Genomic DNA, 72,089 nt, shown 5'->3' on the forward strand with positions numbered 1-72,089 from the left:
CGCGCACAATTTATTAACATAGGAAAAGTGAAATCTGGTTAAAAAACGAGTAAATTCACTCAAAAATTTGATACCGGTAGACGCCCGTAATGATAATGGATGATTGAAACGGCTTGTTGCCGTTACTTTCTCAAATAATAATTCATTTTAAGCTATGATTTGTGTTTATTTTAAGTTGATTTTTGAAACTGCGATCAAAGTACTCAACAAGATATGAACGTTTACCAATAAACATTTGTACTAAGAACTCATTTGTACTATTTAGACCAAACCTAATATAATATGCGTGTGAAAGTATCAACATTAAACATTTGTTTAGTTACAAGATCAAATATACATTATTTGACGAAAATTTTCATATGTATGACTTTTGAAAATAATCTGTTTCAATAGTTTATGGTTCAAGTAAATAACGACGATCTTTCTCGGGCAAAAAAGTCGACTTTTTCAAAATTGTATCTTTCTCCTAATGAAATTTGTAAAATGTTGGTTTTGATCGCACCAATTTGAATAAGTTCATCACAGTTACCCTTCCCGATTTAAGTCAAAACAATCTTTGTACATGTAAGTTTACATTCTTTGAGAAGTCATTGTCATTCAATCATTCCTTTCGACTATAGCTGTTTTATGCTATTCTAGATGTTACTTAAAATTGCATGGCAATTTCTAGTATCTCTGATTAAGAACGCAAAACTGAGACTTGAAAGATTATAACTAAGCCTTCATCGTGCTGAAATGGTAATAATACCCATAACCCCCCCCCCCCCCCCAGACAACAATTTTCCTGACGTTTCAGACAAAAAATGGGGTATGATACGAACTTGCCAGATTTCGTTCTAATAGCTTCAAAAGACATCGACCAGACGCGTTCATGTCTCGATTACTATAGTGCGAACTTGCTGTGCGAACTTGCGCAAACATGAATCCAAAATACGACGATTCAAATCCGTACGAATATGGTCCGAAAAAACCAAAGGATCAGGCAGAAATCAGTAATACATCATGAAAACTTTAAGAAAATGTTATATACAGATTTTATAAACTAAGATCATATCAATTAAAAACAAATTTAAACAATTTACGCCATCTTTAATATTTAAGTCGGCATTTTCAATCCATAAACTGTGGAAGCAACTTATAGACTGGAATCCTCAACCGATCCCTCAGGAGCTGTTTCTTAAAACATTATTACATTTCAAAGAATTTGAATTGTATTGGGGCGCTATCTTTTGTTAAGATCAGTTCACACATTTACATGAATTTTGAGATCAAATTAGAATACTGATTTTGGTCCCGCCGAAACCGGAAGTGGAGCGAAAAAGCGAGTGGTTTTGCGGCGTGAAATTTTTTCACTCTAATTTTAAAGTGGAGTGAGAAAACAGTGTTTTTGAACCAATTTTCTCTTTCTCGCTAGCGCTTTTTTGTTCATTGATGCGGCATTTTGACATTGATTTTCCGTTTTTTAAAAATTTTTTTGACTTAATTTTTTTTGGAAATGGTTTTCCCAATTCACTCACAGTCCACTGTAAGTCTGGTTTTTGTTTATTCAATGAAAGTTTTTTAAATTGTGCGTCAGGACGTGCCCTGCTATGTTTCAGTGGAGCTTAATTCATATTAAAGGAGCTGAATAACTTATTTAAGATGATGTTCTTTGGCAAATATTGTCATGATGGCGGATTTTGGCAACCAATAAATAAAAGAATGGTGATCCCTATTTTCAACCAATTATATTTTGCAGTTGTTATATCGAAGGCTTCGACTTTCTATGGAAAACTTTGTTCGGAATTGGTTGTTCGCATTAGTAAAAATCGTTGGTAAGTTGGGCTTTAGTTACACCAAACTGACGAAAGTCCTCACGTTTTCTCCTTTCTTATCGTCTTTATCTTCAGTTTTATGCGTAATGAATCATTGGTATGTTCAGTAAACGTAATAAAGTTTCGGCATGTTCAGTTTTTTAGATTCAGTGAGTTTGTTTTCTTAGATCTTTAGCATTCTTGGTTTAAGACGAAAGAAACTGTTGATGTGGTATTTTGAAACCTATATCATCGGTTTCTCATGATCATATCAAAACTCACTGAATGTGCTTTAATGAACTGACTATCCGCCAAACTTCAAGAAGTCTGTTCAACGTTGAAAATCAAACAAACGGAGTCTACGAAACCAAACATACCGAATCTATGAGACCAAACATACCGACGATTTCTCACGTTTGCAACAAAACATACCAAACAAACCAAACATACCGACAATTTCTTATGTGGAAAAATTTTTTGTTTCGGTTTTGATTGATCTTCTTGGCTTGGAAGCAAATCTCACCGTTAATTGCAAAATTTCTCTTAAGAGCAGTTTCTCAAGTAATTGCTTTGCTTTGAAATCTTTGAGTAAATCAAATTGCATTTTTTTTCAATAAATTAAAAAAAAACGTTAAGATTGAGTTTCGAGTTTCCATATTTTTTGTTGACTATGGGTACCTTGTTTTACCCAAAAACAAAAAATGGCCATATTGTAGACAGTTTGCATTTCTGAGAGAGTACGCCACTACTGTTTTGAAGTTTGTTCCTGCCTACCGCAAGAACTACAGAAAAATTGGGGTTTTCCCGAAATCTTAGAATTAAAAATGAACTGACATTTATATTAACATTTTTATTGTTTCAATGAAGATTAGGATAGATTTACGGATGCTTATTGACATCTAAGAGTCTGGGGCCAACAATTGAGCTCAAAATTTTCACATTATTAAAGCTATAGAGTTTCGCCTAGGTCTGCTTGGTGTTTTCGTAGCGTATTGGTTTTACTGTTTCCTCTCTCTCTCATTAGTATCATTTATTAAGTTATACTCCAGGTTCTCTTAAACAAGTTCAATTGTTTAGCTTTTTAAGGAAATCTTTATCTCGGCAATTGACAGCATCTACTTTTTTCACTTGAGATTATTCGATTTCTTGTAATTATAGTGCAAAATGCCTCGGACCTGATTTTTTAAGCTGCTGATAATTTCGATTTTGTCCCGTTTAACGTATACTGATTCAGATATCCAGCATGCTTTTTGTATATTTTCTAAAATCCTTCAAAAGTTATGTAATCTCAAACACATTTAAAAGTTTTTTCTGAGACTTCGCTCTGTGACTTTGTTCAATTACTAACAATTTTGTTTAACTTATGTTTGTAATTTTTGCTGGGGCGACTACTCTACAATTGAAATATAAAAATTTTAAAAGCTCATTTGTAAAAATTTTAAGCAGTTGAGACATTATCTGTTTGTAAAGAAAACCATTTCATGTAAATAGTTTTAATAGACGGTCTTTTTCCTTGCTGATTTATTGTTAAAGAGAACCAATGCAAAGTAACATTTGTATAATAATTTCTTTTTCTGTAAGTGTTCAAGTGCATGCATTGAAAGCATAATGAAAGCATAGCAGAAGATTTTCCTGTTGCGACATTATCTCCCCGTTTTTTTTTTCATTTTGCTCAGAAAGCAAACGAAAGCAAAGTTTTAACAAAAATGTAAAGAATTCGTTAATAAAAAGCATGTTGTTCACAACTTTTAAACTTCATTCAACTGAGGAATAGACAAGATCATATTTGGTTCCTTAAATACTTATTGGTCCAAAGTTGGTAAATTTAGTTAAAAACGTCAACCGTTCTTCTTATGAAAAGCACAGATTATAAACTAAATGAAAACTAATCAACACGTTGATGAAGTCCGAACTGTGGTAAATTCACTTGAAGAAATTGGAGCTATAGCAAGCGATCTCAACTAGTTAGGACCCTACTGCTATCTAACTAAAAATGTTAGTCAGTTGCTAAGTTTTCACATTCCGAAGAGTTTAAATTGCAGTGGCTTTTTTAAAATTAAATATTTTTTTTCTGTATCAAATTTTTTTTGACAACTTTGAGCTTCCAAAATGGAATAAACAAGAACATCCCAGTAAAAACAGTAGAAATTGAACGTGAATAAAATCTCTTAACTGGCTTTAGTAATTTTTAAATTCTTAACTGTGTAAAAATGATTCTGGGAAGGCATAAATTCACAGTGAGTAGTTAAGTTTTTGATATTTTTGAGCAATTTTGTTCAATTTTTCAAGCCTACTCTGCGTTTTTTCAGGTGTTTGTGCAATTGTAATTTCAGCAGAGTTGACTCGAATCTAAAGAGGTTTTGTGCAAAACAACAGTTTTATTGTATCTGTTTTTTGAGGTTTTTGTTTTGACTACTGCCAATATGAACTCTGCATTACATTTTGCATTTTTAAAAGCTTTCATTTCTTTTCGAAATTTCTCTAGTTTTTTTACATTTTGATGCCAAAAATTTTTCTTTAGGCTTTTTCATTTTCCTTTGAGTAATTTTTAGGTACACCAAATGAGTTTTGAGTGCAATGATTTCGAGACATTAGTATAAAAAATACAGAATACTAAATCGGCTTTTTCCTGCAGTTATGTTTAGACCTTTTAAAATTTTGTGTCCTTTTCTCCTCTTATTAATATAAAAACTTTGTTCTTTTAAGCATTAGCAAAGACTATAGCGAAAAGATTTTTGCTTTGAAGGACATTACCATCTTGAACTTTGAAAGAATTTTCATTTTTCCGTCAACTTTTTCAAATTTTGTTTGTTTCGCCGCTTCCTCTCCTTTGTGGCAAGCAAATATAGTTTGCCAGTTATCTGTTCGCTTCTGGTGTTTCCAATAAAAAAGTTTGATTTTGGTTAAGTTAAGACAAAAGTAACCAAAATTCAGTTATCTTTTTCCTCTTTCTTCGTGAACTTTTTCGGCCTGTTTTGCTCGTAATGGTCAAATCTGTCTTGGAATTTATCTTCTTCGTTAAAGTACTTAGTCCATTTTTTTCAGTTGACAATTCAGGATTTGTCTTGCTATTTTTCTTTGTTTGGCTCACGATATGATAATTTCGTTATTTTGTTAAATTCAATATGATTTTCTAAATTTGTCTTTTCAATTGTTTGTCATATTTTCTATCACAACACTGCATCAAAACAGTTTTCGAAAATCTGAAACAAATCAATACAGAAACAACTATTTCAAATCTACCCAGAAAAAAATTACTGGAGTTTTATGATTTCATTGCTAAATTGTAAAGGTTTCCCGTCTTATAACTTTATCAAAGCGATATTTGAGATTAGAGCTAAACTCAGCTATTAACTTGAGTTAAAACTGATCCTTGTATATGATACGCGATTATTTAATGCCTATTAATAAAGTTGCACCCAAAGTCAATGAAAAAATGATCTATTAAATTCTATTTTCTTTATTAGTGAATTAGAACTCTAATTTCTGTATCAGTGTCGGTTGGAACACAAAAAACGTATTTTTCGATTTGGAACTCAAAGTTTTTTTGCTTTGATTTTTAAAGTAACTCATTTTTAGTTGCTGAGATTTTGAAAACAGAATTTTTTTCCGGTTGCTAAAAATTAGCTTGTAAGGCTTTGGGAGTTTGTTGCGATGTTTGTATAACTAATATGTTTAGTTAATTAATTTTTTAAACTTATAAAATAGCACTAAAAGCAGAACAGTTTGCCCAATACCTCAATTGTCGAAAAAACTACGCTATCAAAAAACCAACAATGGAATTGATGACAACATTACTGGCATCTACCGGTAATAAAAAAACAAAATTAATTCACACAAATGTGGCTAGCGCTTCCACTGTCTTTTAATAAACAAAGTGGAGAGCGCTTAAATTACGTTTGAATAGTTTTCACTCGGTAATTGAGTAGCTTAAAATGATAAACATTTCCCAAGAAAGGTGATTCCAATCGGCGGTTAGGCCATTCTACAAAATTTTCAATCTTTCTTGAAGTGAAGCAAATTTGGACAATGAAGATTAGCCCAGAGAAATTTTATTTGAAGTATTTTTTAGCAAAGAGAGCATGAAATACTATTTTTAGCATTTTATCACACATATTAAATTGCCAGCAATGGAAATGTTTTCAACACTTCCAAACTTTACAAAATGAATTTCTCAGGAACAAGTGAAAGCAGCCTCAAAAATTTTTAACGTCCCCAAGTGAGGTGTAGGACATCAAACGGAAATAAGACCATTAACAGGTTAATTCTTTTAAAAAATTTACTACACTCCATTTTTTAATTTATGTGACACTAATGACGTCACTTGAAATCTGGTCTCAATCGATAACCGGGTAGCGGTTCTAGATGCACGCCAGACTTTGGGATTGATTTTAGCAGGAGTCACGTGAACTTGCTTTAAACAAAATCTGGTGCCGGTAGACGCTTGTAATGAAGACTTTTGAAAGCTCGTAGAAAAAACATTAGACAACTATTTTTCGAAAACTCCACTGTGCTCAACTCTATCTTGTTATTTCAATGGTATCAACTTGATACACTTATAAGAATTGAATTAACATACAAGTTTAGCGCAATGTGGTGTCCGTTAAGAATAAGAGTCTCGGTACCCAATAAACCCAACACATTAAGTGTTAACTATGACGTCTTTTAGTCTATGACCAGCAGTTAAATGTCTGGGTAAACCATATCAGATCATCATGAAAGTGGCGATGACCATGTCACGGCTAAGGTTTCGGTTATAACATTGTCAACAAGCCCAGGTACCATTATGTTGACTTATGTAGCACTTTTGTGATTGACTGACAACCTATTCTATCTTTTGAAAGAATTTATAATGCCTTTCTGTGGCCCGCGGGCCAAGGTGATGCCTCGGCGACCCATCGGACTTGATATGAATATGTCACAACCGAACGTGGGTTTAGCAAGCGCACAAAATACAATAAAAAGTTCCGGCCTGTCGTGCTTTCAAATCGGACTTGAGGTACCAATCAAACCATATCTTAAAACATGCAAGCTATTGTCAACTAATTATTCGACGCTTAGCCAATCAGAAACAAAAACTATACATTCCTTATCAATGATTGGATAATCTGAGTAGTCTATCTTTGGCACGCGTGTCATTATAACTAGCTCCATGAAATACACATGCGCAAGTTTTGTCAGTTAGATTCTAGAGTGCCAGATTTTTCATTGTTCACAAACAGATTTTAATATCCGCAAATCGCTTGTTTTAGTTGTAGTCTATGTGTCTCTAATGAAGTCACGTGAAATCTGGTATTAATCAAGAACCAGGTCGCGGTTCCATATGCACGCCAGACTTAGGGAGTGACTATAGCAGGAGTCACGTGACCCTGCTTTAAACATACACTCTGCAAGTTTTAAAAATCTAGACTATATAGGCAAGAGTGCTTAGTTTAATTTGGCGCTGCAAAGATTTGGCCACTTAAAACAAAACTTGCACGTGCAGGGTTTCGTGTTTCTACTAAAACTCGCTTTGAAATATTGACAAAATATGCTTTCCACAAACTCTATTTTAAAAAGGCTTATCTGTATCACTAAAACTCAAAGGTCTGCAAAACACCGCCTAAATTTTTTAAATTAAAAACATGTACCTTAAATATTTTTGAATTCAAAATGAGAGTAATTTTCGTAGCAGAAAAAGTGAGGGCAGTTTTGAGTTTTTTAATGCAACAACTACTTGCCCTGAGAGAATTTCTTTAGCAAAAATGTGTTAATTTTAAACCACCTTAATACAAGGGCCTACAGACCACTTAAACCCAAGGTTAAACAAGGTTAAAAAAGCATCCACCCAAGCACGTCAAGAGCTCTTCCCGGCCAACCGGCCAATGAGCAAACTCAAAGTTTTTAAGGATTTTCTGAGAGCAGGGGTCAGGTTCGTCTTGCCTTGAGACCCACTGAAAAAGAATATTGGCCAAACTTGCACGAAGAGATTTATCTGGGGAGAAATGGGACATACTTAAGCTAAGTAGACGATACAATTTTATCCGAATGCTCAAAAAATTCGAAGTTGGCGATTATGTTTGAACATTCTCAAAACAAACATTGTTTAGACTTTTAGCAGCAATTGACCTCACGAAGATTGCAATAAATTGTAAAGCCAAATGTTATTGCTTCTTGAAGAAAATGACATCAAGATATCATTTTCACAACGTCAAATTAATAAGACAGTTAAAGTTTGATTGTCTGAGTTATTCAGATTCAGATTGAAAATATTCTATTGTGCATTGTGAATTATTTTTTTTTCGTTATTACTAATGGCTTTTCATCCTTCTCCTTTTTTCACACTTTTTGTTACCCATTTGCCACAGTTTTTTTTCACGCTCTGTTCATTCCCTGAGCAGGCGGCAGATATGACTTAGACGCTTCTATCAAAATTGATTTTCAAAGAGAGGGATCAAACTGCAATCATTCTGCCGCACAAATTTTATTTCTTTTTGTTCGTTCCGGTTTGTCCTTTTTTGAGGGCTCATGTGTTGTGGAATATCTTCTCTTTTTATTGCTCCTCTAGTACTTATTTTTGGAACCACTTTGTGAAATCTGGCTAATTTTATTAGCCAATTCAATTAAAAGCGAATACAGTCTCGTGCCAAAGTGGTTTTGCTAACAGTCCTTGAAAACGCAGTATGCGCTCCCAAATTAAATGAAATCTAACTTCGGCAATTTATGCGATCTGGGCTTCCACAAAGTATTTTGCGGCGGAAAGCAGATTCCAGTTTTCAACTTTGAGTTTAAAAGTGAAAAACGCTGAATAGAATTACCATATAGGGCACCGCTTTTTTATCCTCGAAGTTTTCAATCCTGTAAATACGTTTCACACGTACAGTGTTTTAAGATAAGAAAATTGAAATGTGGTACAAAAATGAGTTAAATTATTCGCAAAATTTGGTACCTGTAGACGCTTGTAATGAAAATATTTGAAAGCTCGTAGAAAAAACATTAGACAACTACTTTTGAAAACCGATTGCACTGGGCTCAACTCCATCTTGTTATTTCAATGGTATCAACTTGATACGTCTATAAATATATAAACATGGATGAATTGTGATCAATATTGGATTAACATACAAGTTCAGCGCAATGTGGTGTCCGTTAAGAATGAGAGCCTCGATAAAGAGATGGTCAAAAACGAGTGTCAATTAGCCAGAGCAAAATGTACAGAATGAACCCAACACTTTATGTGTAAACAATGACGTCCTTTAGTCTATGACCAGAAGTTAATTGTCTGAGTCTACCATATCAGATCATCATTAAAGTAGCGGTCACCATGTCACCGCTAAGGTGTCGGTTATATCAATGTCAACAAGTCCAGGTACCATTATGTAGACTTTTGTAGCACTTTTGTGATTGACTGAGAAACTATTCTAGCTTTTTGAAAGAATTTATGTTGCCTTTTTGTGCCCCGCGGGCAGTGGTCACGCCTCGGCGACCCATCGGACTTGATAATAATCTGTAACAACCGAATGTAGGATTAGCATGCACACAAAATACAGTAATACGTTTCGGCCTGGCGTGCTTTCAAAACGGATTTGAGGTAGCAATCACACTATATCTTAAAACATGCAAGCTATTGTAAGCGAATTATTCGACGCTTAGCCAATCAGAAGCAACAACTATCTATCTTCATTGATTGGTTAATCTGAAAAGTCTTTCTTTGGCACGACTTGCCATTATCAATAGCTCCATGAAACACACATGCGCAAGTTTTGCCAGTTAGATTCTAGAGTACCAGAATTTCCCATATTCATAAACAGATTTTAAAAATAGCAAATCGCTTGTTTCAATTGTTGTTTATGTGACACTAATGACGTGACTTCAAATCTGGTATTAATCGAGAACCGGGTCGCGGTTCCATATGCACGCCAGACTTTGGGATTGACTTTAGCAGGAGTCACATGATCTTGCTTGAATCATTCACTCTCCAGGTTTAAAATCTGGCACTGCATGGGAAAAACTGCATTGTATAATCTGGCACTGCAATGATCTGTCTACCCTACTGATCGACGAATTGAAAAGCTTTTTTGAATCCGGGCTTAATCCGGGCTTTTTTTAATCCGGGCTTTTTTGAATCCTAATTCAAAATTGAAGATTTTGAATCCGGGCTTAAAATTATTGGTTTTGTAACTTGTTTAATCAACAGCAATTTGCTTCAAAGGTGTATTCTACAACAATAGTAACGTGATTTATTTTTTGCCTTGATTGATATCTTGCAAGAATCTTGCAAGTTTTGAATCATCTTGCAAGATTCTTTCAAGATTTGAATCTCTCATCACTGGGGTATTTAAAACTTGCACGTGCGTGCCTCAAGCAGGGTTTTGTGCCTCTGCTAAAAATCACCTCGAAATATTGACTCACATCTCGAACCGCTACAAGGCTCTCGACGAAGGCCTTATGTATTCACTGAATAAGTTCAAAAAGTTCCAAGCCAATGTTCCGGATGCTCATTGCAAATTCTACTTGCTATAATCTTCAGATACAGCTAATATTCTCTATGCAATGATAACTTCTCTGAACTCAAATGACCTCAGTTAACGAACTGTTGTGATCAAGTTAGTGTACATTATTCTACGCTACTGAATTGATTGAGTAGAACTATATTCACAACAGGTGCTGTATCAACTCGTATTGATTTTATTACCACGCCAAACTATACGATTATTTTCTGCAGTTTAAAAGAGTCATTCAAACTTAAAAATCTGAAATAATTTTTTTGACTGTTTGTTTTTTAGAATAAACTAATTAGAACTCTTCTTTTATATTTTGTCCCGGCTGTATTGAAGTTTCGGAAATTTTCGATTGTGCCCCCGCCCCCCAGTACGTACCCCCCAATTAATTACAGAGCACGTACCATTACATATAGTAAATCTATCTGATAATATGCACCCACTAAGCTTGGGGGATGGGACAGAAACCAAAATTTCAGTTCCGAGACTTCAAATCAACACGTTTCCTACAAAATTTAGGCACTGCCAGTCCTTATCTTACATGTGTTCAACGCTTTTCTCGCACGAAATCAGGAATTTAAGCCTTTATCGTGTATGGTTTCAAAATTTACATAACTTTAGCACATTCAGCAAATTTCTTACGAAAATTTGCGCTTACATCTGCTGACAGATAAGAAAACTTTTGCCTACATCCGGATGCAGATGCTTTGAGCTTCTTGATGCTGTCGTCGGAAAAGAGAAGATACTATTAAATGTTTTCTGATTTATTGCGGGTTTACTTTCGCCAAGGATACATTGTTGATAGCTAACAGGTAACAAATTTGTTTAATTTGTTAAATTGGAGAGAAAACTACTTGGTAAACAGCTGTGAATAAAAAAATCATATAATTATAGTTTTACACCAATCTGCTTTTTCCGACATGCATCTGTTATTTGCTGGTTTCAACCTGTTTTGTTGTAATAGAATGGTCTTTGAAACCGAATCAGTTCTGGCCAGTGCTGGTTTTGAATTCATCATTGAAGCTTCGGTATAATTGTTCCGACCCCTCGAGGGGGAAGGAACTATATACTCAAACGGGATTTTTCTTGTTCAGTCAATTTTGGCCGATCGATATATTCATCGCGAGACTGGTATCATTAGAAAGCTTGTCCAGCGTAGAATATGGAATTAAAGAGATTTTTTTAATTTTCGTTTTTTACAGGGAGTTATCGAGGTTTAAATTTTGAGAAAATAGTGTGAATTCCGGCGAGATTTTATTCACTTTTTCCGGAATTTTTGAATAAAACTTTGCCAATTTTGCTAAAGTTTGTTAATTTTTTTTGAAAGTGTTGTTGATTTTTATTTGTAAAAACAAAAAAATATCACAAGAATATTGTAGGCTATTTTTGTCAAAAATTCTGGCTAAATTTTTCAAAATTAAGACTTTTTCTACAAAAACAGCACGAAATAAGTTTCTTTAGTTCATTTTGATTACATTTAAAGGAAGTACAGACCCAAACACCACTAACACAATTTTTGTAGACTTAAAAGGGGGCTTTTTTACTTCAAATTCCGTTCAGAGTGCTCTGTAATTAAAACTTCTCCGTTTTTTGCTAAATTAATTCGTTGGTTATCAAACACGCAGCATCTATTTTTGATTTTTTAACTAACAAAAGATCAATATCTATAACTTTCGAATAATTAAGTGTTCTTAAAGAACAAACAGCATTAGCAGGGCTAGTTTTGGACCAATCTTGGACTGGTATAATCCAAAATATTTCGGATTGTAAACAGTCAGTCTTTTTTATAAAAAAAAATTCGATCTCTTCTACAATAATTAAATAACCGAACATTTCAAAAACGCTCACTAATGATAGTTCCATTTGGAATCCTAATTAGCTCCGCATTTTTGTATCTAGTTGATCACTTGAATGCTTACGGTCTTTTTGACTTTTAAAAGTTTTTGATTTTCAAATAAGTAATGACTTATTGAACTTTTGCCTCTACTTTTCTCTTTCTTTGGTCAATTTTTAGCTTATTTTCCGCAATGAAAGAATGCTTATTTTGTCTAATGATATAAAAATTAATCTTTTTGCGGTTTTAGGCCTTAAATTGGGGCTACTGGCATTGTTACAACTAGATTTCAAAGTTTCATAATTTTTAGGTATTTGCCCATTCTTCACGTTTTCTAGTATTGTCACATTATCACGTTATTGACAAATCATATATCGCATTTTTGATTTTCAAAACAAAACACAATTGATAATAATAAAATGCTTGAAGACATAGATTATGATTTTAACGGCTTGACACTATTTTCTCGAAAAATTTAATTGATTTTTTTTAAAAATGTCTTTAACTGCCGTTTTTACTTTGTCTTTTTAGTCATACGAAATTTTACTGTACAATGACCCGGTTTCCTTGCCTTTTCATGGAGGAATAGATGAGACGATATTCTGATTTTAGTAGATAGCTGATAGCTTTCACGACTCTGAAAACAATTGTTTTCGAAATAAAAAAAAAACTTTTTAACTTCGCAATTTTGTTCCTTTTATTGTCTGCTTGTTATCTAGTCTCGTTAATTACAGGCCAATTATGACATTATTGTTGTCAAACGAAGGTTTGAAAAGGGGATTAGTGTCACACAATCTAATGCTTTTAAAGAATTCGTTGACTTTACTGTCTTCGACACCGAAAAAAAAAGTAAATTAAGTTTTAATTTTTGTCATGTTTGACGTTCGTTTTGTAGACATAGGACATATTCTGTATAATTTCAATTCTCATGGGGTCCATTTGGAAGAATATACGAACCTAATTTATTTTTTTTCTGTAATTAATGGCGTTCATGTCTTTGGAAATATTTTTTTCGAAAAAAAATTAACGTGTTACTTATTTTTGCATTTTGTTTTCCATTTTTGTTGCATATTTAGCTGCATTAATGAGAAGTCACATGATACATTATCGGTGGTTGCAGAAAGTGCAATTGAACACATTTTGATGGCCATAGTATGGCTTTAGAGTTTCGAAAGCGTTTTCTGCCAAGTTTTATTTGATTTTTTGTTTGTCTATGTTTTTTTGTAACCGCGTAAAAAATTGAATACCGGCAGCTCTTAATTCCTTCTATGAATCTGAATCTGGTGCTCTTGCTAGCAAAATCCCGGGTAGAAAAGTATCTTTTGGAACTGAGTCTTTACCTATTACCTGTATTTTTTCAGGATATACATTGTTAGTGGGTTGAACTTTTTGGAATGAAAACGAAAACCAAACTGATTTCGATCGTTAATACTCACATATGCGTGAAATTTTATTTTAACATACCGTTGTCTGAAAGTTTTTGACCTCAGAACGTTGGAAAACATCAGAAAATGTAAGGCTTTGTGACCTTTCAATATACAGCTGAGTTTCCGGGTCATGACTGATTGGTTAATTTGTAAGAAATTGTAAGTTTCTTGCCAAAAACGGTTAACTTGTAAGCACTTGCCCTTCGAACGGCTAACTTGTAAATTTTGTGCGGTTTCGTTACAGCCGAGCTCAGCTCTCATTGGTTGGTTCATTATATTAATCTGTCATTTACCGTATAAATTGCGTGGGAGATGGTTGATGAGTTTGGAGAACAAAATATAATGCGACATAAGTTGACAAAACGTTACTTCTCAATTTCATTAACTAAGGAGGTCTTTTTGCAATTCGATTGATAAATAGTAGATCTCATTAAGCTTCTACTGCCTGTTTTTTTCTAAAACGTTTCTATAATTCTTTGCTCTCTGTGAATTTGATTGAATTTTCATTTTCATACAGCAGAACTTTTTCTCCAATAATTTATTTGCCCTTAATTTTTTCTACATTTTTTCGCAAGCTTCCAGAATCTATATTTTTGTCTTGAACATCTGTTTACATTCATAAGTTTGTTCTTTTTGTTGCGACAATATCGGCAGCAAGTTTAAATTTGAGAACCTATATTCAACTAACTTATGTGGGAACATACGTCTTAAGCCAAATGTTAAATTTGTAAGAATTCTAAGTCTAACGAATGGTCAACTTGTAATAAATTGTGAGTCGAACGGTTAACTTGCAGTGCCTTGTAAGAACTTGCAAGAGACTTGCCAGTTCCTTCAAGTGAACCATTCGATTTTGAACCGGTTTATTTTTAAGCAGTTTGATTAAAACAGAATAACAATAATCAAGTGGTCTTCGAACGAAGCGCAGTGTGATTTAAAAATCAATTTGTTTTCAATTGGTTTTTACAGGCGCTGTGACAATTTGGAACTTTCAGGCGAGTGATGAGAGCGCCATAGGTTCCACACAAACAGCTTTTAGAAACAAACAACGCAAATTTAACAAAACTAAAGTTCTCAAGAATTTTGACTCAAAATGATGTCCATCGTTGTTTTAACAAACAATACTTACCAAGTACAAATTTCATCCTACAATTGGAACCAATATTTTGTCACCGTTGTGCATGAACCTTTGAATTTGGCCTTAAACGCTAACAAAATATATGAGTAACCACCTATTGGTCTCTTAAAATCAAAAATAGTAATCCGATGGAGTTTTTGTGTAATTGTTCCGACCCATTTTAGTGCGGGAGGAACTATATACTCAAATGGTTTTTTTGTGCAATCAATTTTGACCCATCGATATTTTCATCGTAGAGGGTTGTTAGCGGTAATATTAGAGAACCAGTCCAGCTTAGAATATGGAATAAAATAGAATATTTAATTTCACTTTTTACAGGGAGTCAATAAAGTTTAAAATTTTGTGAATAGGAGACAATTCTCCGTTGTTTTTATTCACACTTTCCGAATGATTGACCAAATTTTTGTCAATTTTAACAGAAGAAAGTAAAAATTGTTAACTATAGTGGGATTGGTTTTATCTTTAAAGATAGAAGAAGGTTGTTGAGTTGTTAGATCCGAGTTGTTTTGGCTGAAATTTAAGCTAATCTACTCAAAATTCAGACTTTCTTGTCAAAAATTTGACCTAATTTTTTTTAGCCCACTTTCTTTGATTTTACTGGAAGCAGAATGTTCTTTGTAAGCTCAAAAAGTGAGCTCATTTCACTTCAGCTGGCTTTAGGAGTCTTCTGGAATTTTAAGTTCTCCAGCTTTTTGCAAATTTAAACCCAATAATTATACAGAAGACAATATTTGTTTTTGATATAACGAAAAATTTTGTTTAAAAATGATAAATTTTACAACCATTTGAACAATTGAGTGTTTTTTAGACGCGCAACAATATCAAGACTGATGTCGATCCCAAGATGGATCCTAACAGTAGGAAATTTTTTTAGATTTTTATGGGGCGCGGCCTTTTTCTTCAAAAGATTTCCAAATATATAGAGTTTTTGTAAATTACTGACAAGTAATTCATATTAGGGATCAATTATTGACAGATAATGATTACAAAAATTGAAGCGCAACAAATTCAAATTATTGTTCTAGAGTTGAAATCATGGTCTTATGGCTCTAATCAATTGTTTTCCTAAAAATGTATGAACTTTTTATGTTTTGCTTTCATCCGTTCACTTTTTGCAGTCCAATGAATTAGTCTTGCAATTCAAAGTTCAGAATGGCCTTTTTAGGAGAAATTAGTGAACATAGACAATGCTTTCAATTGTTATCTGATGTCTTTTATGGCTTTATTTACACTTTTCATATTGTCAGTGATTTTTTTTAGTTTTGCCACTATTTTATCTTGTATATTCTCAGTAAAAACAAGCGAAAGCTCATATCATTTTAGTTAGAGTTTAATGTCTGCAACGGTTTTATTTTTAACTAATGTTTGCATGGTTTTGATAGTTTCCAAATTAAATTTTTGATTGTGGAGCATAAGTGCACATTTGGTAGGTTCATTTTGTTTTCTAATTGATATAAGACCTAATTGACAAACCCCATTGAAGAAATGCCTTGTTTTAAAAATTCACAGCGTGTAAAATTGCGTATATGAATGTGTTGATTGTATTTGGCGAATAGTTTATAATTTTTGGCGGGAACAGAATTCTCTCGCAAAATTTAGAGCTTTTTTGGGTATGTTTTTTTTTGGGTGTTGTACGACTTATCGACTTAGACTTGATAATGATATTTCCCATTTGCTTCCCCAAGAATTATAACATTTTTGTCGATCCAAGTTTATAGCTTTTTATGACTTTTCAACTGTCACTTTTTCTCTCATTTTTATCACCATGTAACTCAATAACACTGATGAAAAGTCGCAAATGCTTTTGTTGATTCAAACTTTTTGTTGTCTCTTAGTAATATGTCTTGACAGATGGCTTCGACCATTTATTTCGTAACAAAATTTTCCGAGTTTTCTTAACTGCTTAATTTTTGGGTTTCTCTTGGTTGTAATTTCTTTGTAGTTTTTCTTATAAGAACCATTGATCATCAGCAAGAAGCAAGTGATGATTTAAAAGTCTTGCAGAGGAAATCTTATAAATATAAGTCCTTGAATACAGTGGTGTCGTAAAAATGTTTGTGAAGTTTTGTCTTCTGCCTTCATTTGTTGTTATCTCGTAGTCTCGTGTCTTAGTGTTGTTAATAACAGGCGCCATTGTTTGGTTTCAACTTTATGTCAATTGTGAATCCTGAAAATAATTGTTTCGAAAACGTTTTTGGATTTTCGAGCTTTGCCATTTATTGAATCATTTTTCCGTAAACTTGTAGCTTATTCTCTGTGATGACAGGTCACAACCTTTTGCCAGTGAGATATAATTTATTTGTTATACCAATTTTATTTTCAACCACTTGTTTCTCGGCTTTGTTACTAACGTTACTACGAGATTTCATAAATTGTTCGAGATTTTTAAAAGTTTGTTTTTTTAAAGGATTTTTGTCTTCTTTTTAAATTATAACATTAATGGTGGGTCCCATTGGCTTCGAAATTTTGCGCAATTGAACATTGTTAAGGCTTTTAGTGACAAGTTTATGGTTTTAACGGCTCCACGTTTATTTGGGCGCAAAGTTCATGTGATCTTTTTAGTTCTGTTGATAATTGTACTTATTTTCGTAATCGTATAACGTACACTGCTTAGCGACAGATCTCAATTGCTTCCTATGGAGGTATAAATATAGATTTTAGTAATCGCAGCTAATATATAATGAAAATTATCACTTTCATTTTAATTGTTTTCAAGAATAAAAACGCTCCTTTTGTACTTCGCTCCTTTTTGTTCTTTTTTGTCGACCTGCTACCCAGTCGATTGAGGACTTGTCCCATATCTTTTCTACTGAAGAATTTTATAATGTTTTGTTTAAGTTTTATCTGATGCGAGTTTGACTTTGTTTTGGTCTTTTGTAAATATAGACGTCAAGTTTTGCTCGTATTTTTTGTTTGTTTTTGTAATTTTTTTGTTGTCTGTTCTAGTAATCCTATTAGCAACAAGTTTCATCAGCCCTCTAGCGTGGCATTATTTTATTCCATTAGTAGTTTGTTGAACAATCTTTATGTTTTTAACGTTTTCTATCTCCTCTTCATTTGTTATCCAATTAAGTCGAAAAATGTGAATGAGCAGGGTTGGGACATTTTGTGCGTACGCTCATTACGGAGACTCCTTGTTTTTATGTTTTTATCAATTTATTGCGGAAAACATTGAAAAGTGCGATTATATATGATAGCCTAAAAGATGTTTGGTACGTAATGAAGTTCAAAGTAGAGGAAAAACATTGTCTGTATAAAAATTACGAGGACTTAGAATGAAAGTTAACGCTTTTGAAAATAATGAGAGGGGCATTGTAGATGAAAAATAACAGCTATGATTTTGCTAGCTCAAAATTTATGGGAAAACATGGACAAAACAACAGCCTTTAAACACTGCAGTTATTGAAAAATCAAGTGACTAGCGCTGCGAAAACAAAATATCTCAAAATATATCAACACCATCGTTTTTTTCGTCAAGATGATGACGACGGGTTTTGAGAGTAGTTATTTGCCCAAAACCTGAAAAAGTTAGCAAGATTAGCAAGAGTGGATTACTTGGAACCAAATTATCGAAAATTAGTCTTAACAACAATAACCTAACATTTTTAGTTCAAATTACATCTCTGTTAACACGTAATTACGCTTTTAATTTTGTATTTTTGCTAGAAATTGCTACCAAAATGAATTCTTCTATTCGGAACGGGTCTATTCAGTGACCATTACATTACGTTCAGCACTTTTTCTTTGATAAAATGGCTCAAAATAATTCATTTTTGCACAGAGAAATTATCCTGTTGAAAGTTATGGTCTCAGAATGCTATTTTGTTTCGTAATTTTTTTTAAAAGTTCACTGCTAACTGCAATTGTAGTTTGTGTGAACATCGAATAAAGAGCCTCCGGCCACCTTATTGTGTTTTAATCCAAAACATAAGTAATTGCTGGCCCAAACTCTGTTATTTCTTTTGTATGTATGCTGTGTAATAGATTTTGATTTTAAGGCTGAGTTACTTCTGTTTTATGTCCAGAAAATTTGTGGCAAACAGTAAATGAATAATTCATCTTGACCTTTTTGTTGTATCAATGATAGACATAAATAACTTTCTTGGCCTTATTTCGATTCTTTCTGAAAGAACTCATTTGCGGTTATAAATCAGAACAATAAATAAATCAAAATAGACAGAATTAATATTGATGAAAATGAATTTTAACTGATTAATTAGAACGCATTCGAATCAGAAATAATTAAAGCTCTGCAAATCTGAAGAAAATATCAATTAGTTTTTCGAATTGACGCTTTTGTTTTCAAATTTAACTTTTTTATATGCACATTAAGGTGCATATAATGCACATTAAGGTGCATAATATCAAAATCTTGTCGAGTGTCCCAACATTAAGGGGGGATCAACTCTACGCTGGCGAAAGGTCACGCCTATACGTCTCTTAATGATAGTCCAAACTGTTCCCCGATTACTCCGAACTTTTGGTGCTGAAATTATTTGGTTCGGAGATGATTTCAGGAGCCAAAGAATCGAAATTTCTGTAAACTAACAAATCGTCAGACGCACGTCTGCCTCTCATTGATCATATTTGCATGCAGTCTCGCTTTTCGAACGTTTGCTTGAGTTGTAACTTTATGCGACTAACTAGCGTGTCCCATAAAGTTGAAATAAGCAAAAACGTTTCAAAAGCCACAGGTTATATAGTCAGTCCCATAAAGTTGCAACGCTATCGAACGTTTCAAAGGTCAAAGTTCAAATTTAAAACATGCTGATATCTGCATTTATGATGTTCATTTGTATGTAAGACGTTTTTCGAACGTTCGCGTGCGTTGCAACTTTATGGGACTTACTATACAAGAAACTTTGTTCTTATTTTCAGCATTTTAAACTTCAGCAGCGATTTTTTTCTATTCCTCCAAAATTTGAGAACAGGAACGTTATGAACAGTTTAAATCAAAATTTCTTTCTTTTATAGAATTCAAAAATTTGTTATTTGTACAAAAAATTAGATTTTGCTTGTATTTTAAGCGGAAGTTCCGCAAGTTCTGCGTTTTACTAGCATTTAACTATTTTTTGATCATCTGGTTTTTAGCAAACTGGTTTTTACATCTAATTTAAAACCAAGAAAGTTGATGCGATGGACTATGAAAGGAAACCAACAACTGCCTTGGCTGGCGTCTTTATAATCTCTAATGCTGCCCTGGGTGCTGGAACCCTTGCCTTTCCTCAGGCATTCGCCAAAACTGGTCTCTATCTCAGCCTGCCGATTTTGGCTGTAAGTGTAATTTTGGTACAATGCAACTATTTTGAATACATACGTTTCTACGAATTTTCAGGTTTTTAGCGCATAATTATAGTAGTGAATTTAAATAAATTTTTTGAAAGCCGCGAATCCTGCAGTGAATCGCGAGATACCGGATTTCATCAACAAATGCCCCCTCCATCCCCCTCCCCCACCTCCATAAAACAAGTTCCGGAAGTTTCATTAAAACTGTTCCAGACAGAACCGTTTGCTGTATTAATTTTCCCAATTGATCTGTTCACAGTTGTGTGCAATGTTGTGTGGGTTGTCTCTTGGAGTGTGTGCCTTTGCCAATTATGAGACCAAGACAGTCGAGTACTACCAGGCCATGGGCTTCTACTGTGGTCCTCTAATGGAGACATTCTTTCACTTGGCTATGGTCACTGGCACTATAGGGTTATGCACTCTCTACATGATAACTGTCGGCGACCAATCAGATCAGAGTTAGTGAACTCACTTCTCTCCGAACAAACCAATGATGCTTTTTCAAAGTGTGACGTCCCGGGTCGAGGTTTTGACAAAAAATAATGTAAGATTAGCGGTGAATAGCGTTGAAAAAAAAACTTTTCACCGCAAAGCGCCCGCATCTTTTAGCGTTGAATGCGCTGAAAGCGGAGAATTTTTGTAAGAATTGCGTTGAATTTTGCGGTGAAAAATTTTTTTTCACCGCATTCATCGGAATTCTTACAAAAAAGAAACTGCCGTACAAGGGTGCGAACCTCTACCTCATGCGTGTCACCAACTTCGTAATCCACTGCGCCATCTGTCACTTACTTTAATGATATTTCCTGTGAATATAAGATAAGCGTTGAAATTAGCGCGGTGAATATTTGTAAGATTTGCGATTTTAGCGGTGAAAAACTTTTTTTTCACCGCATTCTGCTGGTAGCGGAGAAAAATTTTTTTTCACCGCATTCTGCTGGTAGCGGTGAAAATTTTTTTTTCACCGCATCCTGCTTGTAGCGGTGAAAAATTTTCTTTCACCGCTAAAGCGCTGAAAAAAATTTTTCACCGCTTAAAAGTTTTTTTTTCACCGCATTCATCGCATTGAACGCAAATCTTACACTTTTACTCAAATTCACCGCAAATCTTACATCTTTTAGCGATTTTTAGCGGTGACACCTCGACCCGGGGTCAGAATAGTGTTGCTTGCGTGAAGTGTTCCGTGAGATAGTTTTCAGATCTATTGTTTCAGCCACACCTTGTGTTTTCAGAACATCCAGTTACGAATAATGTATTGTTATGTAGCACGCAACTAGCATGTACCTTATAGAGCACTTAATGTAAATTGTGCTGAAGATCAGTTTGACATAGATTGAGAAGCTGTACTTGTTCAACCTATACCTGGCTAGAGTGATAAAACATTGGTTAGTTAGCAGACTAAGCTTGCAATGCGTTTCAAATCCAGTAACGGCCCATTTTCACAGAAGTTGCGCCTGCTTAGACCCCCAACAAATTATATCCCCCCTGTTGATCATGACCATCTCTATTTGACGCTTTTTCAACTCAAAAGAATTAAATATATGTAACTAGCTATGGACATGAACAAGTAATTAGATTCAGCAAGGCCTCATTAAAAACAAGTGATACCTGTTAATAATGATAGGAAGTGAAAAGACGACAAAAAAACAGTCAAAAATCCAATCAACAAACATTTTATAAAAACACATGTATGATTTTAATAACACTCAAGCGAAGATATACTGAACACAGAGATGAAATTGAACACTCAAAAACAAAACATTGACACTCCATCTTAAAGGTAGTTTGAAAACAAATCACGTTTCAAACCTTCTCGACTTTTTCTTTGCTTCTTTTTTTACTACTGAAGAATGGCTAAAATAACCACAGTAATCTGATATCTCAATTCCTCCAGAAAACTGGAATAAATGTTCAGACATTACAAAAAGATACCGCACCAACACAATCCAAATCCTTTGATTTCGCAGAAAAGGCAAAAACAGAGCACCAAAATCTATATATTAATTCTAACTCGAATGCTGCACCACCATCTTTAAGCTCCAATCCTCAAAATTTCTTAGGTTCCATGGAGCCTGTTTTAGTGCATGCATGCGTTTTGAGACGCGCTTTATCGCCATAATTAGGATCCTAATTAGTTCATTTTTTGCACTCATAAGGCATGCAGCATAGAAAAACAAGTGATCCAGAGAGCCACTGACCAAAATTTGCTCATCAGAAAGGTTAATAGATGTCAGCAGTAGGCATCGCTAGCGTAGGGGTTCAAAACAATTTGAAAGCGGAGCAAAACTCATAATTTCGTTGACCACTAAACTGAAAAGTTGGTTTTCTTTTTCCATCGTACTTTTTTTGTTCCTTTTTTTGTTCGTTCTCGTTTTTTCTTTTCTTTCTATCCAATCTGTCTCTTCTTTATTTTTTTGGCTCCTAATCTGAACTCGTTTTGTGCTCAGTATGCTTGCTGCATAGCCAGAACAGGCGAGCCATCAAAGCCATTTATCAAAATTTTGCTGATTCAGAAAGAGCAATCAACACATGCACTAGGCATTTGTGGCGTAAGAGAAAATAACTATGGTTATTTCACGAGGAACATGGTTTTGCAACCAAATTTATGCGAAAATTGGTTTGTGTTTTCTTGGCGAAAAAAATGGATGATTGTTGTTTTTCATCCACTCCTGTCTCTCTTTTCAGCTTTTTTTCTTTTTCTTTAATTCTTTAATTTTGCATAGCAAAAACAAGCAAGGCAAATAGCAACTTACCAAAAGTTTGCACATTAGAGAAGCCAATGGTCGGAAGCATTAGGCATTGATAGCTTAGAAATTATTACCAATGATTGCCAAGGGGGAGGGATTCGAGTCCATTAAAAGGTGGAAGAAAGAGCATATGTTCCTGGACCAAAAAAATGAAAATGGTTTTCCATTTCTTTCGTGTTTTTTTTTTCTTTTCTTTTTGTCATTCTTTTTTTTCTTTTTCTTGCCCATCTTTTTTTTCTGTCATATTTTCTCTCCTAGTTTGTACAAGCTTAGTGCTCATTAGGCTTGCAATTACAGCCTTGAAAACCAAGGACCAAAAATTTGCTGATTCAGAAAGAGCAATATACAAATGCAATACTCTTTGGTAGCGCAAGTGATAAAAGTTATGGCTGTCAAATGGGGGCTTGAGTTAGCAACCGAGTTGATGCGATGAATGGCTCTTCTCTTTTGGGCTCTCTTAAAAATTATTTTTTCGTTCTCCATTCGATTAAATGTAAATTGCACTTGAGTGCAATGAATATCTGTCTGATTGTGTTCCCATGCTTTAACTATCCTTAGAATTGCAACCAATCACAACCTGATCTTTGAGACGCGAGACAATTATACTGCTCTATTTAAGCTCCTAATCTGTACACACTTTTGCGCTCTTGGAATAAGCCGCATGCTAAAAATAAGCAAGCCAAACAGCTACCTACCAGAAATTTGTTCATTAAAAAGGGTAATTTACGTAAAAAAATGGCATCGGCAGCACAGGGGATAAGGGCAATGGCTGTTAAGCGAGTTGGACGGAAAAAGAAGAATAAATCCCCGGACGAAAAAATTGGGTTCTTATCTCTCCGTTTTTTTCGTTTTCGTTCCTTCCATTTAGCTTTTTTTATTTTTCTTTATCATCCTGCTCTACTCAGAGTTAGGCTTTTAATCTGCACATTTTTTGCGCTTTTTAAGCCGGCTGCATAGCGGAAACAGACGAGCGAATAAATACATTGGCCGAAGTATTGCTGATCTAGAAAAAGTGAATGACAATTTTAGTACTCATCGATAGCGTCAGGGAAAAAACCTATGGCAGTTAAGCGAGAAGCGTGGGTTCGCATTCAACCTAGTGACAAAATTCGATGTTCAATGCTTGACCGAAAATGGTTACACTACTATCTTGTTCTCGTTAATTTTTATCTTTGTAAACTTTTTTTTCCTTTCTATCTATTGAATCTTTCAAAGAAAAGGCGGACTTATGTGAACTAGATAACAGCGCTCCTACCGTCACTGTATTTAACTGGCTTAGAGTGTTGTAGTCGAGCATAACACAAGCGCATTGAGACAAGCTGTACCTCGATTTTTAAACTGCTAATTTGCACTTGTTTTTGCGCTTCGGTAGCGTAAGGGATGAGACCTATGACTCTTAAGCAAGGGTCATTGGTTCCGGGACGAGTTAATGTCGAACATTGTTCCTTTCTATTGGCCAAAAATAACGGTAGCCGTAGTTTTCTTTCACTGTGTTTCTCTTCCTTTCCTCATCTTAATCTTTTTATAATTATCTTTCATTTTTTTGATAGTCCTGATTATTCTCCTTATTTTAGCACGTTTTAAAACTCCTTAAATTTGCAACGTAAAGTAGTACTTTTGTTTTGAGACCATTATGTCACCTTTTAGAAGTTTGTTATCTCAAGTCTTGTCGCTCTTTTGAACTGCGACACCGCAAAGGTTTGCTGATACATAATAAATAGGGGTTGGTGGCGTCAGCGGTAAGACCTATGTCATTTTTTTGTTCTAATTGCCATAATAATTGTTAGTGGCGCTTGAGCGCATTGGTTATCTGCGCTCCTATCTTCATGTGTTACCATTCCTTGAACATGGAGCCCTGCGTGGTATATGCGTTTCTAGACACGCTAAAACTCTGTTTAAGCTCCTAATCTGCACATCAAAGCGAGAAAGTCTTAACTTAGCAAAACCAAGCAAGCGAAAAAGCCAATGACCAAAGTTTTTTATGCACAAAGTGCAATAGACAATAGAAAAATCGATGGAGTATCGGATGTGACAAATGTCTGTTAAGCAAGAGCCATGGGCTTGCAGTCGAATGGATACAAAAAGGGCTACAATACTCTTTTGTCAAAAAATGGGTAGTTGTTGTTTTTGGTTCACGATTTTTTTCTGTTTATTTGTAAAACAATGTGAATGGCATCTCGGGCAATGGTTTTTAAGCGCACCTATCTTCACATGTGTTAACAAACTTTATGCGTTGAGCTTAGCGTAATACAATTGTTTTGAGAAGTGCTTTTCCGGCATATTGAAGCTCCTAATCTACACATGTTTTTGCGATCATTAAGCATTGGACATAGCAACAGAAGCTAGTCACGATTCCATTTGTCCATAATTTTGCTGCTGTACGTGGCCGAATCGGTTCCAAAAAAGGCTACAATATTCCTTGCCAAAAAACAAGCAAATGTTTTAATGGGCTCCTGTCTGTCGTTCTTTCCTTTTTTTGTCTTTTTTGGTTTCGTTTCTTTTTCGTTTGTCTGTATATCTATTATATTAATTGTAAGTCGTACTTGAACGCAATGATCTAACAACACTACTATTACCTGTTTTAGCGGTCTGTAAACATGGAGCCTAGCGTAATAAATTTAATTTGAGACGCGCTATACCGCCATATTAGAGCTACTATTCTGCATTTTTTTTGGGCTCATAAAACATTCGGCATAGCAAAAACAAGCGAGTCACAGACGCCAGGTTCCAAAATTTGCTGGTGTGTGTGTGTGAGTGGGTGTGTGTGGGTGTGTGTGTGTGTGTGTGTGCGTGTGTGTGTGTGTGTGTGTGAGTGTGTGTATGTGTGTGTGTGTGTGTGTGTGTGTGTGTGGGTGGGGGTATTCGGCACACAGAGTTCGCCTGGCGAGCGCCACCGCGCAGTCGGGTGCCTCAGTCAGCACTTCCATTCTGGTTTGGCATGTGCCAAAAATTTCAAGTCGATCTTGGGCCGTTTGGTCGTGGCTGGGTAATTCAGCCAGTGTTCGAGGGTCTGCGGCTCTAATGTGCACAAGGGACATGTTGAATCGACCGTGGGGTCCAGCAGATTGGCATATGCCTTCATTAGCTTGCAATGTCCGCTGCGGAGCTGTGCTAGTAGGATAGCGTCCTTTTTGCTCGTGATCTTTTTAGCTTCTGCCTTATAGTTGTAGTATTTGTAGGTGAATTTGGCAGGATGGTGGCAGGGCTCGGGGTCATTGAAAGTTCTTTTGATGCAGCTCAGTGTGGCTTGAAGGGATGTCGGTTCGGCTTCTGAGGTAGTCGTTACAGCTGCCTTTCTGGAATCTGAGTCTGCTAGCTCATTCCCTGCGACATCTGAATGCCCTGGTATCCATTGGATAACAACTTTTGAGGGTTGGCTGTCCATGTAGGAACGGATTCCAGTTGTGCTTTTGTGTCTTTTCCAGAGCAGTGCAGACGGATTGACTGTCTGTACAGATGACAGCTGTTGTTCCTCGCTGTTGGTTGCATATTAGCCAAGAGACTGCTTTCAGCATTGCCACTTTCTCTTCGTCAAATGATGACGTGATGGCTCGGCCTCTTTCGTAGTTTTGCAATTACATCGGGGCTGGCCTATTCGCCTTTGGCTACGACTGCGTACCCACCATTTTCGTTGACGTATGATGCGGAACCATCAGTGTATAAGTAGATGTCTCCCTTAAGGTTCCTAAGGACATCTAGCGTCGTTTCTTTCCGACATTTGGTTCGGGCACCAGCTATGGTGTCCACGACTGTCCAGTTTGAGGTGCTGCATCCTTCCCATGGTGGTTTTTCCTGGTATGGTTGTTGGCAGTTTCGTTTTTCCAGTTCGTCGGGGAGAGCTTAGAGTAGTTCCTGAGCCGTCGATTTCCAACTTTAGCGTTTCAATCTTCGAGGAACGGTAGAACTAAGCGCTACAGCTCTTGGGTGCTCGGTTGGAAGTCTGAAGGCCTTCTGCTGATGTAGAAAGAGCGAAAGACACGTAAAATTCTCATTGGTAGCTTAAGTGGTGAGGCCAATGGCTGTTAAACGAGGGGCATGGGTTCGAGATCGCGTTGGTGCGAAACAGAAACCGTTATTTCCTTTTAACGATCTTTTCGTATAAATTTTCTTTTGATGGTTTTGCGGGCATGCTGGTACAATTTAAGCCCATTGGATTGCAAAATGGAGAATGCATAAGAAATAGCCGTTTAAGATATTTATTAGGAAATATTTTTCAGAGGTAAAATACGACAATAGAACGATGCCAGCTCAATGCTGGGAAGGACCCGCCGTTGACAACTGACAGATGTTTGGATGGAATCGTGTTGAATGATAGAGACAAAAAATGACATCTTTATCTTATGTGTCAAAAAGTGTTTTAATGTGACAACGTTTCAGTAGATTCGTTGAAGTAGATGAAACGAAAAAAGAACTTTGAATTTCTGCGTTTTGGGATTCAAGGATTCTGTTTAACTTTGAATAGTTCAAATTTAACTGTTGATTTCGGACAAAATGACTCTCCAACAAACGCGCGGGGGTTATATTATAGACTGGTTAGGCCTTAAGATTTGGTTTTAGAAAAATTAACTTGAATTGCGTTTTAGAGTAAGGCAAATAGCAAATTTTAGCGTTTCTGTTGGACTTTGAGCAGTAAATTACCACCAATCAAATTCAGCTGCCTAAGTTCTAATGAAGACCAATCTAGATCCAGCTATAAATTAGAATGTGAAGCATGAAGTCAATCGAAAACTCCAATAATCAGACAACAGATCATGGAATAGCAATAGAGACAACAGAGCTTAAGAAATTTCTGCTGAGATAAAGCGCTGGAAATTATCAAAGTCAGAAAAAGAAGGAATACTAATTTTTCTTTTGCAAGGAAACAAAAAATGAACAATTTTTTTTAGTGGCAAATAAATTTTTTGAAATCATAGAAGCCGAGAAGTTGTTCCATGTAGTACCCTTTTATTGTGATTTGTTTTGTAGTTAGTTTCGGACACCCTTAAACCATCTTGTATTTCACAAATAAACGCTCATAGTAGTTTTGGGAGGTATATTAGAGTTGCGGAATCAAACCATAAAACTCCAATCTAATTTAAAAGTATTGCTGAGACCGAGCACTAGAATTTATCAAATTCCGAAAAGGAAGAACTGTTGTGAAATCAAAAAATCAGTTTGCAATGAATGAGATATAAATATTCTGATTGGAAAATTTTTTTTCAATTCGTAGAAGCTCTTGTCTATTATAATTCGCCTGCAAATTTATTCAATTTAGATTTGGACAGGGTTAAGCAACTCAAATATTTTGGGAAACAAAAAAATTGTTGATAACATTGTGCAAATGAAAGACTGGACAAACTCAGTTGAACAAAATTTTTGAAGTCACTGAAACACAAGTTCATTTCGTTTCATTGTTTCATTTTTGAGTTGTACGAGTTGAAACAATTCTAGTATTTCTAATTTCAAAAACCAAGAATTGGGTTTTATTAGTGCTGTCTTTTTTTGTAAAAATGTTTTCACACGACTTTCATGAATCAATCTTTCAAAACGGGATCAACAGGTAAGGCCCAGTGGGCATTAAGTTTCATTAGGTGGCTTTAGAAGCCCTAAGGTGGCTTTCATTAGGTGGTTTTAGAAGCCCGAAGGTAGCTTTAGAAGTTTAGAAGCATTTTAAGTGCTTAGAGTGTTGAAAAGTTGCTAGGAATGCATAAATTCAGTGTAAAAATTCATTCCTTCATTCCGAGAAGTTTATGAGCCCAAAATGGCGCAAATTTTCACGTTTTTTTTTATTTGATTCGTCTTGAATCAACGTTTTTAAAAGTTGATAAAGATATTCTGCAAGATATATCTACTTGCTACGGCCATTTTATGAGCTTTATGCTTTTTTGATAATAAGTTGCTGCGCAATTTCTAATGGCAATGGAACGTTTAAACAAATTAAAGTCACGACAACTTTTTGAAACAAACTTTTTTTGAGTTTGAGTTTTTCAGCCACAGGAGTAAAAAAATATCCTCTAGGATTTGATAAAAAAAATTCTGCATAGTTTTTTTGGTGGCAATCATTTTGTTTTGAACAATTTTTCTTTACAAATTTCAGCAAATTTTTGATAAAATTTGCGCATTTTTCCAAGTTTTTAATGAAAAAATTTTGTTTTTTGTCTCAGTGGTCTGGTAACCTCCTCTGGGGTTTGCTAATTTGTTATTTTATAGTTGCTATGTGCAATGGAATGGTATTCAACTTTTTAATATTACGAATTTTTGCAATGTCTCTGAAGTTATTTGTCCATGTCTTAGTTTGTCAATCTTTCAGCCAATGCACTTTTTAGAGGCTTGAAATTGTGCTAATTGGTAGCTCCTGGCCACAAAGTGGTTCTGAAGAAACTAATATCAAAATATTTAGCAACATTTCACTAAAATTTGCATGTGTTTTCAAATTTTCTGTAATTTTAGTCTAGTTCGAACTTATGAATCGTAAAATTGCAAAATTGAACTTTGTTTAGTTTTTCCAATTTTCAGTTTTAAGTATTTGTCATATTATTCTCAATAAAGCTCTTTCAAGGCTTTAGCTTGAGATAGTGGGTATATTTTTTCGGATCAAGTTTGGCCTTCGAGGTAAAAGCTTCACGCAATGATTAAATTCTTATTTTGTTTCATTTTTGTTTCTCAATTTTTGAAATTGTTTTTATTTTCGGGGGGCGCTCTCTAACTGATCTGCTGGTCTGGTGAATTAGTTCTAAGTTATTCATTCAATTCTTTGGATTGTATTTCAGAACTCTTCTTGCTATGTTTTTTCCGTATTTCAGCATATTTTGAAAAGCATGTTTTTGTCAGTTCCAGTAAAAATGTCCTTTTCAAAATTGAGCGTTATTTTCCATACAAAAGGTAGCAATTTCCAAACTGCTGCGCAGCAAAGAAAAAAAATACATGAGAACTGCCGGTGTGGCAAATTTAGAGTTGCAGACTAACATAACAAGTCTTGTGATATCGATTGGTTCGATTAAAAACGCTTGTAGCGGAATTAACGCACTGCAAATTAGACCACAGTCAAAAAGTAACAATTACTTTTCGTATTTGTTGAAAAATTCTGCCTGTTAATAAATTTTACTCAAAACTTCATTGTAGATGTTGGCACACAAAAACAATATACAGGGTTACCGCCGCAGCATAGCCGCTGCGAAGCTGAAATGAAACAAATGAAGCACAACTCGAAGCGGCAGCAACGCTTCAACTAAAATGATTTGAAGAACCATCAGTCACACCTAAAAGCAACACAGCAGTCAAGATCACTTTAGGAATAGCTTTTGAATTTATCTTTTTCAGCTGTCCTCTGTTGAGTGATATATCAATTTACACGCTTTCGCACTTTCCATTGGCATATGTCCCACTTTGTCCAAAAAAGTGACGCAATTTTGCGTCGAGAAGATGAAGAAATTTTGAAATTTTGCTCTGATCTATTCCACCTTTCCTAAGAAAAATCTTGTCTATTCAAACATTTTTTTGTGTTTTACCGACATCTTGAAGAATCTTTGAATTTGATGAGCTATGACGCAGTTACTAAACATTTAAAAGCAAGCTATCATTTTTTCCGCTTTGCAACTGCATCAAAAGGTTGCTACATCAACTCTTCTGCGATTGATTGGTCCAATGCTACCAGCTATTTTATTGCAGTTTGTTCCAATTACCGCATTTTGAAAGTATGTTTTGGGACTTCTGTCTGCTGAAAGATTGTAGTTTGTGCTTCCCTTTCTTTCTCCGCAGCTTTTGTCCAGCTCCAATTCGTTTTTTATCCGTTCTTGCTTTTTGCTGATTTTATTTTTTCTGATACTACAGAAAGGAGCTCAGTGTTAGATAGCTAAATCAAAATTTTCATTTGTCACAACTATTCTTTAATTTGGTTTGCGGAGAGAAAATAGAGAATGTGGCGTGGCGTTAAGGAATATGAAAAAAAGGAATATAAATTTGATCAAAAGGAGGGGAATTTCAAGCAACTGCTCATCAATAAGAACTAAAGGCTCAGCTCAACCATTCTCAACGTGAAAAGATTATTTTAGCCTGACAAGGTTAAACACCTCTGCCGAGGAATTAGCGAATGTGGCGTTAATGTTTATGAAAAGAAGAGCAAACTAAGCCCGATCCAAAGGAGTAGTTTCAAGCAACTGCTTGTCAATGAGAACTAAAGTAAAGACTCAGCTCAAACATTCTCAACGTGAAAAAACTATTTGCCAGACAAGATAAAACAGATCTCCAAAGACGTAATAACGGAAATCTGAACAAGAAGCTCAAAAAAAGAAAACACCGGAAACATTCGCGAAATCAAAAAGTAGGCGGTTTTCAAAGGGGCTGCCTAGCCCCTTTGAAGGCCGCTTTTGAGTGCAACGCCTGAACCCAATTGAAAAACAGTTTGAAAACAAATTTGAGAAAGAAGTAAATAGGAGTATTTGTCCACATCACTTCGAACCCAATTCAAATAGGTTTTAGACCGTACCGTTTTTTGTGCTTAGTTTAAAGAGACCAAGAGATTAATTTGTATGCTCACTTTAAGAACGTTTGAAGACTTTACTGGTATGTTTGTTTAAAAGCAACAAATCATTGATTTTTCCACACAAGGATTTCAGTTCTTTGCATAAAAACTATGGAATCTTGGGCTAGATCACTGCAAATTATACCATAGTAAAAATAATACATAAAACTGCAGCGTTACATAAACTCAAATGATTTAAAAGAACACCAGTCACAACTAGCGACACGAAGGTCATGCTCTTTTTAGGAATTATTTTTGAAATTATCATCTTCAGCTTCTGTTCTCCGGTGAATGATACCAATTTACCCACATTCCATCACTATTTGTCCCACATTTGTAAAAAGTAGCTGAAATAGTTTTGCGTTCAAATAGATGAAAAATTTTTGCTCTTATCTGCTTCATTTATTCCAAAGTAAATTTTCGTCCAATCATTTTTTTTTGCATTTAGCCGCCACCTGTGGAGACTCCTTGCTTTTGGTGAGCTATGATGCAGTTACTATACAGTTTAAACCAAAATAACAATTTTTTGCTTTGCAACGGCCCCAAAACATGTTTCCATACCTTTAAATGCAACAGAGGTTGCTACATCAGCTCTTGCTTCTTCGAGTGGTTGGTCCTCTGCCAACCATATCTTTCAACCTTGTTTAAAAAACAAGACCGATTATAGATACGGAAACTTCTTTCTTAAATCGGTAATTTTGGATACTTTTTCTGATATAACAGAAAAAAGCTCAAAGTGTAAGATAGCAAAATCATTTTCTTCTACTTGTGACAAATATCTTTTAGATGGAGTTTGAGGAGAGGTATTAGCGAATGTGGCGTTAATCACTATGAAGAGAACAAAGCAAACCAAAGCCGACCCAAAAGAGTAGTTTCAAGCAAACGCTTGTCAATAAGAACTAAAGTAAAGACTCAGTTCAAATAAAATAGATCTTTTAAGAACGTCAAAACGGAAAACTGAACGTGGAGCCCAAATAAAAGAAAACTCATGAAAACCTATTCATGTGATCTAATCTAAAGCACACGATACAATTGCCTCGACTTAGGTCACATATATTAATATTTTGAACTGAAGGCCGCTTTTGACTGCAACACGCGTGCACGCTTTTGAAAAATACTTTAAAAATAATGTTGACTAAGAGTATATGTCATCATTCCTCCCAATCTGGTTCAATATGGTTTAGACCGTACAAAAATTTTCTTCATAATTAGTTTAAAAAACCGAGAGAATAGTGGCATGGTCGGTTTAAAAAAGAAAATTATTGGCGTTTTTGGATTGAAAAGCAAGTGATCCTAGGTTTTTCAACACAAGCATTAGTGTTTTCTTTATAATAGAAAACTATCATAGCTTTGACCATATCAAAAAAAGTCCTTATCGAAAAACGATAGATCACTTTGAATTATAAACTTAGTTCTAGGAAAAGTTTTGCCATAAAATTGTGCAAAAAGGAAATTTTCCGAAACTCGTTGATCAACTCGTTGCTCAATTTTTCCGTAACGCGTTGCATTTTGATGGCGATTCAGTTCATTAATTCACTATCATGGTGTTTCGATAATTAAGTACATATTGTGGTTTTCTGGTTTCAACAAGAAACATGTCCACGGTTTGCTACACTTAAAACGGAAGGTACCGAAGGTTTCTTTCGTCTGAAAACCGAGGATACCCAAGAGAAAAAGGTACAAAATTTCGTCGTTTTTGTTTTACGCGACAAAAATTTTCTAAAAGAACGAGCTTTTACCTTGCACGAACTTATAGGTTCTTACACAATAAGGGATACGGATTGATAGGGATGGAAGCTGGGTCATTATTGTGAATACGGCGTGATTAACACAAATATTGTCCAATGGCAGCTAAAACAGATGTGTGTCATTTCGCTACCTGCTATGCTGGAAAACAAAAAAAGAACAGTGTACTGACTATCAATTGGTTTAGTACTTCACTGCTTTACAGTCATTGACCGAATCTGGAGTGACCCAGATGAAAGAGACAACTTGTGGTACCTGGACAGACAGTTCGTCATGACGTTGTTATGCACAGTTGTGATTTTACCCCTATGTCTGGCTAAGAATATCGACTTCCTCAAGTGGCCGAGTAGTCTGGGAGTGTTGTCAATGGTCTACCTCATGATCGTAATCGTCATCGACTACTTCAACTCAGATGCCAAAGACAACGCTACTGTCGACAAATAGCAAGTTCATTAGTTATGAGATAATTAATTAAATCAATTATGAATAAAAGTTACCCATTGGCCTGAACCCCAAGTTATTAATGGGCGAAGAAGAGACCCCTAGTTTGAACAGTACTTGTAAACAGAACTGTTAAGACTAGTACACGCATTGACTAGTATACACATTGACAGCATGGTCCGAAACCCTATTAAAAGTCCACCAACAAACTCGTGAATGAAACAACAAAATTTCTTTTCACTTAGTTTTTCATATGAATAGAATCCAGTCAGGTGTTCTGTTTTACGCTCGGAGATTTTTGTGGTTGTAAACATAGGATATTGTCGTTTTCATAGGTATTATATAAAAATTGATTCAATCGCTTAACTTTTTTCCCCTTCCTTTGTATGATCATTTATCTTCACTTTCAAACGCTAGAGAGCACCTGGGTTGCCCCATAAATCAAAAAGTTTTTTTGTATGTTCAAATGTTCATCCTTGTCTCAGTATGCAATATTGTGTTGTTATTTAGGATGCAATGCTAAAGGAAGGTTATGAAAAAGCTTACTCTCTAGAAAAAGATTATTTTTTGAGGTTCTTCAGTCCTGCATCTTTTGATTGTTTCAGTTATTTGGCATTTTATTAAGCCATTGTTCCCATATTCGTCTTTCATTGAGGATTTGAAATTCCATTCTGTACAAATTGAACTGTTAGAGCAGTTTTGTGATAACTTATGTCAGTTTTTGCCTCTGCTTAGCTAATAGAGGTGTTCCACTAGCTTTTGGGTGCCACTAACTTTTGGGTGCCAATGCAATTAAAAAAGGGACATCCACTCCAATTCATCCACTATATTAAACGCGTGAGCTCTAAAATGGGACAAAATTTTTGCATGTTTAAGTGGCCTCACGAAACGCATGTTTAAGAGCCGCAGCATAGTTAAGCGAACATATCGAGAGAGGTCAATGACCTAAAAGGCTTAAAAAAGATGGGTGAGAACCGAACCTGAGACAAAAGACTGTTAGTCAGGCGGAGTTACCACAAAGCTAAGAGGTCTTGAAAGTATGCTCGACCAGAGGGAGGATTTACTGTCCTGGGTACTACGTTTTTCTATTAGTTCTTGAACGAAGTTTGAAGTAACTATTGTATACGTGTTTTTTCTGACATTTTTTAGCTCTACAGATTATGCGCTATCCTAGAACACTCATAGTTTCAACTAAGTTTTCCATGCTGTGATACCTCTTGCTGTGGAGGTATGTAATTGAGCCACGAATCCGCTGTAGATTATCTGAAATGGATTCGAGGCGTGAAGACAATGTATTACTATTATATTGTTGCACTTTTAGTTTCACTCTGCAATACTGCTACGATTGGAATTCTATTATGACGGCGTGGAATTCCCTCTCGTATCCCCCTTGAGAACAACTGTATTTTGAGAAAAAAGTTAACAGAATGAATACTAACAAAAGTGGGAGTTGTGAACAAACTGAAAAGTTGACTTTTTAGTCGGCGGCAAAATGAAATTAAGTGAAAATATGATTAGGGACGATATTTACGAAGACCAGGGCAAACTTAATATAATTTAGTACAAATCAACTAAATATGGTACGACCGTACCACATATCCTCGTCTTCAACAAATTTTAAACTGCATAAGATTAAAATTTCATGATATTAATAACATATGTACTGATTATTATAAAAAGTAATTAAATGTGAACAAAAACCATCCAACAGACTAAATGCAGGAGAGGTGAGGACATTATGCAAGACGGATTAACTCTAATATAAATCCGTTGTGTTTACATTAAACTGTACGCGTGAAACATAACTTACTGCACAATTGAGACGCGAATCCAATACATTTCATGCAATTAGGTGTACAGTACTGAGAGTCCATATTAAAAATAATAATTGTAAACCAAACACATTTACATATAAAAAACGACAATAAACAGAAAAGATTGCGCAATTGTGGCGCAATTCCAGATTTAGATTTAGCAATTGACAATATAAACTAAAATCGCAAGATTTCAATAAATTATTCAGTTTTGTGGTGGCATAGTTTTATGCAGTTTAAATTTGTTATTCGGCGTCAAAGACGCTGATACTAATTTCTCTTGCATAATCGTCATTGTCGTAGGCTTCCGGAGACCAAGTACCGATTGGAGGGGCTGCAGGAGGACTGATCACTGGCAGCTCAAATGACGTGTCAGGTGTCAGGTGCAGGAGGTTGCAGTGCCTCTTCTTGTATTACCGTCTCGATGACGGGATTTGTCGATTTGTGTCTCTTTGTCATCGGAGCGGAGTCGTCATTGACCGAACATACTGAGCTTTCAAAACCGAAATAATCTGGGGCCTTTCGGTTTTGTTTCGATTTCGACGTATATGTGGAAGGCGAGGCTGTTGACGCGGTGACTGTTGATTCAGCAATTGAGGAGGCATTGGAGGCGTTTAATGTGGTTGAGGATTGACGCGATCGGTTTCTTTCTGGTTGCGGCTTTTAGGCTTGCGGGAAGACATGGCTTCAGAAATGTTGCTGTTAGCAGACGAGACTCCTGAAGCAGCGTCGGACTGATTAGGTCTGTGTCTGTTCTTGATCTCCCACCGATATTTTTTCTTCAGAGTTTTTGTGTGTTGGGGGATCTTCGTTTCGGTTCTTTTATCATAGGGGAGGGGACGTCGTTGAGCGTACTGCCAAAGATCCGTGTCACGCTCGGCTCGGGTTCTGAACTTGGCTATGCCGTTTTTCCTGACTCAAACTTCAGGGACTCCGGGTTCCTTGATTACAGTAGTCGTGGGTGACGTTCCTGGGGGCAACGTCTCCCAGAGTCCTTGGAGATACCTCTTTGGTTGTTTTGAAGAATTGCGAGCTAGCTTAACTTCTAACGATCGTTCTGACCGCGGTATCTGATTGTTTAGTTTGGGGTGCATAATAAATTGTGATACTGATTTATTTTTGTCCCCATTGTATCTTCGTCCTGCGTCAACATGCGCTTTTGCTCCGCCTCTTCTATCAGAATGTCACTGCGGTCACCAGTCACCCAGCCATTGTCATCTAGAAAGTCCTCCACGGGAACTGCCTCTGCGTCTAAATAGTTGTGAAGAATGTTTTCATATGATAGATTTGACGACATTGATATTGTACTAATGTTACTTAGTGTTGTTTGGCTGTCTTCCAAAATGTGCTTGGAAAGTTATTACGTTTGTTGTCTTTTGTTTACATATACGTAACTGATATACTATTGACTTAATTGCTTCTTTAATTGTGAAAGTGTTATTTCTATTATCTAATTTTATGCAGCTTAGACGCCTTTTAATTGTTTATCAAACGCTCCACTAATCCATTTGCTCTGTGGTCGTTTGCAGGAGCAGTGATAATGTTAATAATATGTTGTTTGCCAAAATTCTTTACTACTTATCCAATTAAACAACGTGCTTGATCTAATCTCATGTTTCGAGGAACACCATATATTTGAACATATTCATCTAAGAATTTAATTACATTAGGTGAATTAGCCTTATCAAAAACTTCAGCAGTAGGGTATTTGGAAAAACGATCAATACATGCGAGGAAACGTATATCTTGATTTTTTTTCATTCATAACGGGACCACCGAAGTCAATTTGTAATTTATTAGGGTCTGAACAATTTTAGTAAAGGTTTCCATTTCGACGCCGGAACGATGGGTTTGAGATTCTTACCAATATCAGTGCAAGGCTTGCACTGGGCAGCTTTGTTGAGGATCTCGCGAAGCATGTATGGCCAAAACTCATACTGCCCAAGGGTAATCATACCCCAGCTGCCAGGGTGGGTGAGATGGAGGCTTTCTAAGACAGCGTCTTTGATTGAGTGTGGTATTGCCACACGTTCGTCTACGCAGAGGCAGCCCGACCGACCGTGAAGGTCCCTCCAATATGAGAAGAGGTAGAGCTCACCTCCTTGCATCGTTGTGCGTTGTTCTGAAGGATACAGTCTCGCACTTCTTGGAGTACTGCATTCTTGCTTGTGAAAACAGCCAAGAACCCTTTGGTGAAAAACGGTGTCAAGTTATTCTCGAACTCCTCTTCTTTGGACAGTTTAAAATTCGGTGGAGTGTGGCCTCCATTGGAGGATTGTGTTGAATTTACTGCCGAATTCGGTGTTGATTGGAAGGTGACCCTACTGTGGGTAGGAGAAGTTTGGGGAACTGACTTTGGGCTACTCATTATTGCGTTAGAATTTGAGAGTATTTGCGTAGTGTTTGTTTGTAAATTAGAATGAGATTGGAGTTTCTGATTAGATTAGAATTTAAGTGGATTTGTGCTGCGTTCGCAGAGTTATCAAGAAGCAACTGAGTTGTGTTACGATTAATGGCAGAAAACAAATTGGAATAGTTTGTTGAGTGAGGATTTGAGGCACGTGTGGAATGTGTATGATTGACGCTGCTAAAGTGCTGTGACTGGCAGTCTTGCTGTGACTGGCAGTTTTGCTATGACTGGCTGTTAAATTGCTGTAATAGCGTCACTAATGCGGGATATTGTTGCTACCGCAAATTCCTCAACGTATTTGTTTGTAACTTTTGCTTCTGGATTTGGTTGGCGAGAAATGTAGTCTACCAGCCACATTTTTGCGCCTGGTATATGTTCAATACTAACATCAAAGGGTAAAAAGACGATCTACCCATTGGGTTAAACGACTATTATATGATTTGTTAGATCGGTGCTCTCTCATAATAGAAAGTAGTGCTCGATGATCTGTGAAGATTGTGAATGGTTTGCCAAATAAATAAAATTTAAAATATTCTACGGACTACACAACCCCTAATATTTCTTGTTCGTTAATGATGTAGCGTTCCTCATTTGAATTCAGGAACCGAGATGCGAATGCAACGGTATGCCAACCTGTTGGTGAACCTTGTTCTAACGCTGCTCCTAATCCTGCTCTAGATGCATCGCATTTGATCCGGGTTTCCAAATGTGGGTTCTAATGTGTGTTTTCTGTTGCATTTGCTACTTTATTTTTATTTGATTGGAACGGAATTTCAAGTTCGTCATTCCAGATGAATTTTGTATTCTTTTTAAGCAATGGTCGAAGTGGATGGCATAATTGAGACAACTTAGGGATGAATTTATTTAGATAATGAACTGAACCTAAAAATGAACGTAATTGTTTTAAAGTTTTAGGTGCTGTTAAACTTAAAATTGCTGCTGATTTATTTTCAAGTGGTGCGATTCCTGATTGAGTAAATTTATGGCCTAACCTTTCTATTTCTGTTTTAGCAAAAAGACATTTAGGTAAGTTTATTCTCAAATTATCGTCGTCCAATTTTTTTAAGCATTTGTAAACTAACTTTAAGTGATCTTCTTTAGAGCCGCAACTGACTATTATAATATTATCTCAGAAACAGTGAGTATTATTTAGTCCGACTAATCTATAGTCCGTAACTTTTTGGAATACTGCTGGCATATCAGTTAATCCGTAAAATCCTGTAATAAAGCGATTTGTACTAGTGCCCTCACCACTAATGATATTAAAGTTGCAATGCCTAGCCGTCTCCGGGTCTTAATTATGTTGGCTGTATGCGTACTTCAAATCCAGTGTTGAGAAATATGCTGTTTCATGTGACGCGTTTGTATTCAGATTTTGTTGGATTGCGTCAATTAGGTTGTCTATATTAGGCATTTGATATTTATTTTTATGGATAGGTTTATTTAAGATTTTTGAGTCTAGGTCTAGTTCAACTGTTTTACCGTGATAATTATAGGTGAGATGAAATTTTTATCTGAGCAACTGTTTAATTTTAAATTATGCTTTTCTTCAAGTATTTTTAGTTCGTCATTAACTAGAGGTTGTAGGTTAATTGGGACCCTACGGCCTTTTGGGTGTGTATGCGTAAAGTTTTTATGAGATGTAGATTTAATTGATTGCTTTAATGATTTACCGGTTCTTGAGATTAGACATGGGAAATCAGATGCTATCTGTTTCTTGATTAAACATTGGTTTTGATTGATATTTGCATTTTGTTTTATTTGGTGACCGGAAGGCCAAGTTGTGGAAACAGATCTCGTCCGATTATGGGTCTATGGCCATCTTTCACTACTGTCACATGAACACCCGCCGCTACCCAACCGTTATTTTTGATTGAGGTCTTGATCTCACCAATAGTTTTGATTAGATCATTAGAGAATGTTTTTAGTTCATGCATCTCTGTTGATTGTACCCAAAAGCTTTCTTTACACTCCGACACTACTGTAGTTGCTAGGCTTTTGTTAATTATAGTACACACGCTTCCCGAATACACTAAAGCTTTTGTACTGGTCTTCCCGATGCCAATGTCTAATTTCACTGGCTTCACTTCTCTAGTGTCGTTATTGATGGAAATTGTAGCAACGCAATTGTCATCATAATCATCATAATCCAAATCGTAATTAGCATCGGAGATACTTTGTTTTTGAAGCAATCTATCTATATGGCTAACTTGCTCTCTGAATGTCGCTGAAGTACCCACCGTTGCTGCCTCGGTGATAGAATCAACAACATTGTTTACTCTGGGTTACGGCTTGTATGTGTGTTTAGGTTTCCTACATACTTTCGCGAAGTGGTTGGAAATTCCGCAGTTTTTGCAATTTTTTCCACGGGCAGGGCAGTTTTGTTGATTAGCAGCTGACCAACCATAGCCACAGTTTGGACAAATTGTAGGTTTCACGAATTGGTTCGTTGAAGGTCGCGATCTATTCCAAGACCCTTGTATATTGTTTACAGATGTAGTCGTAATTTCATTTGTGGTCTGATGGATCGTGGTTCCAGATATCCCTAACTGGTTCTGTATACCCATCTCAATATTCATGGCAACTTCTAATGCCTTTTAGTTGTTCTCGTCTCTTTTAGTAGTTCCCTCTGAATCTCGCCGTTTTGCTTGTTTCCTAAAAAAACGTCACGAATGATTGATTCTTCATGACTTCTTAGATCGCAGTTGAGAGACAGTTCCCGGAGACAACCGTAGAACTTTTCTACAGGTTCTGCTTTCAATTGTCTCCTAGTTAGAAAGGTATATCGATCGAAGCTGATATTTCGCAAGGTCTATCTTCTGACATCGATTTAACCACGAACTCTTGTTGTTCGTTCCTGGTTTTCCGATCTCTCTCGCTCTGAGCCGTGCTGTTTTCTACATTATCCTCGTAGATGGGTTCTGGAGGGAACGTAACTTTGTCCGGGGGATCTTCGCAAAGGGTATCAATCGAAATACTCTCTTTTGCCAGGATAGTCAGTTTCAACATTATCTGCCAACCATCGTAAAGGTGGTTCTAGCGTTGGTTTCTCCCAAAAAAGTTCAATTCCAAGGAGTGCACGTTCTTTGACTGCTTACTGCGCCTTGTGATATCTCTTGCTCTGGTGGTATGTAATCGAGCCACGAATCCGCTGTAGATTATCTAAATTGGATTCGAGGCGGGAAACCAATGTATTACTAAATTGTTGGATTACCACTTTTAGTTTTACTCTGCAATACTGCTTCGATTGTAATTCTATTAAAACGGTGTGGAATTCCCTCTCGAATCCAAAAAGAATTTTTCTGATTGCAAAACTGAGAAGATTGAGAACAACTGAATTATGAGAAATAAGTTATCAGAATGAATACTAACAAAAGTGGGAGTTGTGAACAAACTGAAAAGTTGACTTATTAGTCAGCAGCAAAATGAACTTAAGTGAAATTATGATTAGGGATGACATTTACTGAGATGAGGACAAACTTACTATAATTTATTACAAATCAACTAAATATGGTACAACCGTACCACACATGCTTTACTTCAATGCTCTCAATCTGAAATTTGTTTATCGTCGGAAAAGTGATCGTCGGAAACACTGGTCTGTAGTGGTTACAATGAACTAAGCTTGAAATTCTGATTGTAATCGTGTTTTTTTTGGGAAAAATTTAGCTCTACAGATTTCAAGCTGTTCTAGAAGACTCTTAGCTTTCAACTGATTTTCACGCGCTTTATCTCTTCATTTTTGGGTGATCTGAATTGTTCTCCATCTGAAAGAAATATTTTCATTAATAAAATGAAAGCGATTGTCAGAAAATGTTGTTTCTAATTGTTGTAGCGCATTTGGTGAGATGGAGGACTGCTATTCTGAGGGTCGAGGGCTCGAATGCGTGTTGGATAACTTCTCTTTTGTTGACATGAAAATATTTAATCAACACCATGCCCTCTTGTTGTTCGAGAGCAGCTCCTGCGACGCGAGTCGGCTTATGTTCCTGTGTCTTTGGGGATGAAAAATGGTAACCCTTAATATTGAACGCGTGAGCTCCATAATTAGACAAAATTTTTGCATGATCAAGGGGCTTCTCGAAGAGCATGTTTTACCAGTGAATTCAGCATCATGGTTAAGGGAATATATCGAGAGAGGTTAATGACCTGAAATGCTCAAAGTAGATAGGTGAGAACCGAAATTGAGACAAAAGACTGTAAGTCAGGCGCAGTTACCACGAGGCTAAGAGGTCTTAAAAACATGCTCGACCAGAGAGAGTATTTAATGTTCTGATACTACGTGAGTTTTTATTGCTCCCGAACTAAGTGCTTATTTTAAACCTGTTTGTTTTTCTGTAAAGTTTTAGCTTCACAGATTTGGCGCTATTCTAAAACACATTTAACTTTAAACTAAGTTTTTCACGCTTTATTTTTTGATTTTTGCGGGATCTCAAATGCTTTCATTGTGAAATATGTTTATTGATACGTTGACAGCAATTGTAAGAAGCGATTGTCTGTAGTTGTGATAGCGCAGTTGACATGAAGATTTCTAATCAACACCAATCGTCCGTTTGTTCCAGAGCAATTCTTATGACGCGAGTGGTTTATGTTCCTGTTTGTGTTTGGGGTTGAGAAATTATAATCCTATACAATGAACAATAGAGCTCTCAATCAATAGAGCAATCATATCGAGAGTGGTCAATGACCTAAAAGACTCAAAGTAGATGTATGAAAACCGAACTTGGGACAGAACACTGTTAATCAGGTGCAGTCACCGCGAGGCCATGATGACTTGAATATATTTACGCCTAGAGGAAGGATATACTGTCTTAGGTACAATGTTTTAATTGCCGCGAACTAAGCTTGAAATTCTGATTGTAGTCGTGTTTTTTTGGGAAAAATTTAGCCCTACAGATTCCAAGCTGTTCTAGAAGACTCTTAGCTTTCAACTGATTTTCACGCGCTTTATCTCTTTATTTTTGGGTGATCTGAATTGTTCTCTATCTGAAATATTTTCATTAATAAAATGAAAGCGATTGTCAGGAAAATGTTGTTTCTAGTTGTTGTAGCGCATTTGGTGAGATGGGGGACTGCTATTCAGAGGGTCGAGGGTTCGAACCTGTGTTGGGTACCTTTTCTTTGGTTGACATGAAATATTTTAATCAACACCTAGCCGTTTTTTGTTCTAGAGCAGTTCTGCGACTTGAGTCGGCTTATGTTCCTGTGTGTCTTTGGGGATCAAAAATGGTAACCCTAAAATTTAAACGCGTGAGCTCCATAATTAGACAAAATTTTTGCATGTTCTAGGGACTTCTCTAAGCGCATGTTTTACAGCCTCATTGAGCAGGATGGTTAAAAGAACGTTTCGAGAGAAGTCGATAACATAATATGCTCAGAGTATATGGGTGATAATTGAACCTGAGACAAAAGACTGTCAGGCGCAGTTACCTCGAGGCTAAGAGGGCCTGAAAGTATGTTCAACCAGAGTGAGGATTTACTGTCCTTGGTTCTACGTTTTTCTATTAGTTTTTGAACGAAGTTTGAAGTGCTGTTGAATTTCAACTAAGTTTTTCACGCTTTCCTGGTTTATGTTTGTGTGATCTCAAATGCACTCAGTCTGAAAAATCTTAATTAATTAAGATAAAATCAATTGTTAGAAATCGTGTTTTGCAGCAGTTATTGCGCAGTTGATAAGATGGAGGACTGCTAATTCTGAGCAACTCTAGAAGCACTCTTAACTTTCAACATGATTTCACTTTCTTTTTATTTTTGCGTAGTCTCAGATGTTCTCAATTTGAAATTTGTTTTTTGATAAGATAAAAGCAATTCATAGAAACGCTGTTTTGTTGTGGTTTTAGCGCAGTTCGTAGGATGGAGAACTTGTCATCTGAATTTTGAAGCATTTTTCTATTACCATTATCAATAAAATTGCTATGACACTAAGTTTTGAGCAATTTTAGTCGTTTGGTCTAATCTTCCTTTTTATGCTAAATATCAGTCGCAATTGAGCACAATGGTCAACAGCGCTCCTGTCATGATATGTTTTAGGGGTCCTGAATCATACAACGTAGCTTAATAAATGCGTTTTGAGACGCGCTTTACCATCATTATAAGCTCCTAATATGCACATTTTTTGTACCACTCATTAAGCATTCGGTATAGCAAAAACAAACGAATCAAATGAGATTTATGGCTGTTAAACAATGGGCATGGGTTCGATCCTGAGTCGGTGCGAAACAGAAATTTGCTATTCTTTTGAACCTTCTATTCGTGAAATGATTTTGCTCTAGTTCTTGCGGGCCCGCTAGTTTTACAATACTTTGTTTATTTTGAGTTTTTCTCTCTTTGAAACAAAAGATCAGCAGAAAGTGGCATTTAGCAATCAGTTACAAAATTACATAAAAAGCCCAGTATATTATGCAATTTGGTCATCTTTGTTCTTTTTTATTATCATATCAAGTCCGATTTTTGGTCGATAGTGGGATATTAAATCTTTGTATTGAATTGCTAGTTTTTTTCTTGACCAATATAAGGGTTTCCAATGCAGAATTTTTTTCGAAGCTAATCAACTAATACAAACGAAATAATAGTGGGAAAAATCTTGTTTGTTTTTTAGTCTAGTTTTGATTAAACATAGACTATAAAGGTTCAGTAGAAATTCATATAGCCAAGTCAATTGAAATTTGGTACACTTTGATTAAACATGGATGTACTTGACATCTCTTGCAAAACTTGAAGCATCATGCCAAAAACTTGAAACACGAACATTTCATGGTATATCTTGGAAAGATCATGGTAAGATACTATCATGGGGAACCAGGAACATTTATTGACAGCTCTTGAAAAAAGCTTGTTAAATCTTTCAAGATATCAAAAAAGCAAAAAGCATATCTTGTCATGCCATGGTTAATTGGTCTTGTCTGTCCAACACCTTGTTTTTTTGTACCCAAGAAAAAATCTTGCTGCAAGTTTTAATATTTCTTGATGTTTTCATAGCAAGTGTCATGTTAATATTTAACGTTCTAGCATGTTTAAAATCAAAGTATATCAAGTTCCGATTCACTGGGAGCAATATAGAGCCCATGGTTTTCTTTATTGATCCGAAAAAAAATTGATGTTAGAAGACTTACAATGACAGCATTAAACGTCTCATATTTATTATCCTTCAGCCTATTTTTTTCTCAAGTCATTTTCTTAAACAAGCTTTTTCCCGCTCAATCAGCTTTTTAAGAAAACGGAGGGCTTTTATTTGAAATAAAAGGGCTTCTTAGCCTTTTGTGCTTATTTTTACAATTTCTAGATAAGGTTACGTCAAGAATCAGAAATTGATTTAAAAAGTTCAACCGAATGCACTGTTTCAGTCCAGCAGACTTTACGGATGTCTTCGAATCCTTCCCAACAATCCTCCTCTCATACCAGGTAGGTGTCTTCCACTGATTCGGAGTCCACTGCTTTGGTTACATAGCGGTAAATTGTATAATCCTAAAGGAATATTAACAAGTCCTAAAAAGTCTTAAAAACCCAGGTCGAGGTGGCCAGACCGAAGTGATCCCTGATCAGACGAGTTTCGAGCGCACACATGTTCCCGGTGCGCTCGAATTACATGGTCTGGAAAAGGCTTCGAGCGCACTTTTGTCTGGACAATGGTCTGGAACTTGCCTGATCAGAGGCCACTTTGGTCTGGGACGGTCTGATCAGAGGCAGTTTCAAGCGCACACAAGTCTGATCAGAGGCCGATTCGAACGCACACTAGTCTGACCAGAGACCAATTCGAGCGACATTTTTTTCAAGTGTTTTTTTGTTTTCTTACTGACTTTTGTTGTCTCGGGTAAGAGACAACAATAAAACAGCATTCTGATCAGAACTTCATCTGAAAATCTGATGGGTTTGACCAGAACCAAGGGGTCCAGCTGATAACAACTGCCGGTCCCCTCAAGAAAAGATTTTGAAACAAAGTAGATCAAGACGTTTTTATGCAGAGCTGTCTAAGTTCAATTTTTCAGTTAAAAGCATAAAAAAATGGCATACTCAGTAATTTTTTTAATCATTTTTTTTTCGATTTACTTTCATTAACAATACTTTCAGGATTGGTTTTTTGTTAGTTGAATATAAGATTGATAAAATGATAGATGAAATGAATATATTATAACGATATTGAGAGATTTGTTCATGTTTAAAATCATTCTCTGATCAGACTATTTCGAACGCACTTTAGTCTGGACAATGGTCTGGAACTCGTCTGGACAATGGTCTGGAACTTGTCTGATCAGGGGTCAATTCGGTCTGGAACTCGCCTGATCAGAGGCGGCTTCGAGCGCACTTCGAGCGCACAATGATCTTCGAGCGCATTCTCGTCTGATCAGAGGTCACTTCGGTCTGGGACGGTCTGATCAGAGGTCCCACTTGTCTGGGACGGTCTGATCAGAGGCGATTTCGAGCGCGACCTCAACCTGGGAAAGGTCTTTAAAAAGGCTCCACAAAAAAGTTTGAATAATTGCCTGACTGTTAGGGAGGTAGTTGGAGTTTGATTTTTAAGCTGTGCAAGTTATGCAGTTTTTGTCATTTTTTGTAGAATGATCAGGGAAAAAACATAGACAAGGGATCCCAAAAAATCACAAAGAATTTTCAAACTTTTCCCAGACAAAATTTAATGTCACGTTTGCAAACAATGGAACCTTACAAACTATTGCATAAAATTAACAAATATTTGCAACAAAATAAGATTGGCAATTTTGGGTTAATGCTATTTACCCAAACTTTGCAGGATTTGGACATTTTGGTATCAACATCCAAATATATTTTTAATCCAAGCCCCTATTTTGTTTGGAATTTTTATTTTTATGCTACCTGGCTTCAGGCAATTCTCGCCGTTCGATATCTGTTGTGCTGCTATTGAAAAGGAGATATCCGAGTGCTACTATTAAAAAGTCGTCAAATTACCTAATTGATCCAATCAAGAGGCTTTCGAAATCTTTAATTCTAGAAAAATGCGGATCAAATATTTTCAATTCAGCGCTTTGCTTACGCCTGTCTGTCAAATTAACATAGTGTTACCCAAAATTCCGTTGTATGTGAAACAGGGGTTAACAAAAAATATTTGTTAATTAATCAGAGAATCAACAAAAAAATCTTCCACCGCATACTTGATAAGAATTAAGTAGGAAATAAAATGTTAGAGCACAAACTCAAAACCCCAATTCACCATTTTGACTTCAACAGCAAACAAAAACAAATAAAAAAAATTTTTTGTGAGCAAATTTTTTCAATTGCACAAATGTGTTGTAAATTCGATAACCATTTAAAGTAGAATACACATGAAGGTAATTATAATTGAAAATAATTAGTTTTCGTTCTAATGGAATCTGACTACCCAACAGACAATAAATGCCTCCACTTTTTATTGCCAAAATGTGTTGTAAAATGGAGAACCGTTTTCAGGCAGAATACACTAATAAACTGAAATCAATTTCAAACTGATTCTAATTAAACGTTTTTAGGTTTAGTATAATTTGCAAATAGCTTTCGCTCTAATGGAAACCGACAACCTAACAGACCATAAACGCTTGACCCACCCGGTTTTAAAATTCAATATTTGACCTCGACTGCGTTGACTATTTGGTAAACTTTACCCAACAAAAAAAAGATTTCGTTTAAACGATAGTGAACAGCAGTCTGAAGTCAAGCGTAAAAAGTAAAACTTGTGTTATTAAAAAAATTGTCAAAAAAAGTAAAAGTGATAAAAGTAAAACAAAATAACTATCACTGATTGAAATCTCTCGACCAACTCGATTGAAAACGTAGATTAATTTTTAGGAATCTTGCGAACCGAGAAAACCCAGGAAACAGACAGGAAAACGACGCTCGCAACTGATTCGAAATCAATTAGCAGTAACCTAAACAACTCTCCAAAGTTGCAAGGGACCAGTGGTTTTTCCCTGCAGACCTACCGATGCTGTTCTTGCTGCCTTTGTAGCGTCTTATTAAGCAAACGCAAGATCTCAAAAAAGACATTGTTTTTGTTTGCGTTGAAATCCAGTTCAATTTACATTCAACTGTTTCCTCAAAAATAAGAAACACAAAATGTTAGCAGATAAAAATCAGTACCAGGGAAACAATTACCACAGCACGAAAAACCATTAAAAAACAAGAAATTCAAGAAAAAAGGTTCCTGAACTAAATCATTTATAAACAACAAATTGCGCAAAAAATAGCAATTGCAAACCTAAATTTGCAGATGGCGTCAGAATTTTTCAGCAGTTGCAAAATTATTTTCACAACAAACCAAAGATGGTATCATAAACAGTAAAATGAAAAACTCAAAATTGCAAATGAAGGTCAGGCCAATGCTCATACTGACCTTAAGATCTCGTATAGGTACATCTTTTTTTTGAGGTACGCAAAAGAAAACTGCCACGATTTTGAAAACGAGCAGATCAATCTTTTGACAAAGCAAAAAGTTTTCACGCCTTTTCTCTCTTCGTAGATTTAATGGAGAAAAACCCCGTTTTTCCCTTTTGAACTTTTTGGGCAGCAGATTGACAGAAATACTATAAAACACTCGAGTACCTAAATGGAAAGCCCGTAAATACTGACCATTTAAGTCTGATGGCGGCAATTAAAATGTAAGTTGGAGCACTTCCTGTACAAAGCAGAGCCAAAGAAAACCTCTAGTTTTTGAACAAAAACCTACTGTCCACCTACTATACCACAAAAAGAAATTTGATGTGCCAAAAATTAACTTTAGCTCAACAATGGTCAAGATGACCCCATAGTGCAGATAGATAGATACACTTATGAAAAAGCTATGCTCAGCAAAATTTTCGCAGCTGATTTTGTTGAAGATAGCATTTTAATAAGACTATATCTTCACTATGGGGTTCAGCATCCTAAATCTCATCATGGCTGAGGAAAACTTTGAATGAGTATTACTCATCACATGGATATTAATTATTTAAATTGGTTTTCAGACTCTAAGGACATGTTATACACTCAACACAAAATTATCACTCAGTTACGATATGCCATCAAAAGGTTTACAAGGAAACCTAGTGTAGTGATGCCTTGAAGAAGTTTTATGATACATGGCCTGAAAATGTTTTCAAACTTAGCAATTCTCCATTATTTGTCAGAAAGAATAGGAAGAAAGTGCCCTAAAAAATTGGTTCAGTTCTTTTTAAAAATGGGGATCATGTTTGAAAGTGATGTTGAGGAATTTCCTTACTCTCGCGCCAATAGACTTAGAACTACAGCCAGTTGCGTTACTTGCGGATATTTTCCGAATTCGGATATTTTGCGGATATTTTCCCATCAATCATTAAATGAACATGAACTGAAACCTAAGTGCGACGGAAGACAATGCAGAATGGTTATCGTGTAATAATCGTACTAACTGGTAGTGATCTTATAAGATTCGGCATCCTTACTAAGAAAACTGGCAAGTTCTTTCAAGCCTAAGCCAGAGGTTAATCAAAAATCAGATATTCCACTTGCAAGATCTTAAAAGATGACTATCCAGTACCACAGAGTAGTTATCAGCTAAACGATTTAGAAGGGTTATTACGGTTATTACACGAAAAATTTTCTGGTAAAAATTTCATCACGAATGTCTTGTGGAATAAACCTTTGTCTTAAGTTCACAATGCCTATTGTAGTGCATGTCGAACGCGTTCCCAGTTTTTGGAGCACTGAAGCAGCCATCATTGAGGGACTATGTGGTCACGATCTTCGGTAGCATCTTCATATGCAGTTTAGTGTACCTACCAGTGGGACTGTTCGGATATCTACGGAACGGAGCAGATGTAAGTTGTTAACTTTCTACCGAACCCAGGAGCTCTGAATCTTAGATTTCTAACTCTTGTAAACATACTTGTCTTTTTTTTCCACTATTGAGGGAAACTTTATAGTTAAATAGTAAATGACTTAGAAACGTATTAGAACTAATAGTGGTCACTCGGTTGGAGATTTTATCTTTCTAAACAAAAATATTGAGATAGTTACTTTCATTTATATATTAGAACCAAGGAAGGCGAATTAACACGTGTATAGGTTCCAAACAATTTCCGGGCCGATGATTTTGCCCGGGGAAAAATTGTCCAGATTTTCGCGCTTTCCAACGGCTCCCCGGATCGAGGTTTTGGGGGAAAATAATGCGAGAATTGCGGTACAAAGCATTATTTTTTTATGTTTTAAGAATCCCGACGGTCAGATGTGAGTTCGATCTGAGGTCACTTCTTTCTTTGACCATAACCTGGGCTGTTCATCAGCAATCAGTAGTTGTTCACCAATCTTGTCACCATTTTTTACGGTTTTTCAGATTTAGAGCTCAAGTTGATGGATGCGTACAGGTACAGAGGTAGTTTTGTTCACGTGTTTGTTAAGGTGAAGAGCAATGTGCTTCTGTCCTACAATTCAGATGACAATAAGATCTTAGTAGCACAAGCAGCTGTCCTCATATCAGTACTCATGTCCTACCCAATCATGTTCTGGGTCGCAAAGTTAGTAGTACCTTTCAACCTCACACAGTTACGCACGCATGCACGCACTGCACCTGAAGTCGGCTTGGTTTTTAAAAAAATGAGGGGGGGTTGGGGGGAGATCCCAAAAATAAAATAAAAAAGATATGCGATGAGCGTGCGCACGTTTCAGTTTTTATCGCACTCAACAAAATTTGTACCAAATTTCAACGCACATTCACCACCACATTCAACACAATCTTAGATTTTAGCGGTAAATTTGCCGGTATTCTCTACAATGGTTACGAAACATGATTTCATACTGAGCTTGGTTGTTTTCACTGTTTGGTACTAATTTGTTCCTGGTTTTAGCTAGAAATGACGTAAAATATACATGATCTATTCAATATAATGACCTATTCAAGGGAAAACTCGACTGAGCAAGAAAGATCGGTAATGCGAGGCTGCATATAAACACAGCTCGTTTTATCTTTTATAATCAGGCTTAAAAACTGTAAATTAGCCAATAAACACATTCTTAGAGATATACCTAGTCTTGAGTTATTATTATTCGCTCATTTCATAATGGCAATTTGCCATCATTTTAGCAATAGAATCAGAACATCTCTTGGTAAAAAAGATCGAGTAAAGCTATTAGATACCACAATTTAGTTCTGAATGTATTGAATGTAAAGGGCTCAAAATGCAGCAAATAATGTTAACAAAGCTAATTAAGTAGATACTCAAGTCAGGTTTTATTGTTCCGACCCCTCTTGAGGGGGGGGGGGGGGGGAGGAACTATATACTCAAATGGTTTTTTTTTGTTCAGTCAATTTGGGCCGATCGATGTATTCATCGTAGAGAGTTGAGACTGGTATCATTAAAAAGCTTGTCCAGCGTAGAATATGGAATTAAAAAGATTTTTCCGATTTTCGTTTTTTACAGGGAGATATCGAGGTTTAAACTTTCGAGAAAATAGAGTGAATTCCGTTGATTTCATTCACCTTTTTAAGCAACTTTTGACAAAAATTTCGCCAATTTTGATAAAATTTAATAAAATTTTTCAAGAAAACATTGCTGATTCTACGTTTAAAGACAAAATACCTTGTCGGCTATTTTCATTGAATTTTTTGTCAAAAATTCCGGCTAAAAACTTCACATAATTCAGACTTTTTCATTAAAAAAAAACGGAATAAGTTTCTTTGGTCCACGCTGATTAAATTTGCTGGAGGTGCAGACCCAAGCACCACTAACCCAATCGTTGTAGACTCAAAATGGGGCTTTTTCTACTTCAAATTCCGTTGAGAGTGCTCTGTAATTAAAACTTTGACGTTTTTTTCTAAATTTATCCGTTGATTATCAAAAACGCAGCATCTATTTTTGGTTTTTTAACTAACAAAATATCTATATCAATGACATTCAAAAAATGAAATATTCCTAATGGACAATCAGCATAAGCAGGACTAGTTTTTACCAATCTTGGACCGTTACAATCAAAAAATATTCGGATTAACATCAGTCGGTTTTTTATATAAAAAAACTCATTTCAAATCAAAGCTCACTAGTGATAGGTCCTATTGGCTTCCTAATTAACTCTGAATTAATTTTTCATTGATTGCTTGAAAGCTTATATTCGTTTTGACTTTTAAAATATTTGATTTTTAAATAAAAATTGGCTTATTGAACTTCGCCCCAATTTTTCTCTTAATTTGGTCAACTTGTAGCTTAGTGTCAGCAATCAAAGAGTGCTGCTTCTGTCTGCTGAATTCAAAATTAATCTTTCCTGCAGTTTTACGCCTCAAGTTGTGGTGTTCTGACTTTGATACTACTAGATTTCACATTTTTTTAAACTTTTAGGAATTTGCCCAATTTTCATGTTTTCTAGTTTTGTCGAATTATCACGTTATTGGCAGTTTATATATCACATTTTTGGTTTCAAAATAAAACACAATTTATAATATTCTAATCGTTTAAGATATAGATTGTGGTTCTTTACCGCTTCGACAATAATTTCCCGAAGAAATTAACTGAAATTTATAATTTTATCTTTATTTGTCATTTTTACTTTGTCTTTTTAGTCGTATTTAGTTTCCTGTACAATGACCCAATTGGATTGGCTTTTCATGGAAAAGTAGATGAGCTGATTGTCTGATATTAGAAGGTAAATGATGGCTCTCATGATTTTGAAAACAATTGTTTTCCAAAATGAAAAAAAAACACTTCAATTTCGCAATTTTGTTCCCTTTGTCTGTTTGTTAACTGGTCTCGTTTATTAAAGGTTAGAGATGACACAATTTTTGTCAAGAGAATGTGTCAGAAAGGAATTGGTCTCACAAAATCTAATGTTTTCAGAGAATTTGTTATGACTTTACTGGCTTCCACACGGGTTTTTCACAAAAAAAAGTAAATGAATTTTAAATTTTTGTCATATTTGACGTTCTTTTTGTAGACGTAAGACATATTCTGGATAATTGCAGCTCTCAAAGGGTTCCTTTGGAAGAATGGACGCACCTATTCATATTTTTCATTTTTTAATTAATGGCTTACATGTCTTTGGAAATAAATTTCTTTCGAAAGGAAAACAATTATTACATAATTTTGCATTTTTCTTTTTTGTCTAATTGCCACTTAGTTTACATAATGAGCGGTCACATAATACATTATAGGTGTTCGAAAAAGGTGCAGTCGAACGTATTTTGGGGGCCAAAGTATGGCTTTACGGTTTCCAATGCATTTTCTGGCAAGTTTTAATTGGTTTTTTTTTGTTGTCTAATTGTTGTTCTTTTTGTAGCTGCATAAAAAATGAACACCGAGAGTTCTTATATCCCTTCTATAGAAGCATCGGTAATTGTAAAATTTTGGGATATTTTAGTTGATTCCTAATGGTTTTCATTACTTTGAAAATAATTGTTTTTTTAAAAATAATTCAGCGAGAAACTTAAAAGTTTCGTTCTTTTTTTGTCTAATTGTTACCAAGCCTTATTATGAACTGGTGAATAACCATTTTTTTCTAATGAAATACAAGTTATTTTGTTTATATTTAGTTTTATCAGACGCTATTTTGACTTTGTTATTAAGTTTTGTTATTTATAACGAACATAAATTTTTTGATGTAATTAATGTTTGTTGTTGTTCTTTGATTTTGCCGTTTGTCTTCGCTCGCTTTCTTAATATCGGCATATTTCATCAATCTAATGCATCATTTCCTACTCCACTGAGTTATTTGCTTTGGAGGCTATATTTTCGTTCATACACCAGTTTTTTTGAAAAATACTTGAATTTTTGTGTTTTTCTATCTGTGCCTCATTTGGTAGACAGTTATGCAAAATTGGGGATGAGCGGGGTCGGAACCTTATGTGCGATCGCACATTACCAAGCCTCATTGTTTTTTTTCGACAGTTTTGTGAAACCCAGCCACGAATCTGAATTCTGCTTTAACACGAATTGAATTTTAAAAAAATATAAATAGTTATCTTTTCGCAAATTAGTTGATAACGTTCATTTTTGGAAACAAACAATACTTTTTTCTTATGGTCAAAGTTCAATTCTTTTAAACTATAAACTACGGATGTTGACGATTATCAGAGAATCGGTGAAACAGATGGTTTGGAAATAAGGGGTTACAAAGAAAAAAAACCTCACTAAAATTAAAATTAATGGAAAAACTCATTGTTACTTGTTGAATTTTACGACGCCAAAACTGAGATGATAACACGTTTCCTAGTTATGCATGCCACTGATGTCGGCGCCCTTCTTTAACTTGATAGTAGATTCACTAAGCGAAGCTGAAATTGCAGAAAAACATGTAATTGGAACTAAACTTGACTTTAGCCGAACAAAAGGAACCATCAGCAAAACATTTATGTTGATGTCCAAATTCTAACACATCCGTTTTCATTAAGAATGTTCCAGTGGTCATCTGTCATCAAGAACGCCCTAAAATTTCTTAATTTTCATCCTTTTAGTTTTAAGTATTATATTTTGACATTTAATTGTAACCTCTATTATCTCTGGAGTAACGTAATGTGAATCGACATTTGAAAGACCTTAAATTATGAAACTTCTTAACAACACTTTGGCTTGCTAAAATTTTTCTGCATTCATGGAACAATAATACTAATTAGCTTTCGCATACAATTAAAAAACTTTTAATGGGACTATTTTTATCAACAGGGAATGTTTGATCAAAATGTGGAAATCTGGGAAAGAGTTCTACTTGAACACAATTAGCCAGCGACGCACGGAGTACGAGGCAAGGACTCACACCCCACTTCAGAGATACACAATAACAATCGTCTTCTTCGTGTCCACTCTCGGCATGGCTTTAGGACTGCCAGATATAAGTGTGGCTGTTACGTTCACTGGCTCGTTTGCTGCATACTTCTACCTCATCTGTCCAGGTTCATTTCTAAAGCTATGCAATCTATGTTTGCGATTGTGACTTCAGAAGTTCTCTACCCGGCAAATAGAATGCCTAACCAATTGACACTTGTACAAACTTTTAAATAAGATAAACATGACAAATTAACAAAAACTTTGAGCTTTGCGTTAATAATTCTTCGTAGCAAAAACCAAAAAAAAATAATTTAAAAATTTCAGTTGAAACAAATACAAGAATTTTAATCACAACGAGTCAGAATTTCTGCAGAAAACATTATTTTTAAATAAGGCTAATTTAAATAAAACTACTACCATTTTGAATACAATTTTTTGCGTAAAAAAGTATCGAAATTCCTCAAATGAACAATTCTCAAAAAATTTTAATTCAAGATTATTGAACGCTTGGTCACGTTAATTAGCACCCAGAAGTTTTACTGTTCAAAAGCAAAAAAGATTGGCAGAAATCAAAGTCAAAGTACCACATGTGAAGCAAAAACCACAATCGGGAAAGCTTTTTCAAACACTGTTTTCTCACTCTACATTAAAATTGTGAGAAAATTTTACCTCGCAAAACCAACTCGTTTTTTTGGTCCACTTCCTATTTTGGCGTAACCAAAATCATTTTCCAATTTGACTTCAAATTCTTGAAAAAAAATTAACGGATCTTTAATAAGTAGAGCGACTCAATGCAATTCAAATTCTTCGAATTGCAGAAATGAACGACTTTGACTATAAAATTTCAAGTTGTCAGGTTTTTTCGACTTAACTTTTATTTGAAGAACATTTCGGGCAGCTGTTTGAGTTAATCACAGTTTTTTTGGCTTTGTCTCAAACATTTTTCTAAAATTGGGCACCTATGGTTGATGATTGTTTTAAGTAACATGATGCGAATTTTAAAGTTATTCTAAAATGCTGATTTGAATTACACCTTAAAATTCAGAAAAAAACAATAGCAGATCGTGTTTATAATTACTCGCTGACCGAAGTCAGGCAAGTCAAAAGAGATCATGGTTGAGGAACAAAATTTGAGACGGAAATCTGAAATAACTTGGTAAAAAAAATTTCCTGTCATATATTGCTTTCAGCTTTTTTTGCATTTACTAAGTATCATTTCTGTTGATTGCGATTTCGTTTTCGTTCTTCCACTGAAAAGTTTGCTTAATTATACGAGCAAGTTCCGAAGTCGAGACCGGAAAGTTCTTTTGTATGAGCCGGCAGCATTCTTGTGACTAAAGCTTTCACGATTTTTTAAGAAACTGCAGGCCAAAGGTCGTCTTGCAAAAAAAACAAAAATTCAAGAATTGGATGGAGCAATGAGATTCTAGCAAGATTTCGCAAGATGGAAGTTTGTTTTGCATGACTTTTGCGAGATTGTTTTTGGTGAGTTCTACTCTAATTGGCTCTACAATCAAAACAATCCAATACAATCCAGCAATCATTTAGATTGGCAAGGGAGGCGGAAACAGTTTCTATATTTATGAATAACAAAAATTGTGATAAAATCGGTAAGGCGTTCCTTGCAAATGTTATTTGAACGTTACAAACTCGCACAAATCGCTTAGTAAGTATTGGATTGGATTTTTGTCCTATGTTTCCTTCAATGCAAAATTATTGCCCTATGGCAATTTTCTGAAGCTCGATTTGGTATTTTTTAAATATTAGTAAAAAATAAAAAATTTATGCATTTTATGAATAATACTCACTTGTCAACATTTTATATCAGCATTCTTTTAACTTAGGTATGAATTTTAATTTTCTGCCCGACCATTTTTCTTCCTGCATATACTTGGATTACTTGGGTTACATGGTCTTGTTGCACATGACTTCACCTTCGCATATTTTTCTTGTAAATTTTCTGCATCCAAAAAGTAAAAAAGTTTTAAAGATATCTAATAGTAATGGTGTGTAAGCTTGCTATATTTAGAGATATATATCTCTACATCAAGCAAGCTTACACACCATTTCTATGAGATATGTTCAAAACGTTTTAAAGTATAGACCGTGTAATTTTGAACGCACGGCATCCCCCTTGTGCGTTCATTTCGGTCTGGACATCGACTTTCGGTCTGGGACCTCAGCCTGGGATGATTGGCAAATTTGCAAGAAAATTGATCTTGCAAAAACTTGTTTCTCGAATAGAGCCGAGACTGAATTGCACGAATGATTTGATTTTGGGTTTTTGGGTTTTTAAAAAATTTTTCTTTTTAACTTTCCTTTCAACCCCAATTGAGTCAAATCCATCGAATGCTGGTGTGCCGAGAGTATTTATGTAAAGCTTAAAGTGCTGGAATATTAGATGCCCCTCCCCCTCCGTGGAAGTACAGCCACATCGACATGTTAACCTACAACAATAGCTACTGGAGTCCCATTAAGCTGGATGAACTACTGAAAAAAAAACAAAAGATCATAAAATTTTGTGCTTCAACACCATTTGTTTGTTTCAGGTCTCATTCTAATCCAAACAACATACATTAATGAACAAGGTCTCTTTCTGAAGTCAGTGAGACCAGAAAGACGTTACTATGAACACACTATTGGAGATACAGACCCTGAAGAAGCTATGGAAGAACTAATTAGAGAATCCCAAATTGTCACTGTGAATCGAATAAGAGGGAATCAGTCCTCTGAGAGTTTGGAGGCGGAATTCGAGGAGCACCAAACTGCAGATACTGATTTAATAGACGTGAACAGATCGAGATTCCTCGTGAACAAGTACAGCAATGGTTCTCTTTGTTGGACCCTTCGAATAACTGGGTTATTACTGTGCGCATTGGGAATGTTTTTAACAGGACTAGGTCTCGTAGATGCAATTTATGGTGTCATTGATATCTTGTAATATTTTTGCAATGTTTTAGAATTTATTTTTTATTTCGATAGCAGTGAAGCTCTGCGTTTTTCCTGATTACGTTGCAAATAGTACAATTTGTAATTAAGGCTTTTCAGGCCTTTCTTGGACATCAGTATTGATACGTGGTCACACATTTCCATTTTACGTCACTATTTTCCTTGATAAAGTGTACTATACGCAACGTAATGCTAGTGAGGAGCGGATTCAACTCTCCCATGAATCTCACAAAATGATTGAATTGTACAAAAACTAGAAGATAAATGCAAGAGTCGTGAAAAATATGAATATTGCAGTAAATTGTTAGATTGCTCTAGAAATGTTTCTTACAGCTTAATTACAGCAGCCATTTCTTCAAAAACCGTCATACCTGACCTACAGAAGGCTCCTAAATCGTCAAAATAGCACCTCTGTTATAATATTTTTATTTTCTGAAATAAAAAAATTTCTATAATTCAATTCAAACTTAAGTTTCCAGTGAAACGAATTTAAACATCTGACCAAAAAATGCTGCTCTTCGCAAGCAAAACTCAGAACGACTCGGCAAGATATATTTTCGGGCTAAATTCTTTCGTCTTCACAAAATTTTAACATTTTTGAAATTTCCAGAAGTTTTTTAAATTTCAGTTTTCCTGTAAAAAATCTTAAATAAAATCTTATCGTGATGTTCCGATTTAGCAACTTGTCTCCGAGTTTTTCTCTGGGAAATCTTGTCTCCAGAATCTTTGTCGTCGGAAATCCGAAATTCCGTAAGAACGATTTCTTTATGTTGAGTATGGTTTTCTGGGTCTTCTTGTCTTATTGATATGTTATGGAGATGTCCTCGTTTACTTCTGCTTTAGGTGCGATTTTTTATGCGAGAACCATGTGTTGATTAAAATGTGTCACTGTACTCGGCTGTGTTCTTATAAAGCTCGTGTCCATATCCTCAAATAAATTGGCGCAAATTTAGGTTCTGCTTAGAGTTTTGTTCACTCGCTGCGCCATGGTACGTATCACGGTGAAACATGTAAATCACACATTGCGAGTTTAGATATTAATGAATATGAACTAAAGACTTATAGGATAACGATGACTTTGAGTGTGAGTAAGCGCGTACCGTCTGGTCTGCTGGTGTCGGTGGCAGCGTCACAGCAAGTCTGGGTATCACCAAATTTCTTTTTGATTGCTCTCGAACGAAGCATTTGTGTAAAATTTTTGCTGTACTATTTTTGGGCATTTTTCTTCTAGAACATTTTTTAACTTCTTGAAGGTAACTTTCATACTTCAGTTCCTCATTTTTGAATGATCTAAATTGCTCTCTTGTTCTGACATCAAGTTCCATACTAAAAACGATTGCGAACGAATGTAAATCAAAGCTTTTGTAGCTGAGTGGTTTAGACGTCAGACTGCCAACATGTGCACGGGTTCGAAACACTTTTTTGATGCCAAAAAATTTTAAAGCTACAATCCTCTGAATTAAATTGCCCCCAATTGTCTTTCGAGAGCCATTAAACCAAAGTTAGTCGGTTTATGTTAACATCGGGCAAAAATATCTGGTTGGGACAAATTGGACCTAGTTTCCGATCAGTTCAACAGCTTACGTAGACACCGATTAGAAATTCGCGTCTTTGTTGACTCGACTAACGAAAGGGAGTAAGTGAATACCTTGGGGACAGTTTTCTTTGTTGTCACCTCTGGGAATTGGTTCTTTAGATACCGGGGGGAACTCTGACCTTCCAAAAAAGGCTAATTTCATGAGCTGTGTGGCTGACCGATTGATTAATTGGTAACGTCAGAAGTCTGAAACCTCTTTTTATTTAGTTTCAATATCTTGAATTGAAGTCAGCAAGGGGTAAGGCGTTCAGGTCACTTGATTGTTCTTTTGATGTCATAACAAACTTTACGTACGAAAGGCTTAAATAAAACAGTTCATAGTTGCGATGTGAACAAAAACTTTAATGTGGCCATTATTGTACGTTGTTGCTTGATAATTTACTATCATTTTATTATCATTTTATAATCATTGGTGAGTATCATTTTATTACCATAACAGAGCTGTAGCTCAGGAGTCGACATCTAGAGTATATGGAAAAAAATCATTGGTGAGGGAGTTCAGTTAACTTACCAAAACTAGAACACCGGAGAACCACGATTAGATCAGGCGCCTTAATTGAAAGTTACCTGTAGAGAGATTTTGTAGAGATAAAGAACAGTATCTCTTAGTTTAGTGAACTCGGTATCAAAGATAGAATTATGAATAATCTTTTATAAAAACTTTTGTTGAATTTTGGGTTTTTCAGTAATCTTGTACGTTTATTATTTCCTAATTAGGTACTATTTGACTATTTCTGTCAACTCAATATCTCAACTTGAGTTTATAACGGCTGACAAGAGTATAAAAGAGAAGTGTGGGGACAAAGCAGTCTTCCAACTGGTCTCTCAGAGCCCGCAAACCCCCTTTCAATTTGTTTTGGGCGCTCAGTCCGTCTGAGCCCAAGTAAAATACAAAACTCTACAAACTGTAACATTTGCTCAGCCTCAAACAATCAGCTTTAAATTGCAAATTCATCAGAACGATTTGAAGTAATAAAGTGTATTGCTATATTTTTGAGCCGTTAACGTTTGTTTTATTGTTGAATTTTGCAGACTAGCAAAACATTATACGTCAAATTTAGAAGATTTATTTGCGTATATTCTTCAGATGAGTTCGCAGCAACTGCATAGCAAACAAAACGATTGCACTCGCCTGTCACGTTTTCCACATCATTCCTTGCATCATTTCTTTAATAAATTTAATTGTGCCATTTCTTTCCGTTGAAAAATTCATCAATTATTTAATCGGTTTTTGGTCCTTCGTTTTCCAGTTGTTTTTTATTTATCAATTTGTAGGAAAGTGATGATCGAAGTTGTCGACGTTGCTATATCGTGCATTTTACCTTCTCCTTTGATTATTGTGACAGTTGACGAAAGTATTTTTTGTTACAAAGCGATTGAAATGCGGTTTATGTGCTTGTTTAAAAAATTCGTCATTTCCCCAAAAATTGGCTCTTTTTGTCTTTTGCATAGAAAACCCAAGTTTCAAAAATTTATTTTCCTCACAGTAACAAAGGCTCTTTTTTGCTCTGTTTAACTACGTTTTAATGCTTCACAGTTTCTGCTAAAAAATTGAGCTGCAAACATCGTTCACTTTTGCGCTTCACAGCAGTGTAATAAATTTACACAGCAAGAAATTGAGGTGTGACTGGCATACACATTAAAATATAGCTGAGCACAAAAAAAGCGTACAGTGGTTTTTTTTCAAAAGAAAACTATTTAAAGCCAAATCATTATATATTTTCATCATTATGAGTTATAAAATTACAACTGAAGATAAAGGCTTTTTGACCACGCACCGTATTCTTAATCTTCTCGTAAAATTTTTAAGCAAATCAAATTAATGAAAATGAATTCAATCATTGAGAGCGAAGCGGAACAAATTCCCGAAAGTCTGAACAGTTTGTTAGGTTTAAGAGAAACTACTATTTTTGATATTCCTTTTCCAATTTGGGAATATATTCTGCAGTTACTTGTATTTGAAGACAATCACAAATTTAATGTTTTACGACAGTTCACAAGTTTGATGAATTTACGTTTGTCGAATAGATTTTTCTTTAATGTTATAACGAAAAGCCGGGTGGGTTTTTCTGGAACGATATACGGCCTAGTCGATTTACAAAACTTCCGAAAGGGAACTGAAATATTATTTGGGCTAAACCCTAATTGGTTTATGCGATTCATAAAAATCAATTTTTGGGACAGAGCTATGACGTCAGATGATGTTCAAGCGCTTGATGAATTCTTTAAACTTCACTGCCAGCAATTAGATGGTGCTGTCATCAATATCAGTATGCCGGGCCTATTGGACAATTTGGCACAGGTAGGAAACTGTTTTGGTTCTGGTAACCGATAACATAGAAGTCTTTGAATGTAAAATTATGGTTGCCGAGAAAAAACTCTCCCTAAAATGCTGGAATGCTCTTCATAAAATCTCTAAAAACTAAATTTTAAAAGATATTTTAGTCTGTCTTTATTTTTTTCTCCACTTTATTCGTTACGGGCTTTAGACCAGAAGTGGCAAAATTACTGAAACAAAATAAAGGTGTAATGACTTAGTTCGTGACCCTAGTCGAGAACAAAAGTTAATCTTGCAAGAATCTTGCAAAAAAATGTGATGGTTTCAAAGAAACATCAAGAAACTTAGAAGTTTTCTTTTTTTAAGCTTCAAAGAACGAAAGAAGAACTTACCTGACGAACTTTATTGCTGTGTCGATAAGTAATAGGCACAAAATTAAACTGAGTTCTAATTTTGTTTTGGCGCTATCATTATCTTATTGACCTATCAAACATATGTCAGAAGTAAATTCTCCCACCAACAGAAACCTGATTCTAACATCCACCGACCTCCAACTAATGATTTCGACTGCACCCAAGCCAAATATGATTCTCATGAAATGTTGATGAAAATAGAAAATCACCTCCGGGATTCGGAGTTAAGATCTATTCACATGCCAATCATGTAAAATATTTTTAGCTAATCTAAATTTTCTCTGTATATTTTCTCATAGATAACTACTATAAATATAAGCTAATTTTTGTATATTTTCAGTTCCAAACTTAACTTAAAATTCAACTTATTGCATTCTTTTGACCCGTGTCATCTACCACGACAATTGTGTCCAGACCAGCTAGTGACAGACAATTTCTGGATCTACTGAATGCAGAATCAGCTACTGCGTGGATTATGTGTTTTGTGGCGAAATGTCGAGCAGAGAAGAAAGAGGACAAAATCAACACTGATGGTACGGTACACGACCTACAGATAACCAATCTCTTTCTTAGTATGTGCGGGCAAGCTGCATTTATTAAACATAGGAACCTAATTAGTTCTAGGAATTTATTGGACACTCCGTATAAAGACATCAGATTGGCGATTCAAAATTATAATTCTCCCAAAGAGAGACGAGTAACGGCAGAAATGTCTAAATTTCTGTTCGTAATACAAGGTGTAGGGGAGTCAGACTACGATTTCCTAATGCGTCTTAGAGAAGAAGCACGTTATTGTGACTTCGAAAAACTCAAAACAGCGGCCAACCCCGAAGAAGAGTTGGTAAAAAAAAAGTTTATCTCAGGTTTGAGAAACCCTGAAGCAAAACTTAGACTACTAGACGGCATTAAAGCAAAACCAACAATGTCGATTACTGAAATGACCGAGAGCTTACAGTTCAGAAGTCAATCAATGGCCTTCGGAAGTTCTTCATCAGGGAATAAGCCTTTTACTGTGAAAGAGGAAGCTGGGTTGAACTTCAAAAAGACCTTTCGAAAGCCAAATGAAAAGTTTACGTCTAATAAAAGCAACAATATGTGCACTAGGTGTGGAGGTAAGCCACATTCTAGTAGAACCTGTCCAGCGCTAAGTAAAATATGCAACACCTGTGAAAAGATGGGACACTTCTCAAAAATGTGTAGAAGCGAACCCCAACCAAATTCAGGTAAGTAAAATAAACAGAAAAACTTTCGCGAACAAGAAAACAATTCTTCAGAGCAAGCATCTCCAGCATCGGAGATTGGAATGTTTTATACAAAAGAACAAATCTTTAGCATGTCTGCAACATGGGAATATATCTCAATAAATAACTGCAAAGTATAAATGCAGGTAGACACAGGTGCAGATAGAACAGTAATAACATCAAAAATATGGACTGAGCTTGGTAAACCTCAGTTGGATGGTAAGATAAGACACCTCGAAGCTTATGATGGTCATCAATAAACGCTTTTGGGATCACTTACTTGTGACATTGACTGGAACGGAACCAGGCTAAAACAAAATCAACTAGCAGTTGTGGAGTTTGATAAAGAATTTGGACTACATGGTAGAGGTCTTCTACCCAAGCACAGTGTGACCAACATCACAACCGAGCACCTACTTTCTGTAAAGGGTTACAAAGCTTTTGTGAAGCTGATACCAGGATCACCTCCAATGTTCTGCAAAGCCAGAAAAGTACCTCTACCTCTTCAAAACAAGGTCACAGTGAAGCTGGAACAGATGGTCAGACAGGACATTTTGGAACCGGTACAGCCAGGAGGAGTCACTAAAGCATTTCCAGTGGTGTGACAGGGAAAGAAAATTGGATAACTTAGGCTTTGCGTGGACGTGAAGGTGCATATCAATGGCAAGGAGATGGATGAGAACTACCAATACCAGACATCGAGACAATCTTCCACAACCTACATGGGACCTAATACTTTGGCAAAATTGACCTCTCAGATGCCTACTATCAAATTGTACTTGACGAAGAGGCAACAGGTATGTGCACAATCAACACTTCTCAGGGACTGTTCAAGATGTGCCGACTACCTCAGGGATTGAAAAACTCTTCTTCAATCTTCCAGAATTGCATCAAAACAACACTCAAAGGAATCAAAGGTGTTGTGATTTTTCAAGACGATGTGTTGGTGTATGGAACTACCAAGGAGCAGTTCGACAGGAGAATGCTTGCAGTCAAGAGCCGACTACGTGATGAAAACTTTACTATTAATGAGAAAAAATCCGACTCAAAAGCAGTCAATAGCGTTAGTTTCTTGGGATATTCCATTTCAAAGGAGAGAATAGCACCAGATCCCAAACATGTTGAAAAAATAAAAAAAATGCGAAAGCACCAAGTAACAACAAACAACTCGAATCGTTTGTTGGGCTAGCAATTTTTTACGGACGAATAATTCCTGACTTTGCAACAAAAATGCTATCATTAAATAACATGAGAAATGGCGATTTCTCGTGGGGCAAAATGCAACAAAAAGCTTTTGAAGACATAGAAAGTGAATTACATGCTAATCCACTTGTACAGCCATATAGTTTACAAAAAGAAGCAACAGTTACTACTGACGCCTCTGAAAAGCCAATGGCGGGGTTCTTTCGCAAGAAGGACATCCAGTCATATATGGCAAGAGAACAGATACCCCAGGTCGATGCTGTGAGCAGAATAGATTTTGACAATGACGAATCCGGCAACGACTGAGTGTGCTTCGCATTCAATACCATCTACTTCACTCAGAGTGATTTGGTAACTAAAGTAGAAATCAAAACTGAACTTGGAATAAACAGATTCTTCAAGGATATAATGAAATGAATCAAACGCGGCAATTGGAAACAATTTTCAGAAGCGGGAAAATGATTCGAACAACACAAAGATGCACTGACCATAAACACCGGAATCATCTTCAGAGGTGTTGTTCTTTTCATTCCACCTAAACTACGACACTTGGTTTTGGCAAAAGCGCATGAGACACATCCTGGGAAGAACGCAATTGTGGCATCAGTCTGAATGATAGCATGGCGGTCTGGCATTACCCAAGACGTTCAACGTTTTGTTAGTAAAGTTAAGAATTGTCAAATGAACAGGCCTAGTCTGGGAAAAGCAGTCTCTGCGTGGCCAGAAGCCGCCGTTTGTGAACGTATCCACATGAACTGGGGTTATGTTAAGGACCACGGCAATATCTTTGTAATTAATGACGCGGGTTCTGGCTGGAAAGGAGCTTTCCCAGCGGGAAATAGAACATCAGAAACAGTTAAAGTATATCTTAGTCAAATCTTTGCAAGATTCGGAATACCAAAAATTTAGTATTTGATAATGGTCCTGAAATTTTAGGTGGTGAACTTACACATTGGTGTGAATCACTGGGAATTAGAAAAGTGGATCACACGTCTATGATCCAAGAGCTAATGGAATAGCTGAAAGAGCAGTTCAGACAATGAAGCGCGCACTTCAAGCATGGAGTCCCAATCTTAATGTGTCGTTTGGAGCATTCCTGCAAAGGGCACTGATGACGCATCGCAATAGTTCAAAGACGCGGAGCAAAACTCCAGTTGAACTCCTGTTGGGACGCAGAGTGAAACTGCCAGCAATAGCAGATTTCGACTTGTGCGAACCCATTCTATTCAAGGCCAATGAAACGACAAAGACAGTTCCTGCTACCTTCATCATCAGGAAGGGCTCAAAAAAATCTTTCATACAGCCCGAAAACTCAACACGTACTATTCTAGTGAGCGACAACCAAATTGCGAGACTAGACGAGGACAATGTGAAAACTAAACCAGTGGAGGAGACCATATTTCAATCAGAACAACAACTTCAGAACACCGATGTGAGACCTTCACTTCAAAATGAAGCTTCTGCAGCCACATCATCTGCAGAACAACAACAACCCGAAACCTCAGAGCCTTCACGAACATCAACAAGAAACAGAAAACAACCCGACAGATTTGGAGAACCTATACCCACAAACTTGCTTACAAAAGGAGGGAGGATGTGATGGTTTCAAAGAAAAATCAAGACACTTAGAAGTTTTCTTTATTAAAGTTTCAAAGAACAAAAGAATAACTTACCTGACGAAATTTGTTGCTTTGTCGATAAGTGCTGGCCACAAAACTAAACTCAATACTAAATTTGTTTGGCGCTATCAATATCTTGTTGACCTATCAATCAGATGTCAGAAGTAAATTTTCTCACCCACAGAAACCCGATTCTAACATCCACCGACCTCCAACTAAAAAACTCGAATGTATCGAGACCATATATGATTCTCATGAAAAGGCCATATATGATTCTCATATCTATACACATGTCAGTCAAGTAAAATATTTTTAGCTAATCTAAATTTTCTTTTTTTCGTATAAATAAGTACTATAAATGGGAGCTAATTTTTGTATATTTTCAGTTCTAATTTTAATTTAAAATTCAACTTATTGAATTCCTTTGACCCGTGTTATCGACCACGACCAAAAAATTAATCTTGCAAGATCTTGCAAGACGGAGTTAGTCTTGCAAGATCTTACTAGAAAACCTTAATCTTGCAAGAATCCTGTAAGATTAACTTTTTTTTGCTTTAACAAAAGTTCCCGATTTAAAATTCTGAGAAAGAAAATTAAATCAAATGAAAGAGAACAAACACGTCGTTGGTACACTTTTGAATAAGAAAACGCAAATTTTTTAACTTGTTTTTTGATGAATTACAATGAATTTTTTGGCATATCCAAAGTTTTTTTTGCGCTACTGAATGCAAAATTCTGACAGCGTTTATTTTATGTTTCAGAGCTATACGAAAAGTTGAACTAAAAAATTTTCGGCGTTAAAAATACCTTATTGAGCTTCAGAAATGACTAACGTCAAAAATGTTAAGCGGTGAAATTACATATTTTTGCGGTGAATTGATGTAAATTTTTGTAAGTTCACCGCTTACTCTAGTGGTTAACTTACATAATTTCACCGCATTTCACCGCAAAATTTTGTACAAAATTTGCGGTGAAAAAACAATTTTTCGCCGCTTATCTTACATATTTTTCCGATTTTTCCTCGACCCGGGCTATTTAGCATTCTTTTTCAGAATCTACGCAGCTATGACACTCAACTCGCATGGCTAAAGATGTTGCAGCAACTCAACGTCAAAGTTCAACTGGAGTTTCAAAATTTTGAAGTCAAATGTACTTTTAACAAATTCGACTTCACAGTTTTCACTATTGAATCACTAACTTATGAAACGTCAAAATTTTGCTCTTTTTTCAAAGCCCTTATTTCTGATGTTATTATACAAAAAGTTGATATGCCTGATTATTTGCTGAACTTGCTCGTTTATATTAAAATTAACCTCGATCATGTTAAAAACCTACATTTACTGAACCATTTTCCAAATTTGAAAACTGTTATTGTTTACAATTTCGAGTGGAATTCCAGCATTTTTCTCCCGCAAACAACAAGTTTTGCCGCCAATGCTCAACTTTGCTTTGACAATAATTTGACGAGAAATTTGCACAAAAGTTTTATCAATCTGAAATTCCTTGAAATTGGGTGCAATTTTCTTATCCAACGCAACGAACTTCCCAAAAATATTAAGATTGCAATTCCAAAAGGATGTTGTTATTTGGACATTCCATTTGAATTACTTGAAGCGTTTGAGCAAAATAACTGGGTTACTCATCTTAGAGTGTATATTAACGAGTATACAAATTTCAGTTTATTGGATTTGAATAAAATATCGACGAACTTATGTTTCGTGAAATTGTACTTTGCTTCGTCGGCGAAGTTGAAAAACTACGAAAGTTTTCTCGCTCAGTTTTCGAAGTTCGTCAACACGCAAAAATATTTACAGGTGTTAAGAGTCAACTCAGACGAACATTACAATTCTGATGAACATTGTTTTATCACTGCAACAGAAAATTGGGTCAAAACGTTTCAAAATGAACAAACAATTATTTTGGGTGATCAGTTTCAGTTTATGGAAGTGCGAACTTTGATGGACATTTTGTTTGTCACTCCAAGTTCAATTTCTAGAGATGTGTTAAAGTCGAGTCCATTTTTTCCGGCTGAACTTGTGAACGAGAGGAACATGAAAGTGATAACTTTGCCATCGGATAACGGATGTGCAAACCAGTATACAGTTTGTTCATTTGTCCCAATCTTTTGAATGAGTTCAGGCGAAGGCATATAACTCTTTTCACAGTGATTAGACAAGACAGTCCCTGACAAAAAATCTCCCGAAAAAACAGTCCCATGTAGCAAATTATTCTTAGACAAACAGACCACACAAAATAGTCCCAAGAAAGCAGACAAATTAGTGTCAGACAAAAAACTAATCATAGGATAAATTTTGTACAGACTCCTAAGGGTATTGGCTAAATAGTAATGAAAGAAATTCGCACATAAACAATATGAAATTTATTAAATTTGTACAAAATTTCAATTTCTTTTCCGGAATTTAAATCTGGCAGGATCTCCCATTGGTGTCATAACAGTTTACCCACTTCCATTTCACCCAATGCCACTATACACAACGTCATTTTACCCAAACTGTCAATCATAACCAATAACTCTTACCCAATACCATTTGACCAACTATATAATTAAATAGCCCAAGGGACTTGATATTAAATTATCACAAAAGAACATGGGATCATATTGTCCGTTTGAGTTATCCTTGTAAAAGCAATATGGGACAACTGTTCCGACCCCTCTTGAAGGGGGGAACTATATACTCAAATGGGTTTTTTTTTGTTCAGACAATTTTGGCCGATCGAAATATTCATCGTACAGAATTGAGACTGGTATCATTAGAAATTCGTCCAGCGTAGAATATGGATTTAAAAAGGTTTTTTTTAAATTTTCGTTTTTACAGGGAATTATCGATGTTTAAACTTTTGAGAAAATAGAGTGAATTCCGTTGATTTTATTCACTTTTTCAGGAATTTTTGACTAAAATATCGTCAATTTTGCCAAATTTTTTTAAATTTTTGTAAGAAAAAGTTGTTTATTTTTTCAAAATTTAAAAATTATTGTCGACTATTTTTATTTAATTTTTGTCTGTCAAAAAATCCTGCTAATTAATTCAAAATTCAGACTTTTTCATCAAAAACAGCACGAAATATGTTTCTTTAGTCCACCTTTATTAAATTTGCAGGACGTACAAACCCATACACCACTAAAACAATCTTTGAAGACTAAAAAGGGGGCTATTTTACTTCAACTTCCTTTGAGAGCGCTCTGTAATTAAAACTTTAATGTTTTTTGCTAACTTTACTCGTTGATTATCAACAACGCAGCGTTTGTTTTTGATTTTTTAACTGACAAAATATCTATATCTATAACCGTTGGAGAAATAGGTATTCCTAATGGACAAACAAAATTAGCAGGACCAATTGTGGACTGTTACAATGCAAAAATAATTCGGATTGTAATCGGTCGGCCTTTTTTTAAGTTAAATTATTGGATCTTTTTTATATTAAATAAAGAGCAGAGCATTTCAAATCAAGGCTCAGTAGTGATGGGTCCATTGGCCTTCATAAGTAGCTCAAATTCAATCCATCTAATTTTCTACTTCAAAGCTTACGGTCGCATTGAGTTTTAAAAGTATTTGACTTTTAAATTTAAAAAAAATGTTTATTAACATTTGCCGATTTTTTTTCATAATTTTGTCAATTTGTAGCTTAATGTCGGCAAAGAAAAAATGCTTCTTTTTCCTACTGATCTAAGATTTTACCTATTTTGCGGTTTTACGCCAAAGGTCATGGTTTTCTGGATTTCATACTACTAGGTTTCAATTTTTTTATTATTATGTGATTGCCCATTTTTCACGTTTTCTAGTTTTGTCACATTATCACGTTATTGACCGTTCATAAATCACATTCTGACGTTCCATGATAAAATACAATTGATTATATTAGAATCTCTAATGATAAAGGTTACGGTTTTGACTGCTTCGACATTACTTTCTCGAAGAATTTAACCGAGTTTTTTAACTGTCGCTTGAAATTTCGTTTTTACCTGGTCTTTTTGGTCGTTTGAAATTTCCTGTAGAATGACCCGGATCCATTGGATTTTAACGAAAAAATAGATGAGCCAAGGTTCTGATGATAGTAGATAGCTGATGTCTTTCATGACCTTGAAAACAATTGTTTTCCAAAAAAACTTTCAATTTCGCAATTTTGTTCCTTTATCGTCTGTTTGTTACCTAGTCTCGTTAATTACAGGCAACAAATGACATTATTGGTATCACAGAAAGGCGTCAAAAAGGAATGATGTCATAAAACCCAATGTTTTTAATTGATTCGTTATGACTTTACTGACTTCGACACGGGTTTTTCACAAAAAATTAAATTATTTTTCGATATTTGTCGTATTTGACGTTTTTTTGTAGACATAAGACATATTCTGGATAAGTAAAAGTCTCAAGGGCTGGCTTCTTTTTAAAGAACAAACAATCATTTTTAAAAATTTTCTTTTGTAGTTAACGGCTTTCATGACTTTGGAAATAAGTATTACTTAATTTTGCCTTTTTTTCTGTTTGTCGAATTGTTACCTAATTTCAACAACAACAGTTCTCATAATACAATATCGGTGTTCAAAGAAGGTGCAATTGAACATATTTTGAGGGCCAAAGTATGGCTTTACGGCTTCAAAAGTGTTTTCTGGCAAGTTTTATTTAAATTTTTGTTGGTTGTCCTTTTGGTGTTCTTTCTGTAACCTCATGAAAAATTATTACCGCAGTTTTTATTTCCCTTTCATAGAAGCATTGTTAACAGCAAACCTATGGGATATCTTAGTTGATTTCTGTTGGTTCTCATTACTTTGAAAGTAATTGTTTTAAAATAAGCAAATTTTTTAACTTTACTGTTTTGCTCTTTTTTGTCTAATTCTTACCAAGCCTTATTATGGACTGGTCCCATATCTTTTCTAGTGAGTTACAAGATATTTTGTTTAGTTTCAGTTTTATTTTACGCCCTTTTGACATCATTTTTAAATTTTGTTTTTTTAAAACGGACATAAAGTTTTTGATGTGATTAATGTTTGTTGTTGTTGTTTGATTTTGCTATTCGTATTGGATCGCTTTCTTATTATTGGCATATCGCATCAATCTAATGCATCATTTTAACGCCACTGAGTTGTTTGCTTTGGAGGCAATATTTCCGTTCATGCAAAATTTTTTTTTCTATCTGTTCCTCATTTGGTACACAATTATGCCAAAATTGTGGATGAGCGGGGTCGGAACCTTATGTGCAATCACTCATTACCGAGCCTCCTTGTTGAACGAAAAATCAAAAAGCAGTGGGTAAATTGGCGTTGGGTATAATGGCATTGGTTAAAATGGCAGGTTGTGTATGATGCCATCACGTATGATGTCATTGGGTATAATGGCATTAGGTAATTTGTTATGTAACCGTTACATGATCTGTGTAGTATTTTCTCCAAAGCTGCATTAGTCCACATTGTTCCAGACCTTGATATATGAAAACTTTTATAAAGTCGAGTGCAAAGGGGGCAATATTGATATATCCCGTACCTAATAACTCCAAATGCGTTTCAATACTGGGCCACTATAAATTCAATTCCTCGTCAATATCGAATTATAGACTGGTTCATGTCACTTTTTTGACATGTCAGACTTGCGTTCAGTCTGATTTTGAAAAAAATCAGGCTTGTGCAGAAAGCTCCGTACAGGGATCGAACCCACGATCTACCGCTCCCTAGATGTTTATTCTTTTTCTGGGCCACCAGGACTGTTGAAAATTAGTCTTTTGCGCTGTTAATATACTCTCGAAAGAACCAAATTTCAAGCGAGAAAGCAAGCAAAATATATTACATGGGAGACTTGGATTTAAAATTGCCCATAACTGATTTACACTTCGAATTCGCTACGGGATACACAATCCAGCCTCACAATTAAAGTCATGCTGACCTTTTTTCATATGTTAAGTATGGTCTTTTGATAGCACTTTATGGTAGAGGATGCAACGCACCAAAGCCATCTAAAGGGTTGAAATTTGGATTCAGATGGACTCCTCAGGTTGAGCAATCTGACCACCATTGAAAGAAGAAATTGAAAAAAATCTTCCACAAGACTTAAAAAAGAATTCTCGTTACAATTTATTTGCGTAGAATGATACAAATTTATTAAACAGTGTATTTTCCTTTTTGCTCACCAGCTTAGTAGGTTGAAAATATTTGCTTATTCTGGCTGCTGTTGTGGGGGGAGGGATTACAGAAAAAAATGAGATAAACTGTATTCAGTTTTTCTTTGTTTTTATTTTTGAGCTCTTTGACACTGTCAGAACTTTAGATTTGAAGCCCTCAATAATTTCCTCGATCGAAATCTGGCCATCTTTGTCCAAATCGAGTTGGGAGAAAAACTTGTCAATTTCCTCATCTGTCATTCTCTGTCCAAGCTTTCCAAGAATTTGCCTGAAATGACACAATATATATATATATATATATATATATATATATATATATATATATTATATTATATATATAT

The 72,089-nt window shown here is 35.5% G+C and overlaps 2 protein-coding genes across 2 annotated transcripts in view; one reads left to right on the forward strand and one right to left on the reverse strand.

The window, feature by feature from the left end:
- Positions 1-146, reverse strand: part of LOC142346079 (uncharacterized) — a 21,800-nt gene extending 21,654 nt beyond the window's left edge. The window contains exon 1 of the mRNA XM_075398577.1: positions 75-146. The gene's annotated coding sequence lies outside the window, so the exon portion shown is untranslated. The remainder of the gene's footprint in view (positions 1-74) is intronic.
- Positions 147-19,469: 19,323 nt separating this feature from the next.
- On the forward strand, positions 19,470-57,298 carry LOC142346080 (sodium-coupled neutral amino acid transporter 7-like). Its single transcript, XM_075398578.1, has 8 exons — positions 19,470-19,943; positions 20,215-20,413; positions 33,151-33,388; positions 44,954-45,011; positions 49,244-49,390; positions 49,971-50,086; positions 54,218-54,444; positions 56,869-57,298. The coding sequence occupies exons 1-8, from the start codon at positions 19,806-19,808 to the stop codon at positions 57,258-57,260; spliced, it is 1,515 nt and encodes a 504-aa protein (XP_075254693.1). The 5' UTR covers positions 19,470-19,805; the 3' UTR covers positions 57,261-57,298.
- The last annotated feature ends 14,791 nt before the right edge of the window (positions 57,299-72,089 follow it).

Source organism: Convolutriloba macropyga, chromosome 9 (assembly GCF_964194025.1).
Source record: "Convolutriloba macropyga chromosome 9, txConMacr16.3, whole genome shotgun sequence".
NCBI classification, from domain to species: domain Eukaryota; kingdom Metazoa; phylum Xenacoelomorpha; order Acoela; family Convolutidae; genus Convolutriloba; species Convolutriloba macropyga.

What these genes read in the sequence shown, in the direction of transcription:
- LOC142346080 (XM_075398578.1), top strand. Translation starts at nt 19,806, where the DNA reads ATGGACTATGAAAGGAAACCAACAACTGCCTTGGCTGGCGTCTTTATA. An exon ending in CGGCGACCAATCAGATCAGA is followed by an intron (nt 20,414 to 33,150) that starts GTTAGTGAACTC and finishes ACTGCTTTACAG; the next exon opens with TCATTGACCGAATCTGGAGT. An exon ending in CTTCTACCTCATCTGTCCAG is followed by an intron (nt 54,445 to 56,868) that starts GTTCATTTCTAA and finishes TGTTTGTTTCAG; the next exon opens with GTCTCATTCTAATCCAAACA.